The 72089-nt window shown below is 35.0% G+C and overlaps 2 protein-coding genes and 1 non-coding gene across 5 annotated transcripts; all 3 read left to right on the top strand.

The window, feature by feature from the left end:
- The first annotated feature begins 16785 nt into the window (after positions 1-16785).
- Positions 16786-32903, top strand: EIF5A2 (eukaryotic translation initiation factor 5A2). Of its 2 annotated transcripts, none has more exons than XM_039865025.1 (5): positions 16786-16942; positions 17619-17818; positions 18382-18486; positions 27540-27671; positions 28193-32903. In XM_039865025.1, the coding sequence occupies exons 2-5, from the start codon at positions 17654-17656 to the stop codon at positions 28250-28252; spliced, it is 462 nt and encodes a 153-aa protein (XP_039720959.1). In that variant the 5' UTR covers positions 16786-16942; positions 17619-17653; the 3' UTR covers positions 28253-32903. The 2 variants fall into 2 exon arrangements, with proteins under 2 accessions (XP_039720959.1, XP_039720960.1); XM_039865026.1 differs by having other exon boundaries at positions 16803-16942; positions 17599-17818.
- On the top strand, positions 20776-20894 carry LOC120604737 (5S ribosomal RNA). Its single transcript, XR_005653398.1, has one exon. It is a non-coding gene; the product is annotated as a 5S ribosomal RNA (ribosomal RNA).
- Positions 32904-42382: 9479 nt separating the features above from the next.
- RPL22L1 (ribosomal protein L22 like 1) lies at positions 42383-46031 on the top strand. Of its 2 annotated transcripts, none has more exons than XM_039865023.1 (4): positions 42383-42533; positions 44381-44473; positions 44633-44754; positions 45774-46031. In XM_039865023.1, the coding sequence occupies exons 1-4, from the start codon at positions 42525-42527 to the stop codon at positions 45916-45918; spliced, it is 369 nt and encodes a 122-aa protein (XP_039720957.1). In that variant the 5' UTR covers positions 42383-42524; the 3' UTR covers positions 45919-46031. The 2 variants fall into 2 exon arrangements, with proteins under 2 accessions (XP_039720957.1, XP_039720958.1); XM_039865024.1 differs by having other exon boundaries at positions 42384-42533; positions 44384-44473.
- Positions 46032-72089: the final 26058 nt, after the last annotated feature.

The following is a 72089-nucleotide window of genomic DNA, read 5'->3' as shown; positions in this document are numbered from 1 at the left end:
TTTCCTATCCCCTGGTTCTACATGAGGCCCACAGACTAGTATTAGAGCCTGAAATTTCTTCCTGCATTATTGAATTTTATGTATACAATAGAATAACGTTTGGGATACAACTCTTTTCTTAAAAATAACTTATCTTATTGTTTTCTTAATATAGCTGCTCATTGTTAAAACTTTAAAAAAGATAGCAACAGGGAAAATTGAAAACACTCAATCCCCAAACCTAGAAATATCTCTACTATCACCTTTAGTCTTTTTTCTATGAATATATATATTTTTTCTTCAATCAAGTGACATTATAATGTCAACACTATTCTGTAATTTGTTTTTTTTTTTAATTAATTAACATTTACTTTTTATGGTGACATTGGTTAACAAAATCCAATAAGTTTCAGCTGTACACTTTAACAGTAAGGCATATATATGTTTACACTGTGTTTATCTTCTATAGTTAGATTCTTTCTGTCACCACATATTTGACCCCCTTTACCCCCTCCCCGCTACCCTCTGGTAACCACTTGTAATTTGTTTTTTACTCAACAATACATTGGAGACTTTCTATCTTTAATGGTTCCATAGTAATCCATTGTATGGGTGTATTAGAATTTGTTTAACCAACCCTGCATTGTTGGGTAGTTAGGCTGCATCCAATTTTATCTTTTATAAACATGTCCTTCCAAATATTCTTGAAGCAAATCTTGGAGCATTCTTATCACATTCACACCTAAAAGTGTAATATATGGAGCAAATGGCATGTAGAAGTTTGAGTTTTGACATGTAGTGTCAAACTGAATAGAAATTTTACTTCAAATTGATTAATTTTTTGGATAGTGGGGGTCGACAAGCCATGGACATTCTTCATCCAAATTGGTTTCTTGCTATAGTCCCTCACTGCGTGTCTGTGAAATGAAAAGCCAAAGTTAGGCTGGAAATTGGTAGTGATTGGTCTGCACCTTCACCACTACTAAACTAGCTTTGAATAATCCTGAAATTCAATTCTACTGAACTTTAGTGAATGCCACATAGTACTAAATACAATGTGGGCACTATAAAGATAAACTGCCCACGTTGAAAGTGTTTACAATTTAGTGTTCACATGTAATTATCACGTAATACAAAATATGATGAGTTCAATAAGAAAATTACAAATTGCTGTGGGAAGAAGAATATTTCTGAATAGGGTGGGAAGTTTACATAACGGAAATTACACTTAATCTAGGCTTTGATGAGGATAAGGTTAGCCTTTGGCAGTAGGCAGAAGGCATCTTGAGAATGGAGACATACAAAGCAAAACACTCAAGGGCAAGAAAGTGTGTGACATTAAAAAAAAAAGAAGACAGCAATCAAGGTGTCTCACTGGTAGTGCTAACGCAAGGCAATAGTGGGAGATACACTGGAGAAGCAAACTGTACCAAACTAACACTTTGCTGAGGAAGAGAAACTGTTTGGAGGGAAATGAAGAGCTGAAGAAGAGGAGAAAAATGCTGCAGGAAGGTTACTGTGTCAGCAGTGTAGGTCAAAGTGGCATCTGGTGTAGGGGATTACTGCTGTAGCCCTGTGAGAAGTGAATAAAGGGCCTGGGAAGGGAAAGGAAGATGAGAAGAGACCAACTATGAGACAAAGAAAATTTTTCGCTGAAACTCTTCAAGTTACATAGAACATAATAATGCAAGCACGTGAACATTGACACAATTAAAAAGCTGGACTTATAGTCTGTGTTCCCCTCTCTACACACCCAAATTTTTCCTAAATAAATATTCCATTGTCAACATAGACTGTTCACTTGTTTAGTTAGCTTTATTTGAAAAGCACCAGCACCACCTGGTGACAATAACTCAGACTGCCCCTCCAAAAGTCCCAAATTTCATCCTTTTTCTTTCAAAAAATGTTTTGAAATAGATTCACACATATCTAAAAGTTGAAAGAATACTAAAATAAACACCCCTATACTATCCTCTGTATATAACAATTGTTAGTGTTTTGCCACATTGGCTTTAGCTCTTTTTATATATGAATATATGCTAAACTACTTGAAAGTAAATTGTAGACACTGGGATACTTGAACTCCAGAATTTTCTGCATGAACTTCCTAAGGAAAAAAAAAATCTACATAAACATGATACCGTTGCCTTGCCTGAAAAATTAACAAGACTTTTTATATCACCATATAATATGCTATATATTCAAATTTCTCAAATTGTCATAAAAATGTTTTTGTAGCTTTTAATCCAAGATCTAAGATCTAATTCAAGACCTTATCAAGACTTAAGCTTTGCTTTTGGCTGTTATGTTTCTAAGGTTTCTTTTAACCAAGAACAATTTTCACTACTTTTTTTTTTCACTTCCGGTGACATTGCCATTTTTTTAAATATCCAGGCCAGTTAATTTACAGAATGTCTTACACTCTGTACTTGTCTGATTATTACTTCCATAATTAGATTCAGAGTAAACATTTTAGCAAGAATACTTCATAGGCAGTTTTGTGTATTTTTTATTTGCATCACTTCGGGTTACATAATGTCAGGTTGTTACCATTGTTGTTGCTAAGTTTGATGACTTAAGGTGGTGACCACAACATTTGCCCTATGTAATTAATGTTGTGTGGGGTTATATTTGGCTGCCAAATATACCCAAAAACTTTTACCCAAAGGTTTTAACATACACTGATAATCCTTACTTGAAGCAGTTACTACATTGGGAATTGCAAAATATGATTTTCTAATTCTATCATTTTTTTGACATTTATTATTAAACAGTAACAGAAACAAATTAACCTAACTATAAATCAAACTGATAAAATAATAAAAAAGAAAATAATTGTGATCAAGTAGATTTTAATCAAGTACTCTATACATCCTTAGTGAGATATATTCTAAAGACAAAAATAATTGAGAAAGAAATAATGTACTTGGTACATTATTGGCAATCATATAGGTATTGTAATTATGAAACTTTTTATGTAATTATAGAATAAAACAAATAAGCAAATATATTCATAAAATTAGAAATCAAGATTTCACTATAAGAGAAAAGGGATACACACATAAAATAAAATCAGGTGTGGAAAAATGCTGCAATGTTATAATTCAAATGTTATATTTGAATTAGAGGTATCAATATTAACCGACTTAGAAAAAATTATTACTTAGTTCTGTCTACTAATCATTTAAACAAAGATATTCCAGTAGCAATAGCATAGCTAACACCCAGTTTCTCATATGCTTACTAGCCATTTACATATATTCCTTTGTGAAGTGTTTGTCCAAATCTTTTGCCTATGTTTATTGGGTGTTTTGTGTTCCTTATGATGGAGTTAAAGGATTTCTTTCTGTATTCTGGATATGAGTTCATTAACAGTTATATGTCTTATGAATATTTTCTCCTATTCTATGGTTATATTACTTATTTTCCTAATAGAATCTTTTGTTGAGTAGTTTTTAATTATGATAAGTCCAGCTTATCCATTTTTTCCTTTTATGGTTATTGCTTTTCTGTATCCTGCACAAAAAAACCTTTGCCTACCCTCAAGTCAGATATTCTTCTGAAACCTTTATAGTTTTACTTTTTTTGTTTAAGTCTATAATACATCTAAAATAAATTTGTGTATATGAAATAGGCACTAAAATTAATTTTTTTCTACATAGATATCCAGATATTCAGTATCATTTAAGATTTTCCTTTATCTTTCAGATGACTTTGGCATCTTTGTTGAAAATCAAATGTCTGTATAAGTTTGAGTCTAATTCCCTCCATTCTGTCCTCTGATTTCTTGTCAATTCTTATGCCAGTACCGCACTATTTTGATTACTATAGCTTTATACTAGTTTTGAAGTTAGGTAATTAAATCCTCTAACTTTGTTCTTTTTCAAGATGCTTTGGATATTATAGGTTCTTTGCATTTCCAAATAAATTTTAGGAAATTTTGTCAGTTTCTACCTAAAGCATGGTGGAATTGTGACTGGGATTGTGTTGAATCTATAATCAGTTTGGGGAGAATTGACATTTTAACAACATCGAGTCTTCCAATCCATAAACATGGTATATATATCCATATAAAATAATCCTTTAATTTCTCTCAGTGTTTTATAGCTTTCAATAAAGTCTTATATGCCTTTATTAAATTTGTTTCTAAATATTACAAGTTTTTGATGCTATTGTAAGTGGAATTAACTTTTAATTTTATTTTCCAGTAGTTTAGGGTAACATATAACACGATTTTTTTTATATTAATTTTGTATCCTGAAAGCTCACTAATAGTTATTTTGTAGATTCTTTATGATTTTCTTTCTTTAACATTTTTTTTTTTTATTTTCCCACTCCCCCTTACCCCCTCCCTTCTGGTATGTTTATGATTTTCTATGTAAATAATCATGTACCTGCCTAAACAAAACAAATTTTCTCTTCTCTTCTAATCTTTATGCCTTTTACTGATTTTTCGTGCCTTATTGCTATGGCTAAGACCTTCGAGAGAATGACTAGAAGTAATGAGAATGAGTATCCTTGCCTAGTTCTTGATCTTTGAGAAAGCATTCAGTATCTCACCATTAAGTAGGATTGTTAGTTTTTGATATATGTGTATGTTTCTCTGTCTCCAAATCTCTATCAGTTATTGGATTTAAGGTCCACCTAATCAATATGATCTCATCTTAACTCGATTACATCTGTCAAGATCCTATTTCCAAATAAGGTCACAGTCACAGGTATTAGGGTCAGGTTCTTCAGCATGTCTTTTACAAGGATACAATTCAATCCAAAACACCTGGCAAAAAAAAATCTTTCAAAAATGAAGGGAAGGTAGGGGATGGGGGAGGAGGGGGGAGGTAGACAGGGTAAAGGAGGTCAAATATAGGAATGGGAGAGAGTGAAGTGGGTAAAGGAGATCAAATATATGGAGCTGAAGGATACTGGACTTTGGGTAGAAAACACAATAGAATATACAGATGTCAAATTATAATGTACACCTGAAAATTATATAATTATATTGACCAATGTTACCCCAATAAACTTAATTTTAAAAAAATGAAAGTGAAATAAAGATGTTTGTTGTAGCCACCAGCCCCCGAAAGACACATGGACCACCAGAAATCAGTGAGTTATAGGAAACACACTCTTTACTCAGCCAGCTGGGTCTGCCAGGGGTACACAGACCCCAAATTAAGCAGCCTCAAAATGTAGAGGTACAGGGTTTTTAAGCCCTAAATCCCATTCCTCATTCTGTCTTAAACACAAAGGTCTATTTTTCTCCTATTCACTACCATCAACCCACAGGTCGGGTGTGCAAGCGGGGGTACAGAAGCAGAAAGCTTATTGTTAGAATGTTATGTTCCCATGGGTGATAGCCTATGTTCCCATGCGCGATAGCCAAGCAGTAATTTTCCAGCCAGCACAGTTTTCAAACATATGAAAACTAAAAGAATTTGTCATTGCAGATGTGAACAAGGAATGTCAAAGGATGCTCTTTATGCAGATAAACAATAGTACCAGATAGAAATCTGAATGTACACAAAGTAACAAGAAACACAGAAATGGTAACTATCTGGATAAATACATTTAATTCTTTTTCTTATTATTTAAATCTCTTTAAAAGATAATTAACTGTTAAACAAAAATAACAACAATGTATTGTGTTGCTTATAACATATGTACAAGAAGAATCCTTGGCAAAAATAGCATAAAGGCTCGGAGAGGAAGTATACTAGTATGATTCTCATACTATGCATGACATGTAACACACCTGAAGGAAGTCTTTGAAAAGTAAAAGATGTATACTATAAATCCTTAAGAAATCTATAAATTAACAAAACAAAGAGTTAAAGCTAATAAGCCAATGAAAGTGATTAATGAGATAATAAAAAACAAATACTTGACTAATCCAAGAGAAGTCAAAGAAAGAGGAAAGAGAAAACAATGAACAGATGAGATCAATACTAAAATTGGGATTTTGTTTTATAGGAAACCATCAAACGTTCCCTAAAGTAGTTGTACCATTTTATGATCCTATCAGCAATGTATGAGAATTAAGCATCCTGACCAACATTTAGTATTATCAGCCTTTTAAAATTTAGTTATTCTAGTGGGTCCATCATGATTTTTCACTGTGATTTTACTTTTGTATGTCCCCGATGACTAGTGATAGTAAGTACATCATGTACTTACTGGGCATTCAAATATTTTCCTTTGTGAAGTATCTAAGTCATTTGCCTTTTTTATATTATATGAAGTAGGAGTCCTTTAATCAATAAGAATATGTTATTTGCCTCTATATTTTAAGAATTTCTTTTTAAAATTTTTTTGATTTATAGAAAAATTAAGAATATGCTACAGAGAGTTTCCATATTCTCCCTCACCCAGTTTTTCCTATTATTAACATCTTACAGTAGTATAGTACATTTGTTATAATTAATGGACCAATATTGTTATATTATTGTTTACTAAAGTCCATAGTTTATTCAGATTGTTTTTTTTTTTAACCTAATTTATATTTCTGTTCCTGAATCCTATCCAGGATATATATTACATTTACTTATCATGCTTCCTTCAGCTCTTCTTGGTTGTGAATTTCTCAGATCTTCTTTATTTTGATGGTCTTTACAGCTTTGAGGAGTACTGGTCAAGTATTTTGTAGGCTATCACTCTAATGAAATTTGTCTGTTTTTCTCATGGTTAGACCGGGGATATGAGCTTTGAGGATGAAGACTACAGAGGTAAAGTGCCATTTTCTTCACATTATATCAAAGGTATACATTGGCAATGAGGTTTATCATTGTTGATATTGATCCTGATCACCTGCCTTCAGTGTGTTACTACGTTTCTCTAAAGTCACTCTTTCCCCCATCCTTTCTATACTGTACTTTTCAGAAAGTGGTCACTATACACAGTGGGGATTTATATTCCCCTTTTCAAGGGCAGAATAGCTATATAAATCATTTGAAATTTTTCTGTAAGGGTCATTTGTCTCTTTTTTTCTTCATGTGGAATATCTATATAAATTATCTGGAATTCTTCTTTGCTGACATCTATTATTTCCATTTGCTTATTAATTTAATTATTTGATTATATCTGTATGTACTCATGATATTTATTTTATACTTTGGATCATCACACAATATGACTTCATTTTGTTTCTCAAGGTATTCCAGCTTTGGCCATTGGAATCTCTTTCAGTTGGTTCCTGTGTCCCTTTGACACATCTTCATCAGGGTAAGCTTTTTTCTTTTCCTTTCCTTTTTCTTTCTTTCCTCCCTCCCTCCCTCCCTCCCTCCCTTCCTTCCATCCTTCCTTCCTTTCTTCCTTCCTTCCTTCCTTCCTTTCGGCACTTTCTTACATTCTGGAACTACAAAAGATGCTCTAAGTTTATCTTTTGTATTCCCTGCCCTAATTTTAGAATTGGACATTTTTCCAAGAAGCCCTAGTTCTTTTTATAGGAGAATATTAGAAACCAAATTCTGGTCACCAGATTTGCTCATTGCTACTGGGGTATCATTTTTTTAGGTCTTCTCAGCTGACAGAGCAAGGAAATACATGGATGTATATTAACCTGTATAATCTATATATCTATAAATATTTTTAATGTAACCACATATAGCTAAACTTAGTTCATACTTGTCTCCAACTCTTATCCATTACCACATAGATCATTCCAGTCTCCTCCCCTTGGTTATCTGTGAATTCTCACTCTAACCATCAGAAAGCTGGCTACTACCCTGCACCATCCATTTACTTTATTGTTCAGTTCAAGAATACATGTATGGCAGTATCAGAATTGTTAATTCATGTCCCCATGAGAACCACCTCTATCAACTAGAGTACAGGGCTTATTTGCAATTCCTTTTACCTTTAGCCTTAGAGGCTCCACTCATTTCTACAGTTACCTAGGTCAGCCCCTTTACTCCCCACACCCTTCATGGGAGTATCTTACACAGTTGGCCCTCCATATTCATGGGCTCTGCATCATGGATTCGATCAACTGCAGATTTAAAATATTTGGGGGAAAAAATCCAGCAAGTTGACCCCTAAACAATACAGTATAACTATTTACATAGTACATTGCATTAGGTAATCTAGAGATGAGTTAAAGTATATGAGAGGATGTGCACTGGTTATATGATAACACGATGCCATTTTATAAAAGGGAATTAAGCATCCATAGATTTTGATATCCACGGGGAGGGGAGTGTCCTGTAACCAATGCCCTGCAGATACTGAGGGATGACTGTACACAGTAATACGGTTAGATTATTTTGTCACATATGCACTCTTTCCTGGATCCTCCAAACTCCTAAATGATTTCTTTTAATTCCATACATTTTTATTTTAGTGATTTGAAGTTATATGGGTTTTAACAAATGCATAATATCATGTATCCACCATTACAGTATCATATAGAATAATTGCACAATCCCCCCAAAAATTTCCTGTCTTCAATTATTCAACTCTCCCTACTTTCCCCCAAACCCCTGGCAATGACTGATTTTTTACTGACTCTATAGTTCTGACTATTCCAGAAGGTCATATAATTGGAATCATTTTCAGACTTGATTCTTTCACTTAACAATATGCATTTAAGGTCTGTCCATGTCTTGCTCATGGCTTAATAGCTCATTTCTTTTTACTACTGACTAATATTTCATTATATAAATATACCACAGTTGGTTTATCCATTCACCTATTGAAGATATCTTAGCTACATATCTATTTTTTATTATTTTATCTCATTCTGTAGCTTGACTATTCATTTTGATAAGTAGTTTTAAATTTTTTATTAAATATATTTTTTCTTTTGTGGTTATTGCTTTCTATGTCTTGTCTAAAAATTCTTTGACTATTCCCAGGGTACAAAGATATTTTCCTATATTTTCTTCTATATCCTTTATTTTATGTTTTTGTCCATAATCTATTTTCAATTAATTTTTATATAGCATATGAGATAGAGATTAAGATTCATTTTTTATTGATGTATAATTCCTATAACACAAAATTTACCATTTTAAAGTGTACAGATCAGTGGCATTTAGTACGTTTCACAATGCATGCAACAACTACCTCTGTTTATTTCTAACATTTTTATCACTCCAAGAGATAACTCTATATCCATTAAGGAATCCTTCCTCATTCCTCTCTTCTTTCTAGCCCTTGCAACCATTAATCTACTTTTATCTCTATGGATTTACTTAATCTGGATATTTCATATAAATGGAATAATAGAATATGTGACTTTTTGTGTCTGGCTTCTTTTACATAGCATGATAACGATTTGTTTGGGTATTTATTTTTAATTCTTTAGAGTATATACCTAGGAGTGGAAAATTAGTACTTGATACTTATTTCTCTTAATATTTGGAACATTCATGTTGTGAGTAGATCATAGATTTGCAAACTACAACCTATAAGACAAATATAGGCCACCTATTGTTTTGTAAATAATATTTTACTGGAAAACAGCTGTGCTCACGTATTTACATATTGTCTATGTCTGTTTTCAGGCTACAATGAAAAAGCTGAGTAGTAGCAACAGAGAGTATATGACCCATAAAGCCTAAGATATTTATTATCTGGCCCTTTAAGGAAAAGTTTGCAGACCTCTACTGCAGGTTTATTTTGTCCTTTCACTAGCTTCTTAAGGTAGAAATCTATGCCATTGATTTAAATCTTTTCTCCTTTTCTAAAATAAATGTTTAAAGCTATCATTTTCCTCTAAAACTATTTTAAGTATAGTCCATAAATTTTGATGTATTTTTGTTATATATTTTCTCATTTTCCTTGTTATTTTTCTATTTTGACCTACAGATTATTTACAAATGTGTCTTAATTTCTAAATATTTGTAGTACATATATATAGATATATATATCTTATTGATTTCCAATTAATTCCATTGAGGTCAGCAAATGTTTTCTGAATATTGTTCCAGCATGTTCTAGATGACAATTAATGTAATTATTGATATGGTTAAACTTATGTGTCTATCTTTTTGCTACTTGTTTTCTATTTGCCCCATCTGATTCTTTTGAAATTGATAATATATTTTTTAATCTAACTATCCAAAATATCATTTCAACATGTAATCAATATAAGAAATTATTAAGAGATATTTTACATTTTTTTATTTTGATATAATTGACAAGTAAAATTGTAAGAAAATTAAAGTGTATATTGTGATAATTTGAAATATGTATACACATCGTGAAAGAATTCCTCCCATCTAGTTAATTAATACATCCGTTATGTTGAATATTTATCTTTACTGGTGAAAATTTAAGTTATACTCTTATACAATACAGTGTTATCTACTATATTCACCATGTTATACATTAGATTCTTAGACCTTATTCATCTTATAGTCGAGAGTTTGTACTCTTTTACCAACCTTTTCCTATTTTCCCTGCCCACCGGCCCCTGGCAGCAATTTTCTATTTTCTATTTCTATGAGTTTACCTTTCTTTAGATTTTACGTATAATGGAGTCTAAATGCAGCATCTGTCTTTCTCCATCTGGCTTATTTCATTTAACATGATACCCTCAAGGTCCATCTTTGTGTCACAAATAGCAGGATTTCTTTCTTTTTCCTGTGGCTGAATAATATTCCATTGCATGTATATACTACATCTTCTTTATCTACTGAGGAAAACTTAGGTTATTTCCATGTCTTGACTATATGAATAATACTGCAATGAACATAGAGGTGCAGCTATCTCTTTGATATCTTGTTTTCATTTCCTCTGGATATATACCCAAAAGTGGGATTACTGGATTATACAGTATGTCTATTTCTAATTTTTTGAAGAACCTTCATGATAATTTCCACAGCAGCTACACCAATTTACATTCCTAATAACAAAGCACAAGTGTTCCCTTTTCTCTACATCCTTCCTAATACTTACCTGTCTTTTGAATGATAGCCAGTCTAACAGGTGTGAAGTGACATCTCATTGATTTTGATTTTGATTTTCCTGATGATGTTGACCATTTGTAGATTAGTACCTGTTGGCCATTTGTATGTCTTCTTTGAAAAAAAAAAATGTCTATTCAGTTCATTTGCCCATTTTTTAATCAGATTTATTTATTTATTTGCTCTTGAATTGAGCAAATAAATTGAATTTATAAATTTGGGATATTAACCCCTTATTAGATGTATGACTTGAATTTATAAATTTGGGATATTAACCCCTTATCAGATGTATGACTTGCAAATATTTTCTCCCATTCCATAGGTTACTTTTTCATTTTGTTGATGGTTTCCTTTGTTGTGAAGAAGCTTAGTTAGGGTGATGTAGTCCTACTCATTTATTTTTGCTTTTGTTGCCTTTTAATGAAAAATCCAAAAAGTCATTGCCAAGACCAATGTCAAGGAGCTTAACCCTTATGTTTTTATCTAAGAATTTTCCAGTTTGGGGTCTTATGTTCAAATCTTTAATCCATTTGAGTTGATTTTTGTGTATAGTGTAAGATAGAGGTCCAATTTAATTATTATGCATGTGGCTATCTAGTTTTTCCAATATCATTTATCCTTTCCACATTGTATATTTTTGGCTCCTTTGTTGCAAATCAATTGGCCATATAGGCATGGGTTTATTTATGGATTCCTTTTCTAGTCCATTGACTTATATGCTTGTTTTTATGTCAATATCATACTATTTTGATTACTATAGCTTCATAATGTAGTTTGAAATCAGGAAATGTGATGCCTCCAGCTTTGTTCTTCTTTCTCATTACTTAGCTATTCAGAGTCTTTTGTAGTTCCATACAAATTTTGGGATTTTCTATTTATGTAAAAAATGTCATTGGAATTTCAATAGAGATTGCACTGAATCTGTAGATTGCTTTGGGAAGTATGGACAATTTGACAATATTAATTCTTCCAGTCCATAAGCATGAAATATCTTTTCTTTATTTGTGTCTTCTTCAATTTCTTTCATCAAAGTCTTATAGTTTTCAGCGTATAGGTCTTTTACCTCCTTGGTTAAATTTATTTGTAATTATTTTATTCTTTTTTGATGCAATTGTAAATGGACTGTTTTCTTAATTTCTCTTTCTGGTAGATCATTGTTAGTGTATAGAAACACAACTGTTTTTGCTTATTGATTTTGTATCCTGCAAATTTATTTATTAGATCTAACAGGTTTTGGAGTCTTTAGAGTTTTCTATATGTAATATGTCATCTCAAATACAGACAATTTTATTTCTTCTTTTCTAATTTGGATGCTTCTTATTTCTTTTTTCTTGCCTAATTTCTCTGGTTAAGACTTCCAGAACTATGTTGAATAAAGTTATGAGAGTGGATGGGCATCCTTGTCATATTCCTGATCTTAGAGGAAAAACTTTCATGTTTTCACTATTCGGTGTGATGTTAGCTGTAGGCATGTCATATGTGGCCTTTATTATATTGAGGTATAGTCCCTCTAAACATAGTTTGTAGAGTTTTTATCATGGATAAATGTTAAATTTTGTCAAATATTTTTTGCATCTATTGAGATGATTGTTTAATTTTTATCTTTCATTGTTAATGTGATGTATCACATTGACTGATTAGCAGATGTTGAACCATTCTTGCATTCCTGGAATAAATTCCACTCCATCATGGTGTATGATCCTTTTAATTTGCTATTGATTTTAGTTTGCTAATACTTCATTGAGAATTTTTGCATCTATGTTCATCAGAAATATTGACCTATAATTTTCTTTTCTTGTACCCTTGTGTGATATTTGGTATCAGGGTAATGTTGGCCTCGTAAAATAAGTTTAGAAGTCAACCTCCCTCTTCAATTTTTTGGAAAAGTTTGAGAAAAATTGGTATTAATTCTTCTTTAAATATTTGGTAGAATTTACCAGTGAAACCATCTAGTCCTGGACTTTTCTTTGTTGGGAGGTTTTAATCACTGATTCCATCCCCTTAGTAGTAATTGATCTGCTCAGATTTTTATTCTTTATGATTCTGTCTTGGTAGGTTGTATGTTTCTACGAATTTATCCATTCTTTCCAGGTTGTCCAATTAGTTGGTGTATAATTGTTCATAGAGTCTTTTCTGATTCTTTGTATTTTTGTGGTATCATTGAGGTCTGATAATATTTGCTTTATATACTTAGATGCTCCTATGTTGGGTGTACAAATATTTACAAATGTTATATCCATTTGTTGAATTAACCCCTATATTATTATTTGACATTCTTTGTCTCTTATTACAGTCTTTGTCTAAAAGTCTATTTTGGCTAATGTATGTATAGCTAGCTACCCAAGCTTTCTTTTGGTTTCCATTTACATGCAATATCTTTCTCCATCCTTTTACTTTCAGTCTCTCTGTGTTCTTAGAGCTGAAGAGAGTTTCTTACTTTAGCTTTAACCATCAACTATGCATTGATAATTCATAAATGTCTTAAATAAGATATATGTCCCACAATAACCTCAAATTCATTTTGACCAAAAGTGAACTCAACTTTCCCTGGATACTTGCCTTTTCTCTTTTATTTTCAATCTCAGTGAATGATACCACCATACCAGTTTTCAATTTGATGCTTTCTTCTTCTTCATGCCTTGTGTCTTCCTTCCTTCCTTCCTTCTCTTCCTTCCTTCTCATGCCTTGACCCCCAACATTAATTTATGACAGTCTTTACATCTTCCCTTATAATTCTCTTCGATCTATCTTCTCTATGTTCTCACAGTCACCACCTTTGCTGACCAACATTAACTATTTCTTCCTGATTGGTTTCCTATTCCCAATATTTTCTCTCTCTAAAAAATGCTCCATATCATAAGCAGAATCATCTAAATAAAAAAATATATCCTGTCATTTTATTCTGTTGTTTTATTTTATTGTTTCAATGTTTCTCTATTGCTCTTGGTATAAAATCCAAATTCACCCATCTTTTTTTTTAACAGTATGCATCAGTCACATTAAACTATTTGCAGTCCAAGACGATGCCACAATTCTGTCACCAATAGGTCTTTTTACCTCCAATCCCTTTGCCTAAAATGCCTTTTCCAAACCCCTCTTTAGTGTTAACTTCTGCTTATGTTTCAGATGTCAAATTAGGATATCACTCCCAGAGAAGCAGTCTCAAAATTTTCCAGACCTGTAATGCTCAATATAATAACCACCAGTCATAGATAGCTACTGAACATTTGAAATGTGGCTATTCTGAATTGAGATGTCTATACCAGACTTTGAAGGCTTAGTATAAAAAATGTAAAATTATCTTGTTAATAAATTTTATACTGGTACATGTGAAATAATATTTTAGATGCATTCAGCTAAATAAAATATATTGTTGAAGTTAATTAATTTTTTTTAATGTAGCTACAAGAAAACTCTAAGTTACATGTGGCTTGCACTATATTTCAATTGGACAACACCTAGACTAAATGAGGAGCCCTATTTTTCAACATCCTATAGTTATTTTTCTAGTAGGATTTATTATATCTGTTAAATTGCTAGATTGTATTCTGCACTAGACTGCAAGTACCTAAGACACAAGCAGCTGTCCTGGTTGACATAATAATTTCATCACTAAGTGTACTAAAATAAACAGTCATTCCTCATTATTCATGGATTCCATATTTATGAATTTCCTTACTTGATAAATTTACCTGTAACCTCAAAATCAATAAGAGATGCCTTTGCAACCATTTGTGGACATGCATAGAACAGTGAAAGATTTGAGTTATCTAACACAGATTTTCCTGGCTGAGGTCAAACAAGGTAATGCTCTGCCTTTTTTCAACTGGCAAGTAGTAAACAAGTTTTTTTGTCTATCAGTGCTTTTCCACTTTTTTTGTAAATTTTTTTGATGACTTGGCTGTTTAAAATGGTCCCTGAGAATAGTGCTACAGTGCTGTGTAGTGTTTTGGAGCACAAGAAAGAAGGCTGTGATGTGCTTTATAGAGAAAATACATGCATTAGATAAGCCTCCTTTGGGCATGTATTGTAGTGCTGTTGACTGTCAGTTAAATGTTAATGAATCAATATATATTAAATAAGGTGTCTTTAAACATAGAACAAGATTATATATAGTTGAGTTGATGAAAGCATGACTAGAGGCTCACAGGAACCCAACTCTGTATTTCCCCTAGGAGCAATGATTCAGCGTTTACTGATTTAGTGTTCCAGTGACTTCACTAGAATCAACTGTATTTATTAAATGAATGAAGCTGGATCATTTGATTCAAAATCCAAATTTTATGTGAATGCAGTATAAGGTGGTAGGTAAAGCAATAATTGTGAAGCCAATCTGCTTAGAATTCAATCTTGGCCTTCTGACTTGCTAGCTATGTGATTCTGGACAAATTACTTAACTTTTCTCTGCCATTTTCCACAACTGAAAATGTAGGTAAAAGAATAGTTGTTAATGATTGTCAGGGGCTGCCTGGAGGGGAGGGGACTGACCACAAAAAGTCAGGAGAAAACTTTTGGAATGAAGAAACAGTCTATATTTTGATTATAGTGGTAGTTACATAACTGCCTACATTCTTCAAAATTCATATAACTAAAAAAGGTAAATTTTACTTTGTATAAGTTATAACAATAAATTTGAGGTTAAAACAGTAACAGTCAAGATTAAATAATGCACATGAAACATTAATTCACTATCTGCTTACATAAATACTCTTTAAATATTAGCAACCACTCTAATGACATGGAAAGGTTAGGTGATGTAAAGAAAAGCAGAGTGGGCTCATGAACTGGCTCTTTCTATATTAGAGACTGAGCTGTTTATGGGAGTTCACTTGCTTGATGTAAAGGTTAAATTACACAACATGTGTGAAATATTGTGTAAACTGTAGAGCCACATAGGAATGTGAGAAATGGGACTACTCATGAGACAGCAATACAAAATCACAGGGCCACATAAACTGGGGTGTGGAAGTCACTTCTCCACGGTAGGAAAATGTGGTGGGTTGTGAAATGAAACCATGAAAAGGGGAGGGAGCTCATCTCTTTTAAGAACCTTGGTCCTTAATCCAACAAGTCTCTATTGGCTCCAGGTCGATTTTGAAAACAATCCAACCGTTCTAATGAGGTATGGACACAGATAGCTCTAACTCGATGGAATGCCAACGCCAGGAGGAAAAAAGACCTGAGTCTGACAGAACACCTTTCTAGATTGGACAATGTAGGAGGAGTCAGACATAAGCTCGCCTCCACAACTCTAAAATAGCTTCCGGAGCAAGGAGTGAGTTAGGTCATTTCCCCGCTGCTTTTCAGCTCTACGACGTCTCTTGAGTTCTCAACCCTGAGAGGGCTACCGACTCCGGCGGGGCACCCAGTGGCAGTCGCTACCATAAACTCATCATGGGTGGCTTGGGTCTTCCGCGGAGCTCACAGTGCAGAGCTGGGTAATAAAATACCGTATTGGGCTCTATCTCGAGGAGCAAGTGTGGATATGACCACCAAAGAAGGCTGCAAGCTGGGCCAGAAGTTCGAACCCAAAGTTCCCTCCACAGCCACGCGGTTGAATTCACCCGCCTCTGGAGTTCTGACGACTCGCACGTGACAACAGGCACGCACCTGAGGGCAGGGGCCACCGAGCGCGTGGCTTGGTTCCCATAAACTTCGACTGAAATCTGAACGCAACGAACCTAAAAGTTTGAGAGAGCAAGTTTCCTTGCTGACGAGTTTACCTTCACCATTCGGCCTCCAGAAAGAGCTCTTCACGCCGGAAGTGCACTAATCCGCAGCACGTGGGGTAGCCAGGGCGCTCTTCACGTGACTAGGCGAGGCCTCGGGAACCTTGTAGCCAATGGTAGCCCTAGGGGGCGGTGCCTGTGACGCTCCAGACCTATCCCGGAAGTGGGGCTGAGGTGGGGGCGGGAAAGGGCGGGGAGGCCGGGGTGTGGAAAGTGTGGCGGCCCCGCCCCGTCTCTTGGAACTGCCGCGGCCGCCACCGCCCCCGCCGCCGCTGCTGTAGGGGACCAAAGCGGGTGCGCAGGCGAAAGGCGCTCTTTCTTTGCTGAAAGGTGAAGACATGCGGAAAAACTGGTGGGGCTGGGACTGGAGCGAGGCAGGGCCGGGAAAGGCGGCCGAAGCCGAGTCCTAATGAGGGGAGGAGAAAGGATGGATGGGGGAAACGGAGGCGAGCGCGGGACCCACCAGATCTCAGGCCCATGCGGAGCCGGGCCAGGCTGAGGATGCCGGCAGGATAAGGGGGCGCATGAGAGGCCGGGGCTACGACGACGCGTCCGGGGAGTGTAGTGCGCGCCCAGTGAGCGAGGGCTAGGTGCTGCTGGCCTGGTCCTGTTATCCCCATCCTTCGTGGGGACGTGCGGCCTGGGCTGGGTCCCCCGCAATGGGGATCAGGGCGGCGGCAGAGGGCCGGGAGGTGCGGCGCGGCGCTGTGCGGGAAGGTCGCCGGCTTCTGCGGTGGGACGATGGGGGCCGGGATTTGCGGCTCCCTGCGCTGGCGCGGGTACCCTCACCCCTAGCTAGCTCTCTGCAACTTCCTTCCCCACCTCTCCACCAAAGGATGGAAAAGTTTGTAGAGGCCAAAGTTAGAAAGTGCCCACTGTTCTTGGGTAGATGTTCTATAAATGCACAAATAATAGATCAATGATGCTTGGCACGTAACCTGTTCGAAATGAGATATTTCTTTATCTTTGTGCCCGTTGTTAAAAAGCAAACAAACTTTTCGCGTAGTTTCCTCGGAAAAGCTACCCTCTCCTCAGCCCACCATGGCGGATGAAATTGATTTCACTACTGGAGACGCTGGGGCTTCCAGCACTTACCCTATGCAGTGTTCGGCCCTGCGCAAAAACGGCTTCGTGGTGCTCAAAGGACGACCATGCAAAATAGTGGAGATGTCAACTTCCAAAACTGGAAAACATGGTCATGCCAAGGTAAGTGCCCTTCCAGGTACGTCTGCGTTGATTTTGATCATTTGCTTTACATTACAGCACATGAGATTTCTATACTTAAAACTTTAAAATAAGCACTTTTTTTTTCCTTCCCACAATTACTGAGTGATCAGCTATTGCTTTGCATACTGAAAGGTAGCATTTCCTCCTTGGGCCCTTATAATGTTTCATTAATTGGGAACCGAAACTTTCCTGAATCTTAGTGAGTTAGATCTGTTCGTTTACAAATGAGAAAACCTGTTCTAACGTATTTCTAAGAAACCTAAGTTCATCATTTTTCTTATTCACTTTTATAATTGAATTATTTGGCTTAATTGAATTACTGGGCTGTATATGATTTAGATCTTGATATGTCGTGATGTTGTTTAGTTGTTCATTCTTCTTAATTCTGTGCCCACTACATTTTTTTAAGAAAGTAAGATTAGATGACCTTGAAGGGAGAAAGAATCTGTCACAATCGTCTTTGGTATTGTGCTCTTGTGTATGTAATGAGTGATATACTTGGCAAAGATTAAATAGGTCTCCTGTTCTCCCTTCTCTGTTAGGTTCACCTTGTTGGAATTGATATTTTCACGGGCAAAAAATACGAAGATATTTGCCCTTCTACTCACAATATGGATGTTCCAAATATTAAGAGAAATGATTATCAAGTAAGTAATAATTTCCTTTAGAGTGCTTCTTGTTTCTTAAAGGTGTAAATACATTCTGCTATCAGTTGTAATTCAACAGAAGCCAGGAGTAGTGTAGATTTTTCTACAATTATTAGGTACCACTTATCTTAGAAATTGGAGAAATAGTGATATTTAAAATTTGTACCTTCTTCAGGATTATTCTACTTTGCTATTTTTTAACATTCTTGCATTTTTAAAAAGTTTAACACTTCTTGTTTCTCAGATTAAATGACTGCATATTCTGCATATTATGACTGAATAAGTTTAATGTTTGGTTAAATTACTATTCTCTTTGTTGTAAAATGTTTCAAATTTAGATGACTCTCTCATATGTTTTATTTCTTTTCACTTATCAGACTTAAGACTTCCAAGAAATTATTAGAATTCATGTTCCACCAACCAAGTTTGTGTATTAATGAATGTGAGTCAGCATTCGATATTCTTAAATAAATAAGTTGAAAGCCTTAAACATAAAGGGTAAAGTACACGGTCACTGAATATGGTGAAGAAAATTTTTAAAAACTATGTAATTGTTTTATTTCTATTCCGTGACCATGCTGTGACCTTTCGTTAAATTATAGGTATAAACTTCACATTTGAGTTCCAATTATACATTTGGATAGGTCATGTTTAATGACAGCATTCTGTTGTTTTGAGTATTGATAGTAACCAAACCATTGACCTCATAGGATGTGGGAGCTTAGATTAATCATAACTAAAGTCTTTCTTGAAAGTCTTCCATTTCTTTGTCAAGCATACCATATCTAGTACTCTTTTCTGTTCATTTTACATAGTGAGAAATACGAGTGTGACACTTAGATTTGTTTTATCCAGTTTAAATTGATTTCTTTCTATACCTTTTATTGTATGACATAATTTTTAAAGAATACTACTGTCAACTGTAATTACCCATGACTTTCTTTTACTCTTTGTCCACATGTAAACATATTTTTACATGGTTTTAATCTAGTGAGCAGTTTTATATTTTTACTTCCCCACTTATGATTTCTAGGTTGCTTTCGAGCCTTTGTAAAAATTTGAATTGTCTTAGTATAATAATAGCAAGTGGTTTGTTTGTTTGTTTGTTTATAGTCAGGCATTTCTGGGTTTGGATTCAGTTCTGCTACTTTCTGGCTGGATGACCTTAGATAAATTACACAACCTCTCTGAGCCTCAGTCTTTTCATCCACAAAAGAGGACATTGTGAGGATTAAATTACCTCCTAAGTTAGATATATACCAAAAAGTAGTTTTTTTCTGCTCTCCCTTTTCCTGGGTAAATATCCCACTTAATCATTCCATTATTCTGGAAACACCTAATTTAGACATGACATATAGTGGTGTTCAATAAACATTTGTTAAATGCATAGGTAATTATTCATTGAGGTAAGAATAGTGTAGCCAACTAAGGCTAAGCATAGAATTTTCTTTTGCCGAAAATGGATTTCTGTTTTAATTCTGAACGTGAATGTTTTGACTATTCAACATTTATGATATTCATTAACATGCAGCCAACATAGAATACTTTTGCTTTTGAATATTTCAGAAATATGATATCAGTAATTCAGATATTACCAGTAGTTCAGATAATTACTACTGTGATTGAATTAGCCAATTATTGATTGGAGCTCAAGATTTAACATAAAGGAAAAATTTGATTTGTGTTTTATTTTGAGATGTAGCAGGGCCTGGAGTCTGTTGTCTAGAGCACAAAATTTTTTTAAAAAAGGTAGGACCAGTAACAATACTAAGCCACATAGGAGCCTAAGGCAAAAGGAAAAATCAGTAATTCTGATTCTATCATTATTTAAAATTTTGATATTTTGTTCATCATGGAATTTTTACATTTTTAATCTTTTAAAATATTGAGTTAAAATATTTGTCTTATGGCTGATACTTCTTTTTGATGCCATTTTAAATTTTTCACCCAAGACCAAGTATCTCACTTGCCTCACTCTTGTCTCAGTCTTTGGTGTGTAGTTTTTACTGCAGAATGGATAAGAGAATAACTCAAGCCAGGTAATCTGGGTCCAAACCCCTGCTTCAGCACTAACTGTGTGACCTCCTTTGGCAAGTTATCTAACCTCTTGCCTCCTTTCTTTATTTATAAAATGGAGATAAAAATAATAAACCTTTCATGGGATCATTGTGAGATTTATATAGTTAATACTTAGAACAGTGCCTTGTAGAGTAAGTACCCAGTGATCACATCCCTTCATTATCAAGTCACCGTAGAGTACTTATTTCTGTTCATTTCAAAAAATTAGTAGTCTACAGCCATGCCACCCTGAACACGCCCGATCCCGTCTGATCTCGGAAGCTAAGCAGGGCCGGGCCTGGTTAGTACTTGGATGGAAGACCACCTAGGAAGACCAGGTGCTGTAGGCATTAAAAAAAAAAAATTTGTTCTGCAAGCTTTACCCATTATATTTATTGTGCTGTGGAGATCTTCACTCACCTATCCCAAGTGCCTTGATTAAATTCCTACTTATTATTTAGCTATATGTCCTTTGTATTTGCTTTATTGAGTGTTTCAAGTGCCAGTTTGGCAGTCAGCTAGAGTGAAATATGTATATGTTATATATATAATATATTATATACATATTTATTATAATAATTAAAAACTAAATATTTAGGAAAACAAATACATTAATATTTATAATTTTATCTTTATGTATTTTAAAATAAGTTCAGAATGAAAGAAAAATTTTCTCCAGACTTCCATTGCAAGATGCAGCTAGGTTTGAAATTGCTAATTTCTTTTACTTTTCCCCAAAGTAGTTATGTTTGTCTGGAGCTCAGTGATGGTGTAAATGCAAATATATCCAGACACCGTAGGGAATCCCCAAATTTTAAAATATAGAAACACTTGTTCAGACTCTGGCACTCATTTGAATCAAGTTTCTTAAGAAGATTCTATGTTCCTGTATATACAACACAAGTGCCTTTTCTGCATTCACTAAAGTTTTATCTGTCATTTGAAGACCATTTTTCAGAAAGAAAACTAACTGCTGCAGGATATATTAAAGCACATATTGTGGACCTTTGGATTGGTGAATTGCCAAATCTATGAATATTAAAATCATAGTCTATTCTTCAAATAAATGGTATGCCTTTTGGATATTGGCATATGTGAGTTGAATTCTATTGTTACAACTTAAGAAAGAACAACAACAAAGAAAATAATGATTCTATGTGTTCCTTGAGGTTAAAGTCTTTTTATAATTTTTACCTGTTCTGTGGCATCTTTGTGTTCCCTGGTGGAAGAAGTCTTTCTTTAAGAATAAAAAATTTCAAAACTGGCAGATCCCAGTATTTCAGGAACAATAAGCAAGTATTTTGCTACAGTATCATTAGGAATAATAGTAAGAAGAGCCACAACCTTTGGTTCCTAGACCTGTATATTATACCAATGGGAGAAATAGTACCATATATTGAAATATATTGCAACCTGTTAAATAGCACCCAAACCCACAAAATATCACTCAGCCGATGGCAAAGATGACACTTTTAATAGCCCAGTTGACACAGGCAAACTGTTTTCAAATGACGGAGTGCATAGACCATTGAATTCTCTGAACATTGTCCTGTTCTCTTTTATTTTGCACGTCAAATGAAGTTTTTAGTCAGAAATGATACCAAGCGCAATACTGACAGGAATGTGGCATTCTATAAATTCACAGATGGGATTTTAGCAGAAGCACTGCAGGCAGGGGAGTCATTCCTAGAATACCTAGAATAAGAATCTAATGGAATGAGTGCAAACCACTGCCTCTTCCATGACGGAAGGAATACAGAGTCGCCAGGTGGCCTGCTGTTACCCCTGGGGAATGGTACCATATCAGGTACTTGGCAGTGTATGTAGTCAGATCAGCTTTGGTGAGAGCAAGCCTGTGTCTTTGAGTCCATGCCACCAGGGCTACTTTCTTCATAAGCCAATTGAGCAAAGACTGGAAAGACTACATAAAGAAACTGAAAGACATTCACAGATAGAATTATCTTGTCCACCTAATTGTCTCCCTTTGTAACAGATACCCTTTGGTATTCATATGGGCACATTCTCTAACTATTTGGAGTCCTTCCACATTACCATTTCCCCACATTTACTGTCACCAATTTTTCTGTTTGTTCTTTCAGTGTCCTTGACCTTCCACCCAAACTCTTAGGCATTGCCCATAATTAGTGTAAATGCAAACCTCTGGTTCTTTCTTCTTTCACGTCCAGTTCATGAAGCTTTTCTCACCTCCACTATCTTTCAGGGCCCTCTCTGAATAATTTCATCAAATCACACATAACCATCTAGAAACCATTAGGAATTTTCTTTTTCAGTCAGCAGGTCATAGGGGAACTCCCCATAAAGCCATTGGTATAAATTGAGGGAGAAGTTGTTGATGTAGCAGAAGAGGGTGCTTTCTTAGTCTGAGCCAAGTTCTTATACAACTTGTTTGTGACCTTAGGACCTGCTCGAGTTGATCTCGTATATGCTACTTCCACTTGATGATGGAGTGCTGCTGTGCATACCCAACGTCATGGCTTGGTGGGTCAGATTATGCTTCCAGTTGATGATAGTGTTATTTGCTTAGGTTTTAAAATAATGATCAAGCATTAAGTCTCTACCAGGGACCAGCAGCTCTAAGTAAGCAGCTTGAGAGGCTGGAAGAAGAGGAAAAGGAAGAAATAGAAAGGAAGAGGACTTAAGTCTGGTTGTTTGAAATAGAATGAGGAACAAAATTAAATTCAGAAATTAGGGCTCAGAAGGCACCTGTAGTGATGACATGCCTTGTCTAGCCTTCTGTTGTATACCAATAATTCAAATACAGGCAAAAAAAATCTTTATAATTCCCCATTTTTAGTGTTCTTTCTAATTCTGATCACATCCTGGGCAGAATCCGTAGTCACTAACTCTTCCCATATCCTTCCTTTTAGTTCACGCTTTGCTTTTTCAACTCCTTGTGCCTCCAACCATTTAGCGGTTACAGTGCTCTTCACAGAATTCTTATACACCATAGCATTTTTCTTCTTCACTTTTTATTGTGGAACTTTTCAAAATATAATGACCCCCATATATCCATCATCTAGCTTTAACAATTATCAACATATAGCCAGTTTTGTTTCATCTACACCCCACACCTATTTTTTCTTTCTGTACCCCTTACCTCTTGATTATGTTAAAGCTAATATCAGATATTATATCATTTTTCATTTCATCTGAAAATATTTTGTTATATATTTCTAAGGATAAGAACTATTAAAAAATCAAAACACACTGTGGCACCAGAAAAAATAGTAATTCCTTAATACCTTCAAATATCTAATCAGCCAATCAATAGTTATATTTTCTAATTGTATACATTTTTTTTTTTTTGCTTTTTGGGATGTGATGGTTATTGTTTTTGTTTTGTAATTTATCTAAATCAGGACCTAAATTAAATTCACACATTGAAACCAAGTGGTGTATCTCTTAAATTTATTTTAATCTATAGCTCTCTCTCATGCACTAGAGTTCTCTCTCTTCCTCCCCCTCTCCTCTTTCAATTTTTTGATTAAAAAAAACCTACATCATTTGTTCTGTAGACTTTCTCACATTCTGTATTTTGCTAATTGCATTTCCTTATCGTTTAACATGTTCCTCTGTCTCATATGTTTCCTGGAAATTGATAATTATATGTAGAGGCTTGATCAGATTCAGTTTAGATTTTTATTTTCTTCCTCTTCTTTCTGTAATACAAACTACTCCATAGGTGATGTTCTGTACAACCACCAGGTAAATAAGTCTGATTGTTTATCTTTTTGTGATGTTAGTAGATATATAATTGCCTCAACCCATTAATTTATTAGGGGAGACAAAATAATCCTTCATTTCTTCATTTTTTTTTTTTTTTTTTTTTAGCCAGAACACTTTTATAAAGAGCAACTTCCCTTCAATAATTTTTTTTGTTTACCCTTTGGTATAGTATATGATAGGAAAGACAATATAAATGCTTGATTCTTTTTGATTACCAGTTTTCAAAATGAATTGGTGCCCTAGTATTCAGTGAAGATGACTAATCAAGTGGTTTTTTTTCCTCTATGAACTTTACCGTATTTGTATTTCAATCCATTGCAGTTACTAAACTTATTGATTCTCAAATTGTTCTATCTTCAGCCAGAAGGACCTTATTCAGCTTAGCTCCTGAGTCCCTGTAATGTGAGCCTAGTGGTCTTGTTAAGCTATGTTTACTAGGATAACAGCTGGCTCCTGGTTCATCTTGTATGCTTTCTTCTCTGGACCTGGAATTACTCATTTTTCCAAGGAACCCTATAGAGAGAAATAACACCTATGGGAGAAATAGCACCATACATTGGGTTATTTTAGTAGGAAATAATAGATGCCACATTCTGGCACCAGTATTTTGTGGGTATATAAATTTCATTTGTCAGTCAGCAGCTTAGTATACTCCTGCATGCCAAACACCTCTATTATAAGTTTTCTGACCCTGCCCTTTCCCGTCTCCCTGCTTGCTAATAACAAGTTCAAAGGCATCTTAAAGTTATCAAATGAATAGATTGGTTTAAAGATAATGATTAGAAGGAAGTATTTAGAATTGACTTATAACTGTCTCCTCACCATTCTTTCCTGCCAACTCTGTAGAACCAGAGAGGGCTTTGAGAGAAGATGGAAAAACAATTGCACAAAAAATGCCTAAAATTCAGCGATGACACCATTAGCTTTTTTTTTTTTTTTTTTAAGACTGCAAATTACAGAAGGGAAAATAATACCTTTAGAGTGGATAAATCTGGCAGATACTCCCTTAGCCAACTGATCAAAGTTAACATCACAAGTAATAGTACAATTGACATCATTTGCCTCTTGGTGGGATACCCAGAGGACACCTCACTTAGTAGTATCCCTCCCAAAAGTTTATTACCTGAATCATGAGGAAATAATTAGACAAACCCAAAATAAGAAACATTCTATAATGCAGCAAACCTGTACTCTTCAAAAATGTCACTGTCAGGAAAGACAATGGGTGAGGAACTGTTCAGTTTAAAAGAGACTAAATTAACATGACAACCAAATACAAGATATGATCCTGGAGTTGGGAAGAAAAAGATGCTATCAAAGACAATATTGGGACGATTGGCAAATTTAAATATGAACTATACATTGAATAATGTATTAGCAATATTGAATTTCCTGGTTTTGAAAAATAAAATGATTATATAAGGATATGTCCTTGTTCTTAGGAAAAATACACTGAAGTATTTATTACTAAAGAGTCATGATGTGTGAAATTTATTCTCAAGTGGGTCAGTAAAAATAAGAAAAGAATAAGAATGTGTATGGTATGTATTTTATATATTTTATATATACAGAGAGAAAAAAATGCATGTGTGGTTAAATGTTAACAATGGACGGATCCAGGTAAAAGATAAGAATTTTGTTGCATTATGTTTATAACTTTTCTGTATATCTGAAAATTTTTAAATAAATAATTTAAGATCAAATAATTCATTTTTATTAATTTTATTTTTCTATAGCTTAGTTTTTTTGGGAATTTTAATTTTATTTCATAAAGCAATTTATTTTAATAAGATACTCAACATACAGATACATTTTACAAGACGTTTTATAATATGTCTATATATTTTTATACTTGAAATGCTTTCTATTTCATCCCACAGTTTATTTTATGAATTCTTAAAATCAAAAAACAATGTACCACCATTATATAAACATCAAAATACTAGTATTACTATTTAGCTTTATGTTTCAGTCAGTAATGGCACTGTGAACCTTTAACTCTTAAAATAGACAAGTTCCACTTCAGAGAACTCCTACACTTGATCTTAGCCAAAAGGCCGAGAAGCAATAGGGAACTCCTAAAAAGAGTTGAAATCAGAAAGATCCACCTCAAAGCCTGTAGTTATTTATTTAAAAATTATACTTCTACATAACCTCTTTGCTCCCCCACTCCTCTACCAGCCACCTCACAAATAGTCGAAAGAGATAAAGATTAATTAAAAGTGTTTGCGGTTGCTTTATAGGATGGTTTTTGTTTTTTAGATTTTAGACATGTGCAAAACTGAAATCTCCTATGTTAGTTGGGGTTTCTGTAGAAAGCCAGAGCCAGATTTGGTTGCACCATAGAGGAGAGCTATGGTGCACCTGCGTTATATCCTAGTGGTAAAAGGGGGTTCGGGGCCATGTCTTTTGACTCCTTTTGTGTGTGTCAACATTAACATCTGTATTCTGGATAATTGCCTTTTATAAAAACTGTTAGAATTCTAGGCACACTGCTGGTGTACATGCTTTTAGAATAAATTAATGCAGCCTGGCTGTTTCCTCATGCCTATAACAAAAAAGAATCAATTATATCAAAACTGCGCCTTTTGCAAATTAGGTTGATTAGGTTTTGTTTCATTTTGTCATCAACAAGTTAACCTTCGTCTTTTTAAAAAAAAATCTAGTGGTGTTAGCAGTGAGTTAGAGACTAAAAATTTTCCACTTAACTTTGTTCATAATGAAATTATAAAACACATTGTTTGTGATTGTGAAAAACTAAAAATAACCTTTATGCCCTTTAATGGGAAAATGGTTGAGTCAGTTACAGTTTATCTATGCAATTTTGAAGTGGTTGAAGAGACAAAAATAAGTCCATATTTTCCAGTTTGGAAAGATTTCTAAGATATGTTATTAAGTGAAAACAGCTTGCCGAAAAATACATATACTGTTTTTTGAAGAACAACTATATTTGTAGTGTGTACATAAATGTAAATGCTTCAGGATACACTACAAAGAAGCCTAAACTGTTTAATAATGCAGAGACTTGGAGTGGGGGGGTGATAGAGATGCAGGGAAGAGTGAATTTACACTTTTAGTCTGTACATATTTTATACTTTTGTTTGTTTAGCATTTTTAAGCACCAAGAATATATTAATGTATCACTGTGTGCTTATACTAATTAATGAGTATTGCAATTTAACTATGTAAATATTACAAAGGGGTGGGTGTAATCTAATCAGTGCAAATGATATCATTTCTTTTAATAGCTGATATGCATTCAAGATGGTTACCTTTCCCTGCTGACAGAAACTGGTGAAGTTCGTGAGGATCTTAAACTGCCAGAAGGTGAACTCGGCAAAGAAATAGAAGGAAAATACAATGCAGGTGAAGACGTACAGGTAAAGACACATGAGAAGATTTTTTTAAACCATTTTATAAAAATTTGGCCTAAACTAGCATAAAATACCATATATGAAATGTAGCTTTTAAATACTGGTGAAATGCTGAAAATGATCTCTATAAGGCAGGTTTCCCATGACATCCTTAGAGACCCATTACCAAAAAATTGTCAAGTGTTCATTTTTGCTACATAGACAATGTCAGCCGCAAATTGTTTTGAAGATCAACTTCTGAGCTACCCTTTTAAGTATAGGAAAGAATGCTATGGGAATATATAACATCTAATAAGTTTGAAACATTTATAGCTTTTATTCTCTCTATTCCAAGGAAGTTGTCTTACAAATTACAATTTGAGAAATTTCACTTTAGGAAACTATAAAGAAAGTAGATTTTTTGGTCTTGGAATACCTGTTTCCAAAGTGTATAACATGTCCACAAATGTACAGTATATAATGAATTAAATATATCTTATATGCATATTGCCTTCTGAATAACTTTTGTTTGCATTTTTCCCTTCTAGGTGTCTGTCATGTGTGCAATGAGTGAAGAATATGCTGTAGCCATAAAGCCCTGCAAATAAAAATGGGAACGTCAGGCATGAGCAAACTGTTTAGGTCTGGATCAACTGCAGATCTAAAGTTTGGTCCTAAGTTGTCACCAAAGCTATGGCCTTCATAAGCAACCTCATTTATTTTTTGTTATCAAATTGTGCTGAGTTAGTTTTGCAGGCAGTTGGTAATTTTAAAAATATCAAGATGTGTAATTCTTTTTTTTTTTTAATTTTATAGGTGTTTTTCCTATAACACTCTTGTGGTTTTCCATATGAGTCCAGAAATAGACAAGGTAGCTTTAGCTTGACCAAATCATTCCTGAATTTTAGTTAAATGATAAATAAACCAGGGTTTTAAGTGAAACAATGTAGCTCTAGTGGTATTTAAATAACCACATTTCAGTTGAATTGCTCTGCATTAACTTCAGACTTAATATCATAGAGTAAGTAAATTATGGATTGGAACTGTCACAGTTTCAGCCTGTGTGTGGCAAGCACAAATCCTTAAACAAAAATATTATCAAAAAGTGTCAGTTATCTTAGCAGCCATGTGTACCCACCTGTATTATCTCAGTCCCACTCTTCTTTGCTAAATTGTTGGCCAACTTAATATAATCTTATATATGGTGATTTTCATACCTGCTTGTGGTTGACAGGCATTAACTGTTGGGCGATTATTAGTCACATTATAAAGAAGACAAGGAACAGCGGCAAAGGGGGTTGATTAAAGTTATAGGTTTTTATTTAAGGCCTTCGTAATCAGCATAAAAATAGAAAGTTTCTTTCTAGTTGTACTTTTGCTTTTAACTTTTGTATTCTCTCTGTTTAAAGGAGTGAACTGCTTTATTGGATACTATGCAGTGCTTTTTGTCAATTATGTTGATTTTTTAAATCAATTATATTGATAAATTATGTCAATAAAAGTTGGTATTTATAGTAGTCACTTCTTTCCAACCATTTGTAAGTAGACTTTTTGACATCAAAATATTTATTTGTAAGACAAAAACTGGAATTCTTACTTCGAATTGATTTGGAACATGTTAAATTTATGTACATTTTTTTCTAAAGTGGAATGAAAGCAAATTAGAATTATGGAAGAAAAGTTACTTTATGTGATAATCATTATTTAACTTAATAAGTACATATGTGTATTTCTTTTCTGATTATCATGTGATTTAATTCTGTTACTCATGTGAAGTATAACTAGGAAAGAATTCTATAAACTGAAGTATTTTAAAAAGTGTTTTAGATGATTTTGCTACATTTCTGTTTAGGCTTTTACATTATATATACTTCATTTCCAGAATTCTAAACATTGTCACAGGGTTTGTGAGGACCTTCAACTCAATAACAATAATTATACTGGAGTGAAACTTAGAGCAAGATTACTATTTTAGTAATACCATCATTCTCTAAGACTGATTATGATACATCTCCCATCATGCCTTGACTTATATAAGGCCTCTATTCTTATCATCTAAAGGAAAATATATAAGATGTTGTAACTGTTCTAATTAGTGACTGGAAATTGCATTAGGAACAGATCTCAAAGTTTTAGTTACTTAATTTGCTCATACTTTTAAGTCTTGTGTTAGCCTCAGCAAACCCACTTGGACAAAAAGCAAGATACTTTAAGGAAATGCAAGGAGAATTCTAAAGCACAAGAAGTGTTGAGGTTGTAGTTAATAATTTTTAGTGTAACATTTTAGCTTTTGCCCATCTAAAGCTCAATTAGGAATTAGGCTAAATTCTTTCCAGTATTCCATTTGAGTATCTACTACATACTGCTCTAGTTTTTTTAGTACTTTGTAATGTGTATCTTACTTGCTACTTGTTGGCATTGTTACCCACAGGAATTCCAGAGAGTTATCAATCTGTGCTGCTTGCTGGTCATACATATGACCCCAGTTAACCATGGTAGTATTCTGGTTCAGTATTAGTTATGGATCAGCATGCCCTTGTTCTTCCTAACTCGTCAAACTTCACATAAATATATTTTCGATAGCGAGGTAAGTGTATATAAATTATAATAATGCATCTCTATCTTCATACCTTGAATGGCAAAACCTATTTATGCATAAATATTTCATTTTAAGTACTATAATGAAGTATAAATACTCTGACATATAAGTATAGATTTTAAAGATACAGGACTTTGTTTATTTTCATGTAAGTCAATATATGTTTCTCTAGAACAAAATATTTCATTTAGTAAAGCTTTATAACATTAAAAAGAAGCAGGGAAACATTTTTTAACACAAAATGGAAGTGACTTCGTTCTTTCGTGACATTAGAAATGTTAATAGTTGATTACTAGTATTTGTTGTACTTTTTTGTAGCAAATGTTAAGTATTACAGGTTACCATGTATAGAATGTAGACTGTCATGATGATAGATTATACAGTGATAAACCATTTTTGTCTGCAGGCATTTTACCAGTTTATATAATATTAACAAGTGGAATATGTTTCTTTTTAGAACACCATTTTATTTCTACTGTAAATACTTTGTTATACCTTATTTGCTACAAGGTTGTATACCCTCTGAAATAGTCAAATCATTGCTACTTTGACTTAGCATTTGAGTCATAATCATAATTATGATGTTTCTTTCATGCTCCCCTCTAAGGGCTGTCAGTCACTTGAAATTGTTGCTAACCAAGCTCTTGAATCTGTTTCCATTGATGATACAAAATTCAGTACCAATGCTTTATAACAATTACCAAAACTTGCCTGCAGCCAGAGCATGATATCTTTAGTAGTAGATACTTCAATAAAGTGTTTAGGCTATGAAATTTGGGGACACAGTTTTTCATTATAGCACAATATGTGTGCATGTGCACACATAGCTTTGTATGTTTGTTCTTTTTACAAAGTCTTTCCAACTCTTAAAAGTACTGTAGTCTGGTAGTGCCTCAAATCTTGGTAACTTTTTTTTTAATTTACAACTTTTCCAGAATTTGTTTTTGTACTTTAAAGTTTCTCAATTAGATTATTTCTAGTTGAGCTGTAATTTGAATGCATTGTTCTCAGGGCTGTTTGTGCTAAGAGCTGAAGTTTCATTATTTTAAAGCTAACTGCCTGAAAGTATATTGCAGAATTTTCCCAAATTGTATTACATGCAAATAAAAAAATCCTTAATGTTAACATACTTAAACTATATACCGAATATTCAAGAAAAAAATTAGAACGTTACTAATATCTGTACTGGAATCTTGCCATATTTTTTCATTTTAGAATAGAATTTGATAGTCTTATCTTAGAATCCTATCCTCAGTGATATATTTGAAAGCATTCCTTTAGCATGGACCCAAAAGATAGTTTCAAAGCCAGACACTGATGTAGTAGTACTCAAACATATTTAGGGACAACAGATCGAAATTTATAATGCTCTTTTGAGTATATTAAAATGTTTACATATTGAATTCTATAATATGAACGAGGAACAGACTTACTATGAGAAAATCCGGCTCTTAAGAAGAGCCAACGAAAGGCATATTTCCATAAATAGTATATTATTTTGAACTGATCAACAGTTTAAAATTTTCTAATATCATTTAGGCATAACATTTCACAGTTTTCGAGCCTTTTTCCTCCTGTTATTAAGGCAAGTAATAGACAACCAAGGCTTAAGAAAACTTTTTTGTGGAAAATCTTAAAATTGAGAAAATTCAATGTATTAACTTTAATCTATTAAATTTTTTTCTTCTGAATTGGTTATATGGCATCATTATTTGATTTTAGCAGGGAACATTTGGATTTAACTTATGGAGCACAGATGTTCTGTGGGTACATGGCTCAAAGTCACTATATCATTTAATGTTTTTCCATTAAATAAATATCTGAACATCAACTTAACTACCAAGTGAATGAAGTCAAGTGCCTGAAAAGTGCTGTATACATCTAATTAACACATTTTCCTTATGTGAAAGATGCATCTTATGGCAGTGCCTATCAGGCTTTCACGCGCTAGAAACATAATTGTTGCCAAAATTTTACCATCTACCACTATTCCTCTCTCCTTCAAACAGGTTAAAAACTATGTTACAATTGAAAAAAGAGGTTCTTTTATTTATATGAAGTCCCTAAAACTATTTCTTAGTTTTGGTAGAGTTAGATTTATCTTAGTTCGAGATTGCACTTTTGAAAACCTAGACACTAAACTATATTCAGTGATTACTGTACAGCTTGTCATGAGTCATAGTTGTGATCTTTCCTGAAATGAAATCTTTATTGTGGTTAATATCTATGATAAATAAGCACTTGTGCTTGTTACAACGTCTAATGCAAATTACTAGTTCTACACTAGAATAATGAAAATGACTATTATGTACTTTTGTCCTCCTCTCCAAAAAGGAAATAGTTTGAATAGCATTGTCTAATCCAATGGCACTTTATTAGTAATACATTTTATTTGTCTTAGGTGTAGGAGAACTCTTTCTTTTACCTGCTTAGACTCATGTTTTAACTAAAACTTTAAAAGTATAAGATATGTAGTATTGGTATTGTGCATTTTACATTTCAAAAATGGGAAAAATTCAAATGTTAAGTCTTTGGCTATACTAAAATACTTGTTAGAATCCTTTAAAATGTAGATAGTAAACAATTGTAATTTTTTGTTACATTAAAATGTATTTGTTAAGTTCATCAGTTATATTAAAAATAAAGTTAATTTAACAGCTTGCACTATTGTATATATACATTTCTAAAAACATTTTCATACTAGAAAATTATATGACCTTATATGTAGATCACTATTTTTAAAAAGTCTAACTTTTGTTTTTATTGTGTTTTTATATTCTAGGTCCTTATTAGAGAGTGGCCCAGCTTTATGGCTGGGAATGTTAATTTCTAAATTTTAGTTCCAAATTTAGGTACAATGATGTTTTTATTTTTAAATTTTTAATGGCTTTTTAAAAATTTAAATTAGTTTCAAGTATACAGTACATTGGTTAGACATCTATATAGTTCATAAAATGATCCCCTCAGTTGCTCCCTCCCTCTCCTGGCCAGACAGAGAGGAGGGATGTTGCAGGGCTGGGAGAATGGGGTGAAGGGTTAAAGCAGTAAAAATAGCTTCTTAAATATGTAAAATAGGCACATTGTTTAAAATTCTACAAGTACAAGAGTAAAAACATCTTCCCATCTTCATCCTCTTCCTGCATTCTTCCAGACATATTAACGCAGAAGAGGTTAGTGAGCTCTCTCCTACCCCTGACCTCCCAGGGTCTGAGGTGTTCCTGCCCTACCATGGCTGCTATTCTTTTCCCACAGTGATATGAATGGTGTGATGAGTCCCTGAAGCAAACCCTTCACCCTTTCCCGTTCCTCGCCATGTCCAATCACACATCTGGACAGATTCATCCCTAGATGGCTCGGCAGTTTCTTTTCTACACTGTACCATTCTGGAACATCTCTGTGACTCCCTGACATGTGAGCCATGCCAAGACTACTATAGCAGTTGTCACCTTATATCCATGATGAGTATTACTGATATCATAAGCTTCCAGATCCAGCAAGCATAATTGGGCGGTAAAAGAAGCACCAAGTTAGAGTCTTCCATCCCTCAGCTTTGCTCTCTTTTGCCATTTGCAAATACCAATAGCTCTGTTTCCCAGAGATAGACTTAGGAGGGGAAGTGAAAAGGGATTAATTATATGTTACCTGTCAGCCTGTCTGAGTCTCTTCTCCCCCAGCCCCAACCTCATAATTAAACATTCTATCCAAATGGAAGGTGCCCTGTGGAACTGCCACATTTAGAACTCATACCATCTGTCTAAAGTGTGTTCCACTGAGAACTTAAAACATCTATCCCCACAATACACTAAGCAGTATCAGTTACAACCACTAGGTGTGTATTGGCTGACTCAAAAGGTCCCACCTACAAGGTTATTATCAATCCACTGTCTAATTTGAGAGTTATTTCTGAATCCAGTTAAAATAATTTTGGCCACACCCATGAACATGTCCTATCACAATGTCATGTCCCATCCCAGTGTTTGAGAGCACAAAAAAGGCTTGGCAACTTCAGTTGCCATCAGATCTCCAACACAGATTGTAGCTGGGAGAATAGAGGTTCACCTACCTAACTGAAAGTGTGTCTACTTTTTTCGTTCACAATTATGTGTGTGAGTTTCACTTAAATTGTCACTCTAGTTCATTTTTTTTTTCTTATACCTATTTTATTGTTTGTTGGTTATTTTATTTTTTTAAATTAAGTTTATTGGGGTAACGGTTAATACAATCATATAATTTTCAGGTGTACATTATCATTTGACATCTGTATATTCTGTTGTGTGTTCACCACCCAAAGTCCAGTTTCTTTCACACTCTAGTTCATTTTAATTGCTGTACAATCAATGAAGTACATCTTTTGGAGAATGTGTGTGTATGTGTGTATATATAGAGATAGATAGATATTGATATAGATATAGATATATAGTGTATTCAGAAATGCAAGAATAGTTAAATATTAGAAAATTATTACTATAACTCACTCCCATGGGAAATAGATTAATATGTTAGGAAACCTCTCTTAATAGTATTTTCTATATCGGTAAGTCTAAAGAGAAAGATTATATTATTTTCTCCATAGGTACTGAAAAAACTTTAGATAAAACAATATCTATCAAAAATATCTTGAGAAAATAGAAGTGCACGAATACTTGTGAAACATAAATGTATTTATGTTTATATATGTTAGCACAGTATACATAACATGCATGGGTGCATATGGATGCACGCATGTGTACTTATATGTACACATGCATAAATGTCTATGTGTGTGTAAAATTCCAAAAGCTAGCCTTTTACTCCATGGAAAAACACTAAAGGCATTCTCACTAACGTCAAGAACTAGGCAAAAATGCCCACTATCTTGACCACTATTACATTGTTCTGGAAGTATTAGCCAATTCTATTGGATGATAGAAAATAGACACATTACAACTATAAAAGTAAAAGAAAAAAATAAAACTTCTATTTTCAGGTGACCTGATAATATACCTCAAAAATCCCAGATAATCAATGATAAAGCTAACTCAAAATTATTCATCAAGATAGCAGAATACAAGATTAACATGCAAAAATAAATAGCTTTTATATACAAAAATAACCAACTAGAAGATATAATAGAAGGAAAACTTCATGTACAGTAGCAATGAAAAAATGTAATAAAATTATAAAGAAATGTTCAAAACCTATATGAAGAAAAGTAACAAACACTCCTGAAAGACAAAAAATTGACTTAAACAAATGGAAAGACATTTGTTATTCTTGGCTGATAGCTCAACATTATTAAGATGATAGTTTTACTAATTTATAAAATTAGTCCCAATAAAAGGCAGTCCCAATAAAAATACCAACAAACCTTTTTATGAAGTTAAACAAGTTGCTAAAAAGTTTATATGGAAATATAAACATGAAAAGAATAGCTAGGCAAACACTGAAAAGAAAGCTATGAGTGGAGACTAGCAGTAGCAAAAATTGAAACATACTACAAATACTCTATAATCAATATAGTGAGGTAGTGGCAAATGAATAGAAGGACCAATGGAATGGAATAGAAAGTACAGAAATATGCCCAAATACATATAGAAATGTAGTATATGATAAAGTTGGTATTGCAGACCACTGGGCAAAGGTTAATTGTTCAACAATTGGGAAAATATATTTGGTAGAAATAGAAGAATTACATACAACATACCCAAGAATAAATTCCAAATGAAGCAGAGGTCTATATAAGAACAATAAACTCTGTAAGTCCTAAAAGAAAATATAAGTGAATTTCTCTATAACTTGGTTTCTTTTCAACTATGACTGAAAATCCAGATACAATAAAAAGCTTTGTAGAGAGGAAGAACAAATGATAAATGGAGTAAAATGTTAATAGTTGGTCAAAATCTAGATAACAGACATTTAAATGTCTATGTGTTCTTTAGACTAATTTTATAATTTTCAGTGAGTTTGAAATAACAGTTTTTTAAAATTAAAATTTGTATAATGCCATTCAATTTTATAGATGTAATTACTTGTGTAATATAAAGGATACCACACACACATTCACAAATATGTACACTCTCAAAGAATTAAATAGCAATTTCTAAGCAAGTGGGATTTTAGATAATTTTATACAAATTCTTTTTTGCTTCTCCATATTTCCTTTCATGAGCATTTCTTCTGGCATTCAAAGTTAATAATTCTGTTAATTTAAAAAGTTTCTCAAAGCATTTTTTATACTAGTGAAAAATGGAAATAATCTAAAAGGTGAATGACTTAGCTAAAAATGACAATAAAATTAAGCAATGAGAAAAGATGCTTGTCTCATTTTAAAGGTTGAACAGTTATTCAGAATTCCTGTGGCATTGTATAACAAGAAAATCTTACTTCTGAAACTACATTTGTTAAAAATAATAAAAACATAATAAATTAGGTTTTCCTAAATACACTGAGAAAAGATGCATTGAAACAAACATACATTTTTTTAATCATAATTTTAATGCTCTCTAATCAAATTAGTAAAGAAAGGGCAAGCAGCAGTGACTTCAGTTCCTATTTCCCTGCCTGGTACTCTTGAATTTCATTTATGAATATGTAACGAAGAACATTGATAGGTTGGGGGAATTAAAAGCAATATTCTTCAGTAGTAATGTTTCTCTTCAGTGCCTCAGTGTTGTTTGCACAGAAGGCTGTAGCACATCCTTTGTCAAAGCTGTGCAGTTTTCTTTCATAGGACCATTCAGGCTGCAATGTCATTCAAGCATATTTTTCTGAAGAGATCCAGTGCCTCATAACACTCAACATGCTCCACTTTGTAGCACATGACACAGAAAAAATACCATAGAAATACTGTGAAATGGTATTTTCTACATATACAAAATATATTTTTTTATAACACTTAAATGATAACATTGATGACTGGAAAGAGAAATTTACAGATTGCTGTTTTATAAATCAGCTTCTAGCAAATAAATGGGGTTTCATAATAAGTTAATATCAGAGATGTAGACATTGTCTACTTTCTGTGTTACAGTGTGATCTTTTGTGTCGATAGTAGAGCTTAGGCCTTCCAAACTGTAACACTAAGGATGAGGGATAAGGTAGGGATAAGGTACACCTTTTGATTCTGTAAGAAACTCAAGACAGATACAGAGCTGCAGGAAGACCAAATGTATGAAATACAAATGGAACTTGAAAGAGAACTCTGTTCAGACCTTTGTTTGACTAAATGTCATAGTATTTTTTCATGGTTCAAAATACATATTGGTAGTTACATAGATAAATGTTTATTAGAATATTACAAACTCATTAAAATATTTATAATCTTTCTGTGACAAAATATCAGTGTGGATTTTAAAGTTTATGTTGACCACAAGGTTTATGTTTCTGCAGGTGTACATCGATTTGTATGTTTTCAATTACAAAAATAATGAAGGTTGTGAGAACTGTCTTTATGACAAATTATATTTCTGTTCTGAAATATAATTTTACCATAAATGACAAAAATGCTTTTGTGTGTGTCTATTTCTGGGCTCTCTATTCTATTGGTGTGTGTGTCTAACCTTGAAACAATATTCAACTGTCTTAATTGTGGAATCATTAAAATAAATCTTAATCCGTAGGACAAATTCTGCCACTTTATTTTTTCCTTTTTCAAATATATTCTGGCTATTCTGGTATCTGCTTTTTCATATTGGTTTGAAAAGAGAAGGGAGGAGAGGAAAGGAAAGGAGAGGAGAGGGAAGGGAGGGGAGGAGGAGGAGGGAGAGGGAGGGGAGGAGGAGGGGAGGGAGGGAGGGGGAGAGAGGAGGAAGGAGGGGAGGGAAGGGAGGGAAGGGGAAGGAAAAGGAGAAGGGGAAGGAAAAGGGGAGGGAAAGGAAGAGAAGAGAAGAAAGGAAAGGAGGAAATTAAGCTGTTGCTTGGTATCACATTGAATCTATAATTCAGTTTGGGGAGAATTGGCATCTTTGTTATATTGGGTCTTCCAATTCATGAACATTGAATGTCTTTCTACTTATTGGTCTTCTTTAATGTCTTTCAATTATATTTCATAGTTTTGCATAAAGATCTTTTACATCTTTCATTATTTTTTTCCTTAGGTATTTGATATATTTGTTACTGAAAATATCTCCTTTAACTTTATCTTCTAATTTATTGCTAGTTTATAGATATGCATTTGATTTATGTACATGAGCTTTGTATCAAGCAATCTTGATAAAATCACATTCTAATAATTTATCTGTAGATTCTTTTAAATTTTGTACATATACGATTACATATCAATTGCAAAAATTAACATTATCACCTACCTTGCTGTATAGCATAATGCTGGATATGGTTTTCTAATAATATATCTGTAAATATAAATATATATGTAAAGTATACTATTCATATATTATGCATTTTTATGTATAGTATATTTTATACTATATTTTATATATTTTTTTCCTGGATGAGATTAAACTATATTTTTCCTCTCTCAAAATGTCCTTTTCAGGTTTTAGTATCAAGGTTATGCAGGCCTCATAAAATAAGTTGATGACTGAACGAGTTTGTGTAAAATTGGTATCTTAGCCTGCTGGCTTAGGCATTGGTTTATTTTAGGAAATGATCCCAGGTAACAGAACAAAGGAACTGGAAAGTGTGAAACTGGGAGGAGCAAAAGCAAAAAAATGTTCTGGGGACAAATGATGCTTAATCCTGCTGGGCTCTTCCATGCAGTGATATTGATGTACTTATGAACTGTCCACTCAAGAGAAAGGGGAAGGTAACAGCAGCCAGTTTGGGGCAGGTATAACTTAATAGCATCTCCCCACATATATTACCTCTACCCCATGGCTTCTCTAACTTGGGGCATGGGAGACTTGTGGGAACCTCCCCACCAACTCTAATTTACACATGTACAACCTGGAAATGTAAGGGAGTTAACATCCCATGGACAACCATTGACCAATGGAGGACAGGAAACTGGATAAATGTTCCTCTCTTCTGGATTAAAAGGTAAATTGACAGAATGTGAGTTAGAGCATAAAAAGCAGTTGTTACAATTAGCATTATTTCTTTTTCAAATGTTTGGTAGAATTCACTGATGTTTTTCTTGTGGGTGTTTTTCTTGTGGGAAGGTTTTAATTAAAAGTTGAATTTATTTAAAAAATATAAGACTTCATATTTTCTGGTTCTTGTGTAAGTTCTAAGATATTTTTCTAGGAATTCATTTATTTCATATAATTTGTCATATTTTGGTGTACAATTGTTACTTTTCTGTACAGTTCACATGTGTTTAGGTTTACTCACAAGTTAGCCATTTTCTTTGCTCACTATTTCTTTTGCCATATAGACCTTTCTAGGATCATTTTCTTTCCTCCTGAAGTATATCTTCCAGAATTCCTTTACCGGGAGTTTGTTGGTAGCAAACTTTCAATTTTGTTTCTAAAAATGTCTTAAATGCATTTATACTCGAGAGACAGTTTTGTACTTTGTAGCTCTAGATAGACAGTTATTTTCTCTCAGCACTTTGAAAATAATAATCCTCTGCTTCTGGCTTCCATTGTTGCTAATGCGAAGTCGACTGTTAATACAACTCCTGTTTGTAAATATTTTGTCTTTTCTCTCTGAACGTTTTTGAAATAATTTCATTTGTGTTTTGAAATTTCACTACAATGTGTTTAGATATGCATATCTTTTAAATTATCATGCCTTGGTTTTACTGGGCTTCCTGAATCTGAGAATTCAGCCATTATGTCTCTAAATTTTGCCTTTCGCCCAGTTTCCCTATTGCATCTTCTAGATCTCCTATTTGACAGAACTGGGACATTATTACTCTGTCATTCATGTCTCTTAACCTACCTTTTATATTTTATATCTCTTTGCTTTTCTAAGTTGCATTCTAAGTAATTTCCCATTCACTAATTTTTTCTGCAGCTGTGTCTACTCTCCTGTTTAACTCATCCACTCTCTCTAAAGTTTTTATACTTTTAATTTCTAGAAGTTCTATTTTGTTCTTTCTAAAAATTCCTGGTCAATTTTTATTTTTTTTTCCTGGTTCCCTTATCATATTTTAAATACTTTAACTTTCAAGTATATTAAAGATACTTATTTTATATTCTGTATCTTATAATTCCAATATATACAGTCTCTTATTTGGGTCTGATTTTATAGATTTTGGGGGTTGATTTTCACTCATGGATGAAATTTATGATTTTCATCCCTGTGTTATTTAGTGGTTTAAAAAAATTGTCAGCTTTTTTTCTGCAAGTTTATCTCAGGGTATTCTTCGTGCTTGGATTTAACGTGTATCTCTTCAGAGAGCATTTGCATTTGCTTCTTCCTGGCACTATCAAACCAAGCACACTTTAAACTACATTTTTAGGTTGCAGCTTTTTCATGCTATTTGAGCAGAGCTAATTCTAGACCCAAACTCCTATCCACATGCCCTTGTCATTTCTGCCTCCAAAAAAATTCTTTTACTTTTCTACCAGCTTAACCATGCATTAGTAACTATTTATAAAATCATACTTTAGCCAGTTTTTTAAGATATTACATACATATGAAGGGCTTCCACTGTGAATTTAATCTGCCATATTGTCCTATATTTTATTTTACTGATCTATTCAGGCTCCAGTATCATGTAGATCTAACATCTGAAGTTTATAATACACTAGAAATATGTCTATCATATATTACAGTATTTTACATTTGAATAACTGGAAGGAAAACTTCTCCCTCATTATTCTAAATTGTCTTGGCTCTTTTCAGACACTTACTATTTCATATATTTTAGAATCATTGTCAAAATATATATCTGTGGAGGTATTGACAGGCACTGTATTAATATATACTGTCTCTGTGTAAAATTTGGGAAGAATTGAGTTATTTACAATATTTAATCATGCCATCTGCATATTTATGGTTAATATTTTTAAGTTTTTTCCTAATTAAGAGAAATTTTTTTTTCTATTATAGTTTCTAACTAGTTATTTTGGGATTACTAGTTATTTTGATACGCATTGTTTTTAATATCCCCTTTGTACAAATAACTTAATAGTTCTTAAGGGTTTTTTGGTCAAAACATGGAAGGCTGCCAAAAACAAGCAAAAAAATGATAAAAGCCTCAAATAATGACTTAATTTCAAAATATTCAACAATACAAGGATCATTTTACTCTGCAGCTTGGGCAGCCCTTAAGGAGGAAATAATTGCTCTTTATTTTCCCCTAAATGTTTTGAAAAGAAATGAAATTATTGTGGTTCGTGAGGCGAAGAACAAAAAATCTTGAAAATGATTTCTAGGAATTCCATACCTCTATTCATAGATACAATGTATGCTTCTTTAAAGCATAGTTCTCACTATTACTAATCTGTCATAAAAGACATCCATAGTTGTCACTTTCTATGGTCACTCTCCAAATTAAAAACAAAAGTCCACCCCTACCCGCTACCTCTGCCCCCCACCCCAGTGTCATAGTTTCACACACAAAAAAAAATACTGCAAAACTCTGAGAGGCATGGCACTTTCATGATCTGACGTCAATTTACAATCTTTCAAAACTCAAAACCTATTTTTTTTTCCTTTTGTCAAGACTGTAATCACCCCACCATCGACCCTCGTGTGCATTATACATTTTAGTAGTTTGGTCTCAGAAAACATTCGTTGAATTTTGACTGGGAGGTACTTAGGTTGGGCGTCAGTCCTAGGGTAAACTCTTAAAACCATGATAAAATAAACTATATGCAACATGTGAACAAATGAGCACTACATGGTTTTCTTTTAAAGGTTTATTTCCCCCAGAACCTAGTTTATTTTGACTCCCCGAAACACTGATTTCCCTCAACAGTCATTTAGAAAATAAGGCATAAACAAAACAGATCTCGAAATAACTTTTTTGCTAAAGGACTATAATTGTAGTAAGATACAGTTGATCTCAGAACGATCTGAGACAATGCTTTGCCCTGATCGAAAAGAAGACCCAGAAGATCAGTAAAAGATTCCTACATCCCTCGGGTGTGTGTATCTGCGTGCGGGTAATTGCGGGGCCACTGTGGTTAACGCGCGCTTGTCGTCACCAGCGGAAAACCGTGAATCATTTCAACCACTGCCGCTAGGGGGCGCTCCCAGAAAACCTGACTGCCTGCTGACCCTACACTCCCCCGGTTTCCTGGGTTACTGGCCTCCGCGCTCCTCCCCAAGTTCTTTCTCTTCCGCTAGGCGAAGATCTTACGTTCTCGACGCGTGACGCAGCACGCTTAGATATAAATACGTGCCAGTGCGCTGCCGCTTCCTCTCTGATCGCACGGCCGCCTTTCAACATGGCGTCGGTGAGTGTGCGTAGTTTCTCCGGGAGTGTCTTACCCCAATGTAGATGATTTTCGCATCTGGCGAGTTGGGGATTTCTCGTTGAGAGATAGAGGGAGGGTAGAAATGGAGGCTGGGTCAGGAATACAACCAAGATGTTACGCCTCTAAGTTTTTCCAAAATTTCTGGCGACTGCCATGCAGTCTGGTGGAGTTGGAGCTGGGCCCGGCCTTGGCTTAGGAAGGGTGGTCGTGCGGGCGTAGGGAAGGAGGCACGACGATGAACGGAGCTGGTGGGACAGACGAGATTTGGCTTATTTTATCCCTCGCGCTTGGTAATGCTGGTGCTACCGTATTTATTTACACTAGGAAGGAAAGGGGGGTAATCGATCGGGTCTGGGCGGAGGGAGGTTCGAGACGCGCGCCACTTCCGAGATAGCCACGATTACAAAAGTTCCAGAGAACTTAAAACTAAGTTGGGGAAGCAGTTTCTTAATTGCTTCATCAGGGAATTATTGTAAAGGTACAAGCCACACGAATGTGCTTCGAAGATTATAAGTTATTGATCATGCAACCAGTAAGATGTTAAAACCGGTCCAAAGAGCATTTGGAAAATTAGGTGTGTGTCGGAAATTTACCAAAAAACGTGTTAGGATAAAATTGCTGGGTTATATACAGAACTGGCAATGCCCATGGAGGCCATGAACCACGTGGGATTATCTGTTCCACAAGGCAGTGTTTCCAACTCCTAAATTAAAGCCTCAATAGAGCTTATATTGCCCAGTCAAACCAGCTCCTCGTAATCTTCTACAAGTTACAAATTTTGGATAAATTTTTTTGGGGGATGACACAAGTTCCTCAACTAAAAGCAAACTGGCAGTAGTACTTGATATCCACTTTTGTGGCTATAATTTAGAGATGACATTCTCTGATAAATAGTGATTTGTCCGTTTTCATTACATTGTGTGGATACATATTTTTAGTAGCCACAGCTCCATTTTACTTGTATAGCCTAATTACCTGGTATTGATCTAAAAATTTTAGGTGTGGAAAACTTGTTACGTTTTTAAAATTAAAAAAATCTTTACCAGACTAAAGCTTCCCCCGCCCTTCCTTTTTGCTCACTTATAACAACATAAGGGTTGAATTCTCTGTACATTGAGTTGGAATATCCTATTCTAGCATGTAATTGAGTTTGGATTAGGTGTACTATCTGTTCTCCAGCCACAATGGGGATAGCAGTAGTAAAGCGGAACCTGACTATAGAAACAAGTACTTGGTCATTTAAAGTGGGACATCAGTGGTGGAGGGGAGCTCATAAAACATTTCTCGATAAATTGAACAAAGTGGGCTTGTCTAGAGGTACAACCCAGCCTAGGTGGATGTTTCTAGTTCTACCTTGCTATAGAACGTAGATTGATCCTCGTAATCTTTTCCATTTGTCAAAATAGGATTCTTTGGAAGCTTTTCTTGTATTATTCCAACACAATTTTATTTACAAAAAAATAGTTTACAGGTTCATTTGGAAGAGGAAATAGCTGATATTTGTAAAATTGTTTTGGGATCTTGATGAACGAAACCATATACTTAGAGTTTTCTTGAGTTTTGTTATTTGTGAGACCCGGGAATGGGAAATTTCCATTAGATTTTACAAAAACTTGGTTTAAACCAAGTTAAAGAGGATCCTGCCTTCAGACAGCTTGGTTTGTTTTTTAAAAAGGGAATATCTGGTCTTAAGCAACTTCAGAATTGTGCACCATTTTATGTATATAATCTCGGTACATTGTATATCATTGCACTATTACAGATTGTATATCGGGCGAATAAATTGTTTTTATTTAGAGAGTCATAATTATGTTAACTTTCTGTAGCAGAAAGTCAAGAAGCCTAAGAGGTCAGTCTGGAAGTTTGGTTTGGACCTTACTCATCCAGTAGAAGATGGAATTTTTGATTCTGGAAATTTTGTAAGTATCACTATTCAGTTTTTATCATTGTAGTGTTCTTAATAATGATTAAATAATGTAATATTTGATTTTAACCTAAGCTCTATTCCTAGGGTACCTTCCCTAGTGAATATCTAGGGTTTTCTTCCCTAGTTGTGCATTTTTTCTGTTTTAAAATAGGAACAGTTTCTACGGGAGAAAGTTAAAGTCAATGGAAAAACTGGAAATCTTGGGAATGTTGTTCACATTGAACGTGTCAAAAATAAAATCACAGTCGTTTCTGAGAAACAGTTCTCAAAAAGGTTGGTATTTGTTTTCTGTAATGTTTTAGTGAAATTATGGTATTGAGTATTTTATAGAAAATTAAATCCTATTCTCTATATGCAAGAATAGTATGTTGATGAGGTCAGTGACATGTATCGAAAAGTACTTTGAACTTTACAAGGCCTATATAAATTATTAATAATACCACTTTCGTAGGCTAGTTGTCAGTAATTTATTTGGAGAATACAGGCAAGTTATGTCTAGACCTCTTGTCCAGTCACTCATAGGCCCTGTAGTCCAAATTGTATGTAAAATAATCACTAGGGATTCAGAAATGAAAGGCGATATCCTTGAGGATCTTACAGACATGCAGATAAATATAAAAAGCAATTCTGTGATGGCTGTATTGAAAGTAGAGATAGGGCACAAATATTTGCAGAGAACCCGAGATAGCGTTTCCTGTGGAATGAGATATTCCTAGCAGAGGGGGCAGCATTAACAAAGGACAGGGAGGCTTGAGGAATGATTGGTAGTAAGGAATTGCTGTAAAGTGTAAATGGAAGGGAGTGGCTGGAGTGATGAAGTTAAACCATGCTGAAAGCTTTTTATAAGCTTTTTACATGCTAGTTGCAAAACTTGATAATCTTGAACTTGTAAGTGGCTCTGTGCTGTAGACAGGTTGCTTATTGCTCCAACATGGTTGAGGTTAGGGGAGGTTAATAATATAGAGAATGTTGACATTACTACAAGAAATTTTTGAAGAATGAAACTGTTTAGTTTAAAAAAATAATCTGGCAGACTGAAGAAGGTGCTGCTCTGTGCTGCTCTTCTACATACTGGCTTCCAATATAAGAATATTAGTTTATTTTAGGGAGATGGGAGAATAAGGGTTTTATAGGGTATAAACTGATGCTAATTGGGGTTGAAAGGCAACCTTATTTATATCCCTAGCAATCTTATACAATGATTAATGCAAATAAAATATTGGAACTGGGAACACAGAAGATTAATATAATAGTGTACATCTATTAATGAAATTGATGATTTTATTTTTAAGGTATTTGAAATATCTTACCAAGAAATACCTGAAGAAGAACAGTCTTCGTGATTGGCTTCGTGTGGTTGCATCTGACAAGGAAACATACGAACTTCGTTACTTCCAGATTAGTCAAGATGAAGACGGTTCCGAGTCTGAAGACTAGACAAAGCTGCCCTCTGTAGGATTTTGCTTATTAAACCAAATGAAACATGCAAGAGAACCTCTAGAGATGGGCTTAGTATATCAGTGAATAAAAAGTAATGTACTCTACGTTAAGCTTCTGTCTCATTTAAATGTATGCTGTTTACATGATGTTGGCTATCCTTGATAGTTTCTGTGAGCAATATTTAAATACAGCTAATGGAATTTTTTCCAGGATTTCTGAAGTTTATTGCTTTTACAAATGTTATCAGGTTAAAAATATGTAGCATTGTTTAGGAAGTAATGAAGCACAATTTGGGATATAACTCATAAAATATTTAAAACTTTTGACAGTCTCAGATATTTGTGTGTAGTTAGTATAAATGTGCCGAGTGCTTAGAACGGTTCTTGCATGTAGGTGCAGTGCTCAGTATTGAATCATTCGTGCCCTCTGCTTCAGAGGATGTTAACTTTCTAATTAGAATAAAGGCTCTGGAAGAACATGATACTGCTCTAAACCAGGGTTTAGTTGCCTTTTAAAGATCTCCAACCAGATTCCTTGTAGGCAGTAGAAACCCAAAACCATCAAATCTGAATTCCTATCTTACCCACTAAATTTTACATATTCCTTGTCTGAAAAATTATAATTTACTCAGCCAATTAGAATCTTTTCTCCTTAATCCTTGCTGATCATTCTAAAAATGTAGGTTATCTGTTACTTAAAACTACTCAGTTGATGAACCCTTTCCCCCAAATAAATTGGCCTTTGACAGTTCTTTAAGCCGAATGGTTTGGCAAAATCCAGGTTGCAGCAGATGAGAATAATGGGAGGAAGGTGCCACCACCACTTTGATTTCCAAAGTGGTGGTGTCAATACCTTGGGTGCTTAGATGAGCCATGGTCCCTGGTACCAGTAGAAATGTTGCCAAATGGTCTTGATTATTCTAACCAAACAGAAATGGTTTGGGGAGTGTTTGAAATGAGTTTTAACTCTTGATTATTTTTTAAGAGTTCTCCATCGTTAACATACTGCCCTAATGTAGCAACTCTTCAGTTCTTTCCCAGGTACTTGGTAATAACTTCCTAACCTAACTCTCCTATTCTTTGAATTGTTCATGTTTTCTACCAAAGTTACCAAATCCTACTGTGTGCTTCCTCTGCTGAGCATTGTGGATAAATGGAGTAAACACTCAACCTGATGTGTTAACGATATGGTGAGGGAAACTGTCCAAATAATCAAAAACAAGTCAATTGAAGAGAGGTTTGACATGGTCAAGGAAGGCTTTGAGGAAGTGTTTGAGCTGACCTAGAACAGGCAAGGTAATACCTGGGTAAAGGAAAAAAACGGGTGTTCAGGACGAGAACAGCTTGGTAAAGTTCCCAGAACACTGGAATCTGACATGGAGTGGTTATAAGAAGAATCTTGAAAGGTAGACAAACCAGCCCATGCAATACAGAAGTCCATGTTTTAATCCTGGTGGAAATGGTTTTCAGTGGGGAAATACTGCCTGCAAGGGGGCAAGAGGCTATGGCAGTGTCCTGTTGATGGTAGATAAAGCTGGGATGTTGGAGATCGGGACAAGATTTTAGAGATTTCTCAGGATAAAATATATATGGGACTTGGTGATGAACATCAGTGGTAAAGGAGGAGTGACATAACTGGCTAGATAATGACATTTGCTGAGTTTGATCACAATGGAAGAAGGCAAGAGTAGGGGAAATTTTTCATTTAGTCCATTCTGAATTTGAGGTCCAGAAAATGTCAACCACGAAGTTGAATATATAGGTCTAAAAGAATCTAGGTGAAGATGTTAGTCTTAGACACATAAGTAGTAATAAACAGTGGGAATAGGTAAAATTGCCAGTGGAGAGTGTAGAGTGAGGATCAAGTGTTGGAAACACTAACTGCTTCATTCCTTCACTAATCTCAAAAACATCTGTGCTGTTCACATGTTTAAAATTCTAAGTTAATTTAACACTATGTACTAGGGCCTGGGTACACTGCCAAATAAGATAGGCATGCCTTCAAGGAATTGGCAGGTTAGTTGAGACGAGTAAAATCCATTTATTTAACAAAATTTATGTTGTGTTTAAAGAAGTCTAGTTCCTGTGTTAGTCCTCTCCATTCTGCTTCCTCTTCCTTTAGGTAGCCATTTAAAAAATTGTGGTTTATCATTCATGTTTTTAAAAGATATGCACCATTAGTTAAGTGTTAGCTTACTGTACTCATGTTTCTCCATGTTACTTTCTTTCACTTAGTATCCTGGAATCGATCACTTCTGTGTGTGGACATACTGTAGTTTATCCAACCAGTTCCCTACTGATGGGCAATTTGAGTTGTTACAAACACTGCAGTGAATAGTGATGAATTAAAAGCCTTGTACCCAGGCTTTTTCTTATTTTTGCCATTAAATCATTGGAGTGGATTCCTAGAAGTAAGATTCCTAGGTCAAAAGAGAAAGGAATGCATAATTTCACTATACATTTCCCTCCATGGGGGAATGTATCATTTTACCCTCCCACTAACAGGATATGAAAATGTCCATTTTCCCACAGATTTACCAACAGATTGTATCGCCTAATTTTGAGTTTTTTGGTCTACCTGATAGGTGAGACATAGTGTTAATTTACATTTCTCTTGTGAGTGAGGTTAAGTATCACTTAAGGACCATCTGCATTTCTTTTTCTTTATATCTCTATTATATGTAAGGGATTCTTGATCTTTTAGTCTTTATTTTTTGAAGCTGCCTCTGTATTAAGCCCTTGTCTATGATTAAGCTGTAAATTTTCAGTCATTTGAATTTTCCCCAGAAATGGAATTGCTAGATCCTATTTTTAATTTTTTGAGGAACTCCATACTATTTTCCATACTGGCTGCACCAATTTACAATTCCACCAACACTGCACAAGTGTTCCCTTTTCTCCATATCCTCAACACTTGTTGCTAGCTATTCTGACAGGTGTGACAAACAGCAGGTCTTAAGTCAGAACTTTTCTGTCCCTTTTCTCAGCCCAACCCTAGGAGCCAAAGGCAGCTTCTGAAGTTGGGAGAGGGGCACACAAACTAATACCACTATCTTTTCTTTTTTCTTAAACTGCACCACAGGTATTCTGACACTTTAACCAAATTTTCAGTTCAGTCGTTTTCCTCCCTCGCTAGACTGAATACCACACGGTCAAAGTTATCTCTGTGTGCATTTCTGGGTAAACAAACCCATATAACTACAAAAGAATCTCAAACCAGGTAATTAACATAACTTCATAAGTGTGGAAGGATCAACCAAGGATCACCCCCAAAATGAATAAAACAACACCAAAGAAAAACAATTGAGATGAACGAATTCAAACAACTAACCCAGAAACAGAAATGCAAGGAACAGAAGTTTCCCTCGGCCTAAGGAAACCCGGATCCTCTTATTAAAAAAACTGACTGTATTTATTGTATGCCAGGCAGGATGCATGAAACAGTCATGCTTAGACGCATCCTGAAGAAATTTCAGAACCCTAAAGGATAAAGAGAAATCCTAAAAGCTTCCAGAGAGAAAACATAACAGTTTACCTATCAAAAAATAATCTTGAATTCAAGACCTACCCAGAGTCTCACTAAGTTTAGCAGCAGGAACATCTGAGTTTTAGTCCTAAACTCTGAGTGTCTTATCTGTTCTCAGGCTTTGTGTCCTCTGTAAATGAAGAGACTAGGCCAACGATTTCTGGAGTCTTTTTCAGCTCTGACCTCCTGCCAATTCTTGTTGCTGAACTCCAAAGCCGACCTGGCCACTGGAGCTTCTCCTGGGAACCCCACCAAGCCCTTTCACTCCGTGACTCTACAACAGACACAGCCCATTTTTTGCTAACTTAGGCTTTAAATGAGCATGTGCGTTTACTTCCTGAACATATGCCGATTCATGAATTCAGTCTTATTTTTTGAGACAGGAATAGTGTTTTCAAGTACAGTACTCTTTAAATAGAAAACACAATAAATATCTGCTTGATCGACCTATCAAAATTTTATGGGCATCTGCAGTGTCTTGCACCATGCAAAATCATAGAATTCATAGAAGATCATTCAGATCTACTCCAGTGTTTATCAGTATGTGTAAAACAGGACTCTAGTTCATGTGTATATAATAGATATACAACAACAACAACAAAACCCAGGGGAAATTCAGTTAAGCAAAATTAAATATTTTCTCACTTCTCAGATCTTTTTTTGTGAATCTCAGTTCATTGGTGTACAAAAATATGCAGCATTTCCCAAACGTTCTGTATCATAGAGCACTTTTATTTACCAACTCAAGAAACATTGAGTTTCTAGGTCTACCTACTGACATAAAAAATGCAACATGTTAAATGGCACCAGAATTCAATTGACCATATCCAATATGTGAGAAATTCTACAAGATAACCAGTTTCCTCAACAACAAAGAAGTAGCATTAATCCAAAGGGATGGGATTGTTACAGAAAATATTTGAGAAAAATCAATCAAATATAATTTGCAGGCCTTTATGGATCATAATTCAAACAAATGAAATGTAAATAGACATTTTTAAAATAAGCAAAGAAATTGAACATGAACTGGGTATTTAAAAATTTAATCATCAAATATTTTTAATTATTGTTAATTTTATTGAGTATGATAATGGTATTTGGGTTATGTTTTTATCTGTTAAGAGTGTCAGCCTAAATAAAGAGGCAAACTAAGGTAAGCTCAAATTACCAGAAACTGAGTTTATTCAGAAATAGCAGAAGAATTGCAGTATGAGAAATGCATGCTGTAGCAAGCTACAGGCTAGTCTGTTGAGGACTTGGGGTGGGCTGTATTTATGGACAAGGAATGTAAGGTGGGTCAAGTCGAGGCAGAGTCCAAGCAGTAAATTCATTGGCTTGAGAGTGGGGAGAGATTATTGGTGGATATTTATTAGTCAGGAGATAAGTTTCTGTCTTCTGTAAATCAAGCATTTATGGGAAATCAGTCTCTCAGTTCCTAAGTTTCATTTTCCTGAGAGTGAATGTATAAATGAGAGTGAGTCTATCTCATACACTCCGGTCCCATTTTAGAAGATTAAATTTCTTTCACAGGAGATACATACTTAAATACAACAGTCTTCCCCCTTATCCACAATTTTGCTTTCCACAGTTTCAGTTATCTGCGGTCAACCACAATCAGAAAATATTAAATGGAAAATAAACAATTCATAAGTTTTAAATTTCACAGGGTTCTGAGTAGCATAATGAAATTTTGCTCCATCCTGCCTAGGACATGAAACATCTCTTTGTCGATCATATCCAAGCTGTATATGCTACTGGCCCATTTGTCCCTTAGTAGCCATCTAGGTTATCAGATCGACTGTCCAGGTATTGCAGTGCTTATGTTCAAGTAACCTTTATTTTACTTAATAAAGGCCCCAAAGCTCAAAAGTAGTGATGCTGGCAATTCGGATATGCCAAAGAGAGGTTATAAAGTGCTTGTTATGTATCATCATCAGGTCAATAATAGCCTAATGTGATGTCACAGTACCTACCTACATCATTCACCTCACTTTATCTCATCACATATTTTATCATCTGACATTATCGCCAGAACAAAGATGAGTACAGTACAATAGATATTTTGAGAAAGAGACTACATTCATACAGCTTTTATTATAGTATTTTAGTATGATTGTTCTATTTTATTATTAATTATTGTTAATCTCTAACTGTACCAAATTTATAAATTAAACTTTATCATAGGTGTGTATGTATGTGTAGAAAAAAACATAGTACATATAGGATTTTGGCTTGGTTTCAGGCATCCACTGGGGGTCTTGAAATATATCACCCACAGATAAGGATGTAATTATTGTATTCCAGGTAAAAGGTCTGGGATTTTCTTTTAAACATATACTGGTAATGCTTTTTTCATTGATAGGAGTTTTTGTTATATGGGTATGTTAACTTTGTAATATTTTGTTGTCCTTTATACTTAACGATTTGTGCCCTTTTTGTATATAAATTCTACTTCAAAAACTACAAAATTTTTAATTTATTGGATTTTTGATTTACAGATAATACATTTAGATGGTTTAAAAATCAGTTTATATGTAAAAGGGTATACAGCGAAAAGTATGTCTTCTTCTCCCTGAACCCTCATGACCCATTTCTTCTCTCAGAGGCAATAACTGATGTTCCTCTGTAGGTATTTTCCTCTGTAGGTATTTTCATACATGTACAAATATGTATGTGCAAGCATGTCTTAGAGATAATCCCTGTCAGCACATATGGATTTTCTTAATTTTAGTAATTATATGTTATTTCACTGTTTCTTTTGCCATATTTTAATTAACTAGTCACCTAGTGCTGGACATCTAGGAGGCTTACAGTTTTTGTGACTCCACATAGTGCTTCCGTGACTATTTTTGCCTATAGGTCTTAGTGCACATGGGTTTTGAAATGTTAATAGATGTTGCCAAAGTGTCTCCCAAGACCTTTGTATTAATTTTCTTCATTTCCACTCACCAGTATAATCAGAGTGCTCGAGTTTATAATATATTGATGCGTAAATAATAATGCCCTCAAGAGGGAGATATTTCCAATATAAATCAACCTTTGGTTATAACAGTTCTTATTTGAGTACCTTAAACAAAAAAGACGTGGCTTGTTTGTGTATAATAATATTAGTACTGAGAAATGTCAACTGAAGTATTTCCAGAATGAAAGATTTTCCTTCCAAATGGTGTGACAAGTTAATATAAATTTTGGAAAAATAAAATCAGATAATTTCAAATTATCCTTATTTAACAAGAAGGCTAATGAGATAAACTCAAAATTTTGAAAGAACAGATTTTATGTTGATGTCCTTTCTCTCTGACCCTCGGCTGAGAGGGCACTTCTGGTACAGAGTTAGTTTGGGGTCATTCTGGGGAAAACATTGGAGCAAAAATGACTAGTGTTGGGGCAGTGGGGGGCGGAATAGGTGTTAGTACAGGGAAAGCTTTGTAACCTTTAGTGGGTCACAGACTCTTTTAATGAGGACTCTAGATCTCTCCCCAGAAAAGTGCACAATTTACACAATGTTTTCATACAATTTGTAGGGGAGAAAATCTTTTCCCTTCTTTCCTTCTAGGTTCTTTGTCTGGTTCTTTGTCTAATAATTAAATTAATATAAGACAGATTAACAGGAGAAAAAAACAAATTTAATTGCAATGTATAGGAATCCCATAAAAATGTGAGACTCAAAGAAGTGACCAAGGCAAGAAACTTTTATATGTTTTTGGAAAAGGAAACAATAAATTTGTGAAGATTTGACAAAGCAAAGGGGTGTGGGCTTAGAGTAGTAAATTAGTGAAGAGGTAACAAAGTTTGTTTATACAGACTTCTTAGCCCTAAATTCCCTGTCTCTGGTGATAAGGATGCCTTCTACTCTCCTGGTACAGGCACATGAGAGATTTATTTCCTGTTTTCAGGGGGACAAAGGTCAGAGCATCTTTCTTGTACAGACTGTTTCTCAGCAACTTTAATGCAAAATAATTAATATGCCAAAGTGGCATATTTTGGAGTGGCATATTCTGCTCCCCTTCAAATTCATTTCTTTGTAGGCCCTTGAGCACTTGGCCTGGAGGGCTTCCACAGGAAAAGACCTGGCATATTAAGAGTCTCTGGCCAGAACTCATAAAAAGAATAGCTAATATTGATTGAGATTTTACCTGTGATAACTTATTTAGTTGATACTTTTATTATCCCATTTGATAAATATGGGCCCAGTACGCGTCCGCTGCGCTACTCTGCTATCTTCCATTTGATAAATGAAGAAACCAGGGCACAGAGACCTAAAGTAATTTATCAGAAAGTGCAGAAGCCAGAGTGTGAAACCAGGAAGTTTGGCTCCAGAGCCTGAATTAATAATCATTTCAAAACGCTTTATTTAATGTTGATGCCCATCAGTCTAGAGACTTCTAGAAACACACCTGTAGTCCAACCAAGTTGGATTTGGTGGCATGTTGCAATTAAAAAGTCAGCACACTATGAGAGACATCTCAGTTATAAGGATGTTGAGAGAGACTTATTGTATTGGGTTGCAGCTTCTGTTAGATAATTCAGGGAGGGCTTAACGCAAAAAGAATTTGCTCAAGGTTGGGTGCTCTCAGAACATAGGGATAATTCTGTGATTGGGTTTCTCTATGAACCTTACCTAGGAGATGGGAAGAATAAATTAGGGCTAAAGTTGTAACAATAAAGCAACAAAAATCCCTTATATTAACTAGAAAAGAGGGGGATATTTGATCATTTTTGTGATTTGGAGAGTCTTTTTGTTTTTATTTGTGCTCAGACATGATTATTAAATTGCCTTGTTTTTATCTTATTCTCTCATGGTCACAGAGTGACTTTGGCTGATGTTAATGTTTTGTAAAATGTTTTATGTTTAACAGAATACATTGATCTGCCTGTGAGTGCCAGGCCAGCTCCTGGCTGCTTTTCTCTCTTTTTTTTTTTTTAGAGGTAAGACTCATGAGATGGCAAATTACAGAAAACTCAAACCAAATTGACTTAAGCAAAAGGATAAATCCAGGGCTACATTCTGTTTATATTATATTTATTGTATTTTTATGGATGAGGTAATTTGAGGCTCAGAGTGATTCAATAGCTGAGGTGGAATCTAAACCATTACTATCAGTCTGATTCCATGGCCTTTGTTTGTTCCATTACTTCAGGGCATTAAAGTATGAATGAGCAGAAGGAAATGGAGCTGTGGACATGGCATGAATGGGAACAATTGGGAAAAGTTTGGATAATTAGGGTGGAGTGAAAGTATGGAAGAAATGGAAGTGGAGATGTGTGTTTTGGGACAGGGGAATGAAATGATGAAGGCCATGTTTTAGGCAATTTAGTCTGAAAGTAACATGCAGAATGTAATAGTTGGGAGAGAATGAAGGCTGAGATATTAGCAAAAAGGCTAGGAAATTAGAAAAAAAAAAAGAATCAGCAAAAAGACTGTACGGCTTCTCAGGGAGGAGGAATTGAGGATTTGGTCTGGGAGAAAGGAGTGCATGGACCAAGTCTCCCTAGTTTTATTTATTTATTCTAGCAAATATTTATTGAGGAATTCCCATAAGCCAAACATAGGACTCAGGGCTAGGACTACAGTGTTGAACAAGACAGACCCAGGACTTGCTCTTGCAAAGCTTACAAAGGCACCAACGGGTTGGATGATGGAATGGACAGAGGACTGAAGGAAAACAATTTGAACCTGAAGGTTAGATTCTCACAAGTGAAGATAATTCTTATTTCTGACTTGATGTCATTGATTTTGAGTTTTGAGTTTTTTCCTGATATATTTTCTTAGATGAGTTTTAATGTAAAAGAAAGTGTAGGTTAGGACACTCTAATGCAAAGGGAGGAATTGTGATTTCTTATATGTCAGAGTTTCTAACATCACAGGTTAGAGCATAGTTCCCTTCAATGGTGCTTGGTTTCCTCAAATGCAAAATATATGGGCTGTCTCAGAATTCACTGGCCTAACCACTGGCTATGCATTAGAATCACCAGGGAGCTTAGGCCTCACCCAGACCAGTTAAATATGCATTCTGTTGGTGGGCCAAGGCAGGAATATTTTTAAACTTTTCCGGATGATTCTAATACTCAGCCAGAGTAGAAAACCACTGGTTTAGATCATTGCTAATGCCCTTTCTACCTCTGAAGAGGACATAATTCTCAAGGGCAGAAAATGAAATACCCTGAAGGTTACATTTTGTAGGTGAATAGGACATAGAGTAAAAATGAGCTTAGGAAATATATTTATATTTAAATCTAAGGAAAAGAGCAGATCTTACAAAATCTGTGACTAAACACCTTTGGGTCCCATCTGGCTTAAAATATATATATATATTTTAAGAATATATATATATATTTTAAGAATATATATATATATATATATATATATATATATATATATTCTGTGCCTCTTATATATATATATATAAGAGGCACAGAAAAGCCTCCAGTGTGTGTGTGTGTGTGTAGTATACACACACTTTATGGTTTACTAACACTTCATGGAAATATTCTTGTCTGTGAAGGGCTGTAATTGGACATTTTTCCATTAGATGGAGCTATATCTTTGTTACAGGACAATTCTATGAATTTTATAAAAGGAATATTTTATAAATGATGAATTTTAAGGTGGAACAGGAAAGAACTAAAAATTAAAATTGTTTTTAAAGAAGCCATGTTATTTCTAACTTTTGAAATATCTTGAATTGTTAATATGGGTGCCTTTTCACAACTCTTATACACACTCAATTGATACAAAGCATATTTAATAAAACTTAGTGGGGTTTTGTGTGTGTGTGCGTGTGTGTGTGTGTGTGTGTGTGGGACTCTCTTTAAAAGGGCCCAAACCAAACTCTATTCCTAAAAGAATAGCTGTTAATAGTATTTCAATTAGAATATTTCTAGATAGAAGTCCACAACTACTTGTTTGTAATTCTGAAATCCAAAAGGCCAGATTTTGCAAATAGAAAACCAAGAAACTCAGTTAAATTTGAATTCTAGATAGACATTGAATAATTTTTCTAGTATAGAAGTGTTCCATACAACATTTGAGATATATAATAAAAAATTATTTGTTGTTTACCTGAAATTCGAACTTAGGCATTCTATTTTATTTTGCAGTGCATTCTGAAAACCAAAGTTTTTGTAATTTATTTGGTGGGAAAATGTAATCTAAATTAATGTGAGGTTATTTGTAGTCTTTATCCCACTTACTGTGAATATTTGTATGTATCAGTGCAGAAATATTAAGTATCTGATTGAGGATACTGCCCTGACTCCACTGGGGTATTGCATAGTATGTGACATTTGTACCATATTATCTTTATATAGTCAGAAAAGTATTACATTCCAAAGTACAGTTGTCTCCAAGTCTTTTAAAAGAGAGATTATGAACCTCTGATAAGTTCTTTTAGTAAGCAAGAAAAATAAGTATGCAAAGTTATTTCTAGAGGTATTATATTTTTTAAATCCAAAATTAGTTATTACAGGTAATATGACTGGAAATAAACCCTCTGATTTCCTTTTGAAAAGAGTGTCATTGTTTACTTCTGTCCTCAAAAAAGTCAAAAAAATAATGTAGAGGACAGGGCACCGACTGTTCAAACTGAGAAAACAATGGAGAAATCATTTAGTCATTCCCAGCCCAAACCAAATCACCTCAGACTCTGAAAGAGAGGCAGCATCTTCCCCTTTGTTTGAGGTTTGCCTCAAACAAAACAAACCCTGTGGGGGGACACTAACTTCTTTGGCATTATATTCCAGAGTATTGTGACTTTGCTACATAGGAAGTGCTTTCTGATTTGTCTTAAATCTGTCTGCTTTCAGTAGATACTTCATAGAGTCAATGTTAATGACCATGAAAATAACTACTCATCAACATTTTCACAAATATGCCTTTACCTTATTAAATATCGATTGATTTTTCTTCTCAGATTTCTATTTCCAGCTGAAATAACAATTCTCTTCGGAAGTTTTTCATAGTAACCACTACCAAACTTTATTATTGTTTTAAAACAGCTGGCCTTAATCTTGTATGCATTGGTGTATTAAAGGCATAATATCTAGGAGGATTACCTTTCTGTAGGCATATTTAAGTATATATGCACATGCAAGAATCATGCTCCAGAACAGTTTCAGTGTTTACAATGTGTCTGCTGGGTCTTTTCTTACTCACTCTTTTTATGCCTAATTGATTTATTCTAATAACTTTGAAAATGGGTTTTTGCCAAATGAATTACCTAGTGTTTCCTTTGTCGTATATATATATATATATATATATATATATATATATATATATATATATATATATATAGACGCACTAAGTCATAACAAAAGAAAAGGAAACACTATATATATATATATATATATATATATATATATATATGTATATATATATATAAATATGTATATATATATGATACATATGTGTATATATATATATATATATATATATATATACACACACACACATATGTACATACACATTTTACAGCTATCTTCTAACTTTCTAAAATCAACTTAAAATCTCATTACATACCCACATGTTGCCAGCAAGTTAGTGGTGGTCTGTGTCATTAATTAAGAAACAACACTCACCCTTTGGTTGTGCATTTATAACATGAATCATATCCAAAAGGAAACAGGTCTTTTTAGGGGATCGTATGAGATAGTCTGCTCACAATGGATGTCAAAATACGTATAAAAATTTATATTGTATGATATAGATACAGTCAACATAGTTTTGATCATACTACATGAATAATTGTGTATCCTTATTTTTTTTAGTTAATATTATGCTATCAGTTTCCCAACAAACATAATTTTTTTTTTTGCATTCTATTTTTTTATTAAGTTTATTGGGGTAACATTAGTTAATACAATTATATAACTTTCAGGTGTACAATATAATTTGACATCTATATATTCTATTGTGTGATTACCACCCAAAGTCCAGTTTCCTTCAGTTACCATCTATTTGATCCCCTTTACCCATTTCACCCTCCCCCTACCCTGATATGTTTGACACCCTTTACCCCGAACAAATATAATTTTAATTTTAATTGGGACAAAAACTCAATTTTATCTCATATAGATTTACAATCATTTATTTAAATCATTTCTCTATTATTGGACATTTTGGTGATTTTAAATTATTTACTACTATAAACGATATGGCAATGAACATAACGTTTTGTTTCTAAACATTTCGGATCATTTAGGATAGATTTCCAACAGTTGAATTGCTGAGTAAAAGAATGAGGGATAATTTAAGGCTCTTGATACATATTGCTACATTTCCTTCCAAAAAGATTGTGTCTATTTATATTTTAACCAGCAATATGTGAGAGTAGGTACTAAGGATCTTGAATGCAATCGTCAGGTATCCAAGTAGGATGATCCCTTTCTTAACATTTTTTAATATGACTCGTTACTCAAGATTTTTATTTAAAGATGATTAAAAATATTACCTGGAAATGACTAAATCCACACTTGTAATGAATGATATGTAGTTTACTAAACTCAATATTGGTGTATGGGTTTTAAACACAGAGTTAGAAGTACAGAGTTTCTGATGTTAATTCTCATCCTTCTTCATAAAAGAATAGTGAAACTAATCCAACATGGTTGATGCATTGCATGGGGGCACATGGACAGATTCTCTGCCTTCTTTGGAGGCAGAGAAATTGAGAGAGGACAACCTGCCACCTATCCCTTACTAAATTAGCATCACGATTCCTTGTGATCGTAATCAGGCATGTTCCCAGACATTCCACTTCTCTTTCTGAGCACATGATGAGATTGTGTGTTCCCGACTCCCTTTGAAGTTAACGTAGCATATGACTTGCTCAGGCCAATGAAATGTGAGAGGAAAGTGACACACATCCCTTCTGGGCAGAAGCTTTAAGAGTCAGTGCGTACTTTGCCACTTCCACTTTTCCTGCCTTGGTGATTGTGGAAGCACATGTTGAGGTGGCATCTTCGTCAGTCTGGGTCCTTGATCGCTAGTGAGCTGGATATCCAGTGAGCCAATCTGTGATGGATACATAAATGTGAGCAAGAAATAAACATAGTTGTTTTAAGCTCCTGATATTTTCAAAGTTTGTTACTGCAGCAAAATCTAGCCTATTTGGACAGATACACCCCTTACAGTCCAGGGGTACATGGGAGGGTGGCCCCTTTCTCCACCTACAGTGCATCAGAGAATATGGGTAATCTCATTCTTCTGTGGAGCCCCTTTCTCCTCCAAAGTGCATAAACCATGTTACCACATCACAAACAGCTTTTGCATTATCAATTGTATTTTTCCTCTGTTCAAAGGCTAGAAAATGGAAGCTCTTTTTGGTCGTGTGCAAGTACATAGAACAAAGCTGGGAATATGGTGCCTGGGAAGACACCCAGAGTTTACATTAGGACTCACTTTTACTAGCATTTCCCCATAGGTGTGCCTAATCCTCCAGTTTTTCCTTCACTCAGGTCCATTCTTTGTTATCCTTCTATATCCTATGGTTGCTCACATCTCAAGCAAGTCCCAGTTCCCTTGCTTGAAAAGGACTGATAATAAAGGTACAGATTTCTCTTAGTCTCTCTTTGTATAGTTCTCAAGTCCAGTTATTTACCAACTGCATTTCTACTTCTAGTGCCCCACCACACAATTTATTTACCACAGCATGCGTCTTTGTAAATGCTGGATGTTAAGAACATGTATTACTCTGCATACGTGCTTGATGCCTGACAATGATTTCTTCTTTTTATGTGACTGAGAGGTAGGGTATATAGGCTGACCTAGCATTTTTTTTTTTTAAGAGAGACAGCTTCAAAGTTGGACTTGACCTTGAGCTGTTTTCCTTTCTTGTTCAAACAGAGACAAACAAAGACATAATTCTGTGTCTATTTCCTGATTTGCATTATAAAAGCCATCCCTGTATCTGTAGCTGCCTGGATTTTGATGTTTGGATATTTCGCATTCATTTATGTGAGGGTTATACAGACATCTTATGATTATACAAGGAAACAGACATAGCGTAGTAGTTTATGACGAAGCTCTGCAGAGCGAGAACCTCCGTTTGCACCCTGGACTTCCCTCAGGGTAAACTAGGAATGATGAAACCTGTTGCGAAGGTTTGTTGTGAGCACTTAATGTGACTGTAGCAGGAGAAAATAAAATTGTTATCCATAATCTCCATTTTACAAAGAAGACTTAATTCGCTGACAACTGGGCATATGAATATGCGTGTTGGGGGTGAGAGAGTGCAGGAAGGACGGGGCCTGTGGGGCTGGGGGCTCTCTGGGAGATGAAGGGTAACAAGGAAAACCCCTGTTGACCCGTTGGCCGTAAAGCTAAAGAGTGGGAGGAGTTAGCTCTGATTTGGATGTTTGTGGCGGTGTGCTGGGGATGTGTAATGTAAGACCTCTCCTCTGTTTCCTCTTTGAATTCTGTAGTAAAGTCAGTTTTTAAAAATCTCAAAATGCTGGGAATGACTGTGTTTCTTATGTAAAACAGGGCAGGGTTTTAAGCTCTTACTGGTGTTGGGCAAAGACAGAGTCCGCCTGTAAAGATGAGTGACAGCCTATAACTTCATTGTAAAGGAAAACACTGCCTGGCTGGTCCAGAAGTCTAAAAACCCCTCTGCACCATTGTCTGGGAGAGAGAAAGGTGTTTTGTAAGAGGGAACAACAGTGGACATTTATAGCATTTGAACAGAGTTGTATCTGCGAAGGTCTGTGATACAATAATTAGAGACTGAAGTAGCTGGCAATTAGCAATATAATTAAAGAAGACATTGTTTCTTAAAGTCTGAGACTTGAATAATTGGAGAAAGACTAAGAATTCAAGCAAATATAATGAAATGAAATGTTTGAGTGAAGATTCAGATTAGCATGTGATATGGTCCAGCGAAGAGCACAAGAGGTAGCAGTGGATGATAATTGATTTAGGCTGAGAATACAAGAATCTAGATGGAACCAAGGCTTCCCTAATAATTTCTTTAATCATTTCTGATTAATCGTTCCTTCTGTACTCTAGAGAGAACAATTTGGGAATATACAGTTTTTTATTTGTATACTATTTATACGATAATGTTTCTGTTTTGTTTTTGGGCTTTGTTTAAATGTTTATTATCAAAAATCATGTCTCAGTATGGGATTAGTTCTTCTGAATTAAACTTTTAATAAAATTCTTAAAAAAGACCCTTAGGTACCTAACCTAGATGGATGCAAGATAACAAGATACAAGAGTAAGTAGCCATCCTTATGAAAAACTGTCTAACAAAACTAGTTCCTTCATCATTGTGCCATGCACTTGTGAAGGGCGCGCTGTGTGTGTGTTTGGCAACCAAGGACTTTTTTTCAATATCATTCCCTTAAATTATGGAAGTATAAACACTATACAAATAAACTCTATAAAAACAGTTAACAAATAGGAAAATATAAAGAGGAAAATGAAAATAATACTTAAACCCACCACCCTGAAATAAATGTTTTGTGCCCTACAATGTCTAACTTTGAGTTTTGGAAATTAAATTGATGAGCTCTATAAAGAACAATCCTGGAAATCAAAGATTTGCTTAGCCAAGAATGATGTGTATATGTCCTTTAAACATTCTTGAAGTTTATAGAAGAAATGTTTAGGGTTTTTTTTCAACTAGTTCCTTAAGCACCCTGGGATTCAAGTATTTGGAAATGCAGAAGAGAACATTTGATTTATTAATTATTTCCTTGCTTAATTTGTGTAACTACCTAATTGGAGACGTATTTATTGCTCTAGGCATTCTATCACAGCTGATAACGTGTGTGTGAAGAAGTAGGGGAAAATATCCATTCTCTCCTTTATTATCATGAAAAAGGAGGACTTCTTTTCTTTTACTATTATATACCTTTTAATGCACCTGCACTGTTTATTACTGTGTTCCTTAACCTCTTTACATGTTTCCTGCATTCCGTGTGTTGCTTTTCTGATTTTACTCTGAGAAGTAAAGTGGATATGCATGAAAAATCTCATATTAACTAATTAGCACCTGACATATTCAGCCATCCCACCCTCTAGTCACTTACAAATTATTCTATGGGCAAAGTCGCAAAGCGCTAAGCCTACTAAGAAATCTGTATACATGTCTAAGGTGTTTGCTATAATATTTTGGTAATACAGAGACCTTCCCTAGAAAGATAAGGTTCGGTGAGAGCAATGATTTCTGGAGATGTGTTTAATCACCTCTAGTGGATAAGAAGAAGTATAAAGAAAATTTCCTGAATATTTTGACTAGCCTACAAAATCTATTTAATTAGATGATTTTCTCCAAGCACATTAGACTTGCTAATTGGTTTTCACTAAGTTAAGCGAGAGAAAGCTGGTCACCATTAAAGAATTCTCATTTCCCACACACTTATAAACTAGAGCACCTTTATGGAGATGTTTAGATTTAACTGAAATGTCACTAGCGAATTTCATTTCTTAGTCAAACCAAACAAGACAGATCCCTGATATAGAAAAGATACTGCTCAATCTAGAGCTAAACTCAAACAAACAAACAAAACCTATCTTTGACCAGATTTCTCCACAAATCACTTTTTTTAGGACCAAGTCTTATCATTTCTAACAACAGTCATCCGCCAAAGAGGGAAATATATCTGTAATTTTGAAAACATCCCTGTAACTGTTGTGTTTAGGAAGAAAAATGCATCCTATTAAAGCATCTTCAGCTGGCATTTTCATGAATTGATGGACATCTGTTCAGCCTGGGCGATGTGCAGTTCAAAACACATTTATTCCCTCGGCCTTCTTAAGGGGCTCTGTGTACTTGCTAGATGCCAGAGATAACATCCAGATCAGCAATTTCTCATAAATCGCTGGAACATGGAACATGAAACAAGAAGAAGAAATCAGGAATTCAATAATAAATATGGCTAGGTGCACAAACAAGAGAATTGAAACCAGATGAAAAGGAGCCTTTTGGTACAGAAGGTCAGAAAACGCGTTTCCCCAGCTCCCTCAAAGCCGGAGCATAATCCCTCTGTGCTTTGGATACAGCCATCAGCTAACTGCTCTGAGTTGGTTTTGGAATATTTATGTGGTGGATTTAAGGCTTTGTCATACAACTGAAAAATTAGTGTAGTTTATTTTAGTTTGCTCAAGGCCCCAGGCCATTATGCAATGAAGAGGAAAATAGTGTTCGTTATACTTTAAGGAATATAGTGTTCACATGCCTTGAAATAAATTCTAGATATGGGTATGTAAATATAACTCAATTTGTACAACAGATTTTTAAATTCAAATTCACATATATGTTAATAAAGTAATGTGACTAATATTGTTTTTAAACAAAATGTTAGAATTTCTCAGGAGCCTTCTTGGGAAGATACATTTATCTCAACACTGTTGACATTACTTAATATGTTATGGGGATACCTCTTTGAGTCTTGAAAAGCTGAAGTTCATTTTTAAAAGGAGTCTTTGTGGTGGCAGATCATCATAATTTGTCAATGGATTTGAACTTCTGGAAACACCGTCATTTTATGACAAGTATGGTAAATGATAGAGGCAAAACAATTTTTTGTTGTTGTTAAAAACAATGTAGAATAATAAATTGAAAATAAAAATGGTTTTGAAAACATCTCCAAAGAAAAGTTAGAAAATATGACCAATCTCTCTACACAAAATATTGGGATTTTTCTGGGCTTCATTTTGTATTATAACAAAGAGCTTTTAGTTTTCGTTTTACTTTTATTTTGAATGTTTTAATAAGTAAAGGATGAGAGCTCATTTTTAAAAGGATCCCTAAACAGTCATTATAGACTAAATAAGTTATTTATTATGTAAATAAATAAATGGTCGATCACTTCACAAATTCAGATTTATAAACAGTTGTATGTTGTTTGTTTTTCTAATGGATGCTTTCATGGCACATTTTGTGATTAAATTAAATTATCTTTAAGATATTGAGGTGAAACATTTCAGTCCCTTCTGAGTCTCCTTGATTGATCTGTATATCCTTGACTTCAGTTTTTCATATCAGTCTTATCTGAGCCCTAGCAACCCAGGCAGACCAGCCTTGAACCCACCTCCTTCAGCCCCCCACAGAGCTGCTTTCAGAGGATGACTTCTGCCCATGTAGAGATGCATCTCCCCTGTTTCGGTCAGCGTTCAGAAACAACCTAATTTTGTTTTTTCTCCAAGGTTTCTTGATACATAAATTACATGTGGTTAAGTGTGTGGGTTTAGCCAGAATACCAGGTTCCAAGGCCTAATCTTCCACCTGCCAGTGGCAGATCCAAGTCGCTTATCTGCTCTGTGCCTCAGTTTTCTTGTGGGCAAGTTAGAAATAGTCATAGCTCCTAATTTATGGTGCTGTGGTGAGGTTTAAATGAATTAAGACACTCAAAATGCAGCAAAGAGCATCTGGTACATGGTGAGTCACAATCGACATTTGCTATTATGTTACATTATAATAAATATACACAGTGAGCCTTTTTTCTGTTATAAACTTTTTTTATAATTTAGAAATTTATGGAGAACATTTTCTCAAACCTGTAAACACATTTTATAGCTGAGAGTATTTTGGTTTATGGATGTACCATAATTTACTACATTAATCTCTTATGTTTGATATTTAAATGGTTTCTAATTTTTCCTTTTTTAAATGTGAGAACTTTGTTCGTCTCATTTTTTTTTTTTTAAATAGCAGGAGTTTCTGAATAATTCCATAGGGTATGTGCATTTTTAATTCTTTTGATATTTTTTTCTAAATTGGCCACTAGAAGTATGTCAACTTACACTCATTTTAGAGACGATGTTGCTGTCTATAGATTCCTGTGTGAGTTTTCAGCCTTCCACCCAGCAAAATCCTTCTTCTGCTACTTTAACATATTAGCCACCTCTTCACATTAACCAAATCCCTCATACAGAAAATCAGCTTTTCTAGTTTGGTCATCCAAATCATCATCAATGATCAATATATTTGGGATATATTATTTCAAATATTTGGATCCTTCACAGTGCCTTTGTCTTTATTTTATCCTATTTTTTAATTTAAGTATACTTGGCATATAATATTGTTAGTTTCGGGTGAACAATATAGTGATTTGACATTTATATACTTCACAATGTGTTCACCATATTGGGTCTAGTAACTATCTGCCACCATGTAAAGTTTTCACACTATTATTGACTATATTCCCCATCACCTTTTTCATCCATCCTCCCCAAACCCCTCCCCTCTGACAACTATTAATTTCATCTCTATGAGTCTTATTTTGTTTTGTTTGTTTGTTCGTTTTGTTTTGTTTTGTTTTAGATTTAACATGTCAGTAAAATCATATGGTATTTGTCTTTTTCTGTCTTATTTCACTTAGCATAATACCCTCTAGGTCTATCCATGTTGTCACAAATGGCAAAATTTCATTCTTTTTTATGGTTGAGTAATATTCCATTGTATATATGTGCCACATCTTCTTTATCCAGTTATCTATCCATGGACACCTAGTAGCTTCCATATCTTGCCTATTATAAATAACACTTCACTGAACACAAGGGTGCATATACCTTTTTGAATTACTGTCATTTTCTTTGGATAATACCTAGAAGTGGGATTGCTGAGTCATATGGGGGTTCTATATTTAATTTTTTAGGAATCTTCATACTGTTTTTGATAGTGGCTGCACTAATTTACAATTGCACTGATGGTGCACGAGGTCGCTTTTCTCCATATCCTCACCAACACTTATTTGTTGACTCATTGATAACAGCCATTCTGATAGGTGTGAGGTAGTATCTCATTGCATTTCTTTGATGATTAATAATCTTGGTTCCATTTCTCATTGTTCCTACTCCTTGCTCCTTACATCCTGTTTCATATCTGTCTCTCCAGAAAGGTATAAGGAATTTTCTTCAGAACTGCTATCACCAGAGGTCTTAGACACTTAAAGTACAAAGATCTGATCATCTTACTTTCAGCTAAATGAAATGTAATTGGAATAGAAAAGAAGGCTTACAATGAAAGCAGAGAGAGAAAAACTGTAAAATAAAGGAAAAAAGCAGGCAAAAACAAAGGCAATTAGAAGGAACCTCTATTATGGATCATAATTTTAAGGTAGGGATCATGGAGGAGTTCCTTATATACTGTTAAGTGTAAAAACAAGGTATGAAACAAGGTGTGTCGAACAGTATGTTCTGATTTGCATTAGAAAATAAGGTCTCAGAATATAAGTGTATTGCCCGTTTATGCATAATATACATCTGACAGAACACAAAATACTCTGGTGGTTCTAATTACCCCTGGAGAGGAAAACTGGGCAGTGGGGAACAGGGGTGTGAAAAGACTCACTCTCTATTCTTTTGTGCTGTCTGAATTTTGAATGCTATGAATGTATTTTCTATTCAAAAGTAGATAAGTCAAATGTGTTAAAACTTTTCTCCCATAAGGGAATATCTTGTATCACTCCTTAACTTACATAATGGTGCTTTTCTTTTTAGAACCCACTTCCTGCCTTTATCCTAAATTGTCCTATTAGCATACATAATAAAGGACCCCTGAGACTAAAAGACATTCTTCTGACAAAATTGTTAATTGTAAATTTTAATTATCCACAGGCTAAGTATGACAAATCTCTGTCATATAAAATCCTTGCAAGTTATCTTCATTTTCATTTTGTAGTAGGTGAATACTAAGGTCTTGAGGGGTAGCCAAGAAGTGATTGCTCCCAGGTTTCATAGAATCAGTGGCAGAATTGGAGGAAAAAATCTAATCTTTCCCTTCTTTTTCTTTGTATCTTTCCTTCCTTCCTCCCTTCCTTCCTTCCTTCCTTCCTTCCTTCCTTTTTTCCTTCCTTTTCCTTCCTTCCTTTTCCTTTTCCTTCCCTTTTTTCCTTTTCCTTCTTTCCTTCCTTTTTTCTTCCTTCCTCCTTCCTCTCCCTTCTCCCTTCCTCTTCCTTCTTCCTAAAAAGCATTTTTTCTTTTTTCTTTTTTTTTTTGTTTAAAGAGTATTTTAATAAAATGCATCAAATCAAAATGATTCACTTGGACAAGTGGTCTTAACAGCAAGGAAAACAAATACTTTATGAAAACAACATCTATAAGCCTAAGCCTCCTGTCTTTTATCTTTACTATTTTCTCTGAGTCTGGCATGAAACAGACACACAGCAGCCTCCACAGGGGTTTAAACAGAGAACCATCCAAACATCACAAAGGGCTGTCCAGAATGTTGATGACTTCCATTCCCTGACTCTGGTGCACAATGCCTGGCTCATGGCGCAGAGACCATGATGTCCTGCCCGGGACAGAGAGTTGCAGTGTGTGCCAGAAACAGCAGTCTCTTCGGTCCCCAGCACAAGTGCATGTGTCTCAGAACAAGCCTCCCTCCTTTTTCTAGGGAACTGAGCATCAACAGCTTGTCCTAAATCTGACTCTAACTTCATTTCTGCTCAATCTTAGAGTAGGGTCTTAGCTCCCATTTCATTTTTGGTCAGCTTTCTGCATTTACTTTAACTCACTTGTTTAATTTACTAAGTTCTTACTTCTATCTTGCATCACTTGTAGGGATGGAGGGAGAACCCAAGGACCCAGACATTGGTTTTTAGAGGGTGATCAGGACAAAACTGGGGGCCACGGCCGTAGTTCCTGGGTCTTCAGACCCCAGAGAAAGGAACCCTCTCTGGACCCGGAACTCTGTTAGCACAAAGCAGCTTTTGAATCCAGAGGGGGTTTACACGGGGAAAAAAATACTCCGTGGAGGTATATTAAATGTTAACAGTGGTTATTTTGAACAGGGTCGTGGATAATTCCTACATTCTTTGTACTTTTCCAGTTTCGAACTGTGAGCCCACTACTCAGTAGGTCTGTAGGCTCCAATAGCTACCTTATCTCTTAGAATTGCTCTCTTAAAAAAAAAAATCTTTAAAATAGAGACAAGAATAAACATTCTTGGGGCTTATGGAAGGGTGAGATGGAATCATAAGCATGCAGCGCCTGACTTGGAGCTGTTGCTCAGTGAACACCAGCCTCCTCAGCACTGTGTTCTTCCTCACGTATGCTCCCCCTGCATCAGGGTCAGCAGTCTGATTTAGGACCAGCTGGGAGGGTCAATCCTGTCAGAGAAGATCTGTCCATAACGTGTTTTGTTGTATGCATCAGAATCACCTCGAGGGCTTACTATAAGCAGACTGTTGCGTCTCAACTCTAAAGCTGATTCTGTTCAGTCTGAGGTGGGGGTCTGAGAATGTGCATTTTTTACAAGTTCCCAGTGGTGCTGCTGCTGCTAATCCAGAGACCACACTTTGAGAACTATGGATCTACAAGATGTACAAAGAAGGTTCGTTTCCAATTATTCTAAGTAGAAATATCTGATCTCTTCTGTCTTTCCTTTCTCCTTCCCTTCCCATTCCCATACATTTGGAGAGAGAGAGAGAGAGAGAGAGAGAGAGAGAGAGACAGAGACAGAGAGACAGAGAGACAGAGAGACAGAGAGAGACAGAGATTATAGAAACCACTACCAAACTGTATTTCTCACCTCTGGATTTTTTGTCAACAGCTCAAGTCTCTTATGTCCAAAAGCCAGGACAGAGCAATAAAGTTGTTTTGCTTAAATATCTTGTTTCATTCAGATACCAAGAGAAAGAGAAACCAGCGTTTTCTGGAAGCTCCCTAATCTGAAGTGATACTGCCTACTAATAAAAATAGATACGGTCTTTGATGACTGATGCTTAAAAATATTGGAAACTCTATGGGCACCCTATTGCCAGAGGATATTTTTGGCATTTAGGGAGTGTTTAATCTTTTATCAATACAAATATTTGAAAAATAAAAAAGTCAGGAAAATAGCTAAGGAAAACATTTCAGAACAGTACTTGGTCCTATTCAGTTGGAAACCTTCAACAGCTCTATTTGTCTTCCTAAACTCTGTAGGAGAGAAGTTCTTTGCTTGGGGCCCATGAACCCCTTGAAGTTGAATGCAAGATGGTATGTTTGCTTATGTGTGTTTTTTTGGGAAGAAGGTCTATGGCCTTCAATGGATGATTAAAGGGACTTTGTCTCAGAAAAGAGTAATAGTGCCATGGAGACTTGCTTAGTCAAAAGCCACATGTTAATTTCCTGACAAAGAAAGCAAATTTCTGGCAAAGGAGAAGAAACTGGGAGCATGGGCTGGTGAGCGGCCCCTTGAAAGATGTGTGAGGAGTGAACCATTATCATCTTTAGTTCCCTCATCTGTAATATAAGAGATAATAAAAATACATACCTAGCTGGGTTGTTGTATGTGGTAGATGCTTAATAAATGGTGGCCAGTAGCAGTGCAAGTCTTGATTGCCATATGATGTGCCTCATGGTGATCACTACATAAGCACCGAAAACAAAGACCTTCTCATGTCTTCCTTTCCATCTGAAAGATCAGTGGTCTCCATGTGTCAGGTAGGATTATTACTCTCATTTACTAATAATAAAACTGGGCTCAATTCCAAAAGGATTTAAAGCAGGTTGTTATTTTTTGTTGCATTCATTTATTAGAGCCATATTACCTGCCAGTAAAATTGTATCATGTCATTACATAAACTATATAAATATTTCATTCATCGTGCCTTGAAGGGAGAACTATGATTTCTAAGCATTCGACTTCTCAAATAAGTCTGAGAAAACCTAGCCAATGTGGTTTTGGAAAATAGCCTGGCAGAGGCTAAGAAGCTCAATCACCTGATTCTAAACTCTGTGCTCTCCCCACTGAACCACTGTCTCAGCTGGGTATAACACTTGTCCCCCTAGATCACGCTCCCTGAAATTAATTTTGTATTTAGGCAAAAACTAAGCTAAGAAAATGGAAATATAATACATACTGATACATACAAAATAACAGCACATACATACTACTTAAAATATTTTTTTTCTGAAAAAAGGTAAAGATAAACAGACTCCAAGTAAGATAATATTTTAACTTAACTTATACTGTTGAAGTTGATGAGAACACTCAGCAGAAATGCTTACTCTTACTCCCAGCTAATGAATCTCTTGTGTTTTCATAGTCCTTTCTCTTGGCCAACGACCTCATAAATGAAGGAGTTAGGTTCTTGGCTCTTCACAATGTGGTCCATGCACCAGGAGTTTGTTAGGGATGCAGAATCTCGGGCCTACCCTAGAGCTGCTGAGTCAAAATGTACATTTTTATAAGATCCTCAGGTGATTTATATACACATTAACATTTGAGAAGCATTTGTTTAGATAGCCAAAACATTTCTCCCAGAGAACGTGAGCACATTTCCAGGGCATGGAGATGACTTTCTATGTCTTATCTGTCTTCCTTCTGGCACATGTGCAAGTCAGTACCAGGTGCATCTCTTAGCACCCTGCTATACCACGCTTGTTCTCCTTTGTGGCTTCTGGATCATTGTACATCTGAGGATGTGTCCCATTTTGATCAGAGTTAATTGCTATCTTCTCTTGAAAAGCCCAAAGCCCAGAGAATCAGAAGCCAAGCAGAAATAATGCTTCGGTTCACCAAAATCCTCCTAGTTGGGCACTGATGGGCAAAGAGTTAAGGCTGCACTCCCCAAGGACAGAATTTCTAGAGTTTTAAATGATTTAAAATGAAAGATATTGTTGCTGAAGACTCTAACCCATAATAATAATCGGGAGCTTACTGGAGAAAAGGAGAGGTTAGAAAGTGAGGAGTAGAGAGAGATGTATTTGAAGTCAAACATTGTTTCAATTTCTTGTTTTAACCCCTTGCTGAGATCTTGTTCTCGTGATAGGTGAGCCATTTACCTGAAAAGACTTCTGTGTTTGGTCAAAGTGCTTTACCTCATTTCCAAGGGTGTTGATGTTCAAGGAGCATACCTGCCTCAGAGAAGGAAAATTGATCCCATTATTAGCCAAGAATAAGCTGACCATGTGGATTCTGGGGCTGTCATTTCAGTGTCACTATCACAAAAGGGTTGGGAATTATTATTATTGTAATTATTATTGAGAGAGAGGCACCCCAAGGGACAGGGGAGATGATGGCAGCTCCCCAAAGAGAGAGGGAGAAAGAAGGCACATTGAGGCCCTGTGACTGGGAGCCAAGAAAGAGACTCCTTCCGGGGCCTTACTTTGACATGAGCAGGAGCCCTGAGACGCTATGGCAGAAAGTTCGATGTGGTCTCCCCCCAGGCTTGGGGAGGTTACATGATTTGGTGGAGGTCATAGAGCTAGAAGGAAGCAGAGCTGGAACCAGAATCAAGTTCAATAAGTTTCTTGGCCTGGAGAAGTCCAAGCCAGGAGGAAAAGTTTGCTTCTCAAACCTTAGCTCCTCCAGAACCACCTACAGGGCTCGTTGGAACACAGAATGCTGGGCTCCACCCCAGAGGGTCTGATTCAGGAGGTTTAGGTTGTATTTCTAACAAGTTCTCAGGCAATTCTGATGCTGCTGGTCCAGCGACTACACTTTGAGAACTACTGCTCTGTAGGCTCCCCTGCTACTAGATAGACAGCCGTAATATCGCTCTCCTAACAAGTCATTACGACATCCGTAACTTTCCAAGACAGCCTTGTCTACTGAACTATAGCTAAGAAATATAGTAATGCATAACAAGGACAAGAACGATCACCGTACACATCTTCAGACTTCTCCCTCTACCACCCCTGCTCCTCCTCCCCTTCCCAGCTCTTCAGTGACGGGAGATTTGTGCTCGATGGTCAACTCCCAGCTTCT

Source organism: Pteropus medius, unplaced genomic scaffold (genome assembly GCF_902729225.1).
Source record: "Pteropus medius unplaced genomic scaffold, Ma_sr-lr_union100, whole genome shotgun sequence".
In the NCBI taxonomy this organism is placed as follows: Eukaryota; Metazoa; Chordata; class Mammalia; order Chiroptera; family Pteropodidae; genus Pteropus; species Pteropus medius.
Note: the sequence above shows the minus strand (reverse complement) of the source record. Positions and strands in the feature narration are given on the sequence as shown.

What these genes read in the sequence shown, in the direction of transcription:
- EIF5A2 (XM_039865025.1), top strand. Translation starts at nt 17,654, where the DNA reads ATGGCGGATGAAATTGATTTCACTACTGGAGACGCTGGGGCTTCCAGC. An exon ending in TTAAGAGAAATGATTATCAA is followed by an intron (nt 18,487 to 27,539) that starts GTAAGTAATAAT and finishes TTCTTTTAATAG; the next exon opens with CTGATATGCATTCAAGATGG. An exon ending in ATGCAGGTGAAGACGTACAG is followed by an intron (nt 27,672 to 28,192) that starts GTAAAGACACAT and finishes TTTCCCTTCTAG; the next exon opens with GTGTCTGTCATGTGTGCAAT.
- RPL22L1 (XM_039865023.1), top strand. An exon ending in TTTTTGATTCTGGAAATTTT is followed by an intron (nt 44,474 to 44,632) that starts GTAAGTATCACT and finishes GTTTTAAAATAG; the next exon opens with GAACAGTTTCTACGGGAGAA. An exon ending in GAGAAACAGTTCTCAAAAAG is followed by an intron (nt 44,755 to 45,773) that starts GTTGGTATTTGT and finishes TTTATTTTTAAG; the next exon opens with GTATTTGAAATATCTTACCA.